Source organism: Podarcis liolepis (assembly GCF_965112155.1).
Source record: "Podarcis liolepis genome assembly, chromosome: 4".
NCBI lineage: Eukaryota > Metazoa > Chordata > Lepidosauria > Squamata > Lacertidae > Podarcis > Podarcis liolepis.
In genome coordinates this window covers 99,885,524-99,957,302 of record NC_139558.1, presented here as the reverse complement: position 1 = coordinate 99,957,302, position 71,779 = coordinate 99,885,524, and the positions used below count along the sequence as shown (strand labels likewise).

At 47.0% G+C, this 71,779-nt stretch overlaps 1 protein-coding gene across 1 annotated transcript; it reads right to left on the bottom strand.

Annotated features, from left to right (window-relative positions):
- Positions 1 to 24,780: 24,780 nt before the first annotated feature.
- Positions 24,781 to 70,298, bottom strand: CHRDL2 (chordin like 2). Its single transcript, XM_083499809.1, has 11 exons — positions 69,913 to 70,298; positions 59,148 to 59,260; positions 53,127 to 53,220; positions 49,490 to 49,635; positions 48,152 to 48,245; positions 44,567 to 44,616; positions 41,671 to 41,839; positions 40,128 to 40,322; positions 36,604 to 36,777; positions 31,178 to 31,270; positions 24,781 to 25,768 (listed from the first exon to the last, which is right to left on the bottom strand). The coding sequence occupies exons 1-11, from the start codon at positions 69,986 to 69,988 to the stop codon at positions 25,689 to 25,691; spliced, it is 1,284 nt and encodes a 427-aa protein (XP_083355935.1). The 5' UTR covers positions 69,989 to 70,298; the 3' UTR covers positions 24,781 to 25,688.
- Positions 70,299 to 71,779: the final 1,481 nt, after the last annotated feature.

The following is a 71,779-nucleotide window of genomic DNA, read 5'->3' as shown; positions in this document are numbered from 1 at the left end:
ACGCTGGCAGCATTAGGAAAAATTCAACAGGGTAATCAAGTTTTGATTTGATGCAATAATGGAATACTTAAAGGTATAGTTTCTGTAAAATATTCAGGGATTTATGATATGTAAAATGAACCATGGAAAGAGAAGAAGGGAAGTCGTTGATATCTTAAGGATGTAAAATGAGTATTTGAAATTGTAAAACAGAAAACTTAATAAAATTATATACAACAACAACATGAGACGAGCTTGCTGGATCAGGCCAGTGACCCATCGAGTCCACCATCCCGTTCTCACAGTGGCCACCCAGATGCCCACTGTGGGAAACCCGCAAGCAGGATTCGAACACAAGAGCAACTTTCCCCTTCCGTGGTTTCCAACAACTGGTACCTGGAAGCATTGCTGCCTCCAACTGTAGAGTCAGAGCTTCTTCTTCTTCTTCTTCTTCTTCTTCTTCTTCTTCTTCTTCTTCTTCTTCTTCTTCTTCTTCTTCTTCTTCTTCTTCCTCTTCTTCTTCTTCTTCTTCTTCTTCCTAGAATCATAGAATCATAGAATCATAGAATCATAGAGTTGGAAGAGACCACAAGGGCCATCGAGTCCAACCCCCTGCCAAGCAGGAAACACCATCAGAGCACTCCTGACATATGGTTGTCAAGCCTCTGCTTAAAGACCTCCAAAGTAGGAGACTCCACCACACTCCTTGGCAGCAAATTCCACTGTCGAACAGCTCTTACTGTCAGGAAGTTCTCCCTAATGTTTAGGTGGAATCTTCTTTCTTGTAGTTTGGATCCATTGCTCCGTGTCCGCTTCTCTGGAGCAGCAGAAAACAACCTTTCTCCCTCCTCTATGTGACATCCTTTTATATATTTGAACATGGCTATCATATCACCCCTTAACCTCCTCTTCTCCAGGCTAAACATGCCCAACTCCCTTAGCCGTTCCTCATAAGGCATCGTTTCCAGGCCTTTGACCATTTTGGTTGCCCTCCTCTGGACACGTTCCAGTTTGTCAGTGTCCTTCTTGAACTGTGGTGCCCAGAACTGGACACAGTACTCCAGGTGTGGTCTGACCAGAGCAGAATACAGTGGCACTATTACTTCCCTTGATCTAGATGCTATACTCCTATTGATGCAGCCCAGAATTGCATTGGCTTTTTTAGCTGCCGCGTCACACTGTTGGCTCATGTCAAGTTTGTGGTCAACCAAGACTCCTAGATCCTTTTCATATGTACTGCTCTCAAGCCAGGTGTCACCCATCTTGTATTTGTACCTCTCATTTTTTTTGCCCAAGTGCAATACTTTACATTTCTCCCTGTTAAAATTCATCTTGTTTGTTTTTGCCCAGTTTTCTAATCTGTCCAGGTCGTTTTGAAGTGTGATCCTGTCCTCTGGGGTGTTAGCCACCCCTCCCAGTTTGGTGTCATCTGCAAATTTGATCAGGATGCCCTTGAGTCCATCATCCAAGTCGTTGATAAAGATGTTAAATAAGACCGGGCCCAAGACAGAACCCTGTGGCACCCCACTAGTCACTCTTCTCCAGGATGAAGAGGAACCATTGATGAGCACCCTTTGGGTTCGGTCAGTCAGCCAGTTACAAATCCACTGAGTGGTAGCATAGTCAAGACCGCATTTTACCAGCTTCTTTACAAGAATATCATGGGGCACCTTGTCAAATGCCTTGCTGAAATCAAGGTAGGCTACATCCACTGCGTTCCCTTCATCTACCAGGCTTGTAATTCTGTCAAAAAACGAGATCAGGTTAGTCTGACATGACTTATTTTTCAGAAATCCATGCTGACTATTGGTGATCACAGCATTCCTTTCTAGGTGCGCACAGACTGTTTGCTTAATGATCTGCTCCAGAATCTTCCCTGCTATTGATGTCAGACTGACTGGGCGGTAATTATTTGGGTCCTCTCTTTTCCCCTTTTTGAAAATAGGGACAACATTTGCCCTCCTCCAGTCTGCCGGGACTTCGCCTGTTCTCCAGGAATTCTCAAAGATGACTGCCAGTGGTTCTGAGATCACATCTGCCAGTTCTTTTAATACTCTTGGATGCAGTTCATCTGGCCCTGGAGACTTGAATACATCTAAACTAGCCAAATATTCTTGTACTATCTCCTTAGTTATTCTGGGCTGTGTTTCCTTTGCTGAATCATTTGCTCCAAATTCTTCAGGTCGGGCATTGTTTTCTTTATCGGAGAAGACTGAGGCAAAGAAGGCATTGAGGAGTTCAGCCCTTTCTGTGTCCCCTGTTTGCATTTCACCATCTTCTCCTCTGAGTGACCCCACTGTTTCTTTGTTCTTCCTTTTGCTACGAACATACCCATAAAAGCCTTTTTTGTTGCTTTTAACCTCTCTAGCAAGCCTGAGTTCATTCTGTGCTTTAGCTTTTCTGACTTTGTGTCTACACGTGCTGGCTATTTGTTTGAATTCCTCTTTGGTGGTTTCCCCCCTTTTCCATTTTTTGTACACATCCTTTTTTAATCTTAATTCCGTTAAAAGTTCTTTAGATAGCCACCCTGGCTTCTTTAGGCACCTTCCATGTTTCCATCTCATTGGTATTGCCTGACGTTGTGCTTTTACTATCTCCCGCTTAACAAACTCCCAGCCATCATGAACTCCCTTTCCTTTTAGTATTGCTGTCCATGGGATCTCACCCAGCACTTCCCTAAGTTTTATGAAGTCGGCTTTCTTAAAGTCAAGAAATTGAGTCCTAGTATGCTTGGTTGCTCCTTTCCGCTGTATAGTAAACTTCAGAAGAGCATGATCACTCGCGCCTAATGATCCTTCCACATCTACCCCACTAACCAGGTCATCAACATTGGTTAGGACCAGATCTAAAATGGCTGTTCCTCTTGTTGCTTCTCCCACTTTCTGGACAATGAAGTTGTCTGCAAGGCCAGTGAGGAATCTGTTTGACCTTATGCTCTTGGCTGAGTTTGACGTCCAACAAATATCCGGGTAATTGAAGTCCCCCATTACTACTATCTCCCTTCCTTTTGCATGCTTGGCCATCTGTTCCAGGAAGGCATCATCTATGTCCTCTGTTTGGCTTGGGGATCTATAGTAAACTCCCACAATGAGGTCTCTGTTATTCTTCTCTCCCTTAATTTTGACCCAAATGCTCTCACTTTGGCTTTGAGGTTCTAAATCTTGGATCTCTTCACAGGTATACACATCCCTGACATATAACGCCACTCCTCCTCCTTTCTTGTCTGGTCTGTTTCTCTGAAATAGATTGTATCCCCCCATTATTACATTCCAATCATGGGACTTATCCCACCAGGTTTCAGTGATGCCTATTATGTCATATTTAGTTTGCTGTACCAAGAGCTCAAGCTCATCTTGTTTATTTCCCATGCTTTGCGCATTAGTGTTCCTCTTCTTCTTCTTCTTCTTCTTCTTCTTCTTCCTCCTCCTCCTCTTCCTCCTCCTCCTCCTCCTCTTCTTCTTCTTCTTCTTCTTCTTCTTCTTCTTCTTCCTCCTCCTCCTCTTCTTCTTCTTCTTCCTCCTCCTCTTCTTCTTCTTCTTCCTCCTCCTCCTCCTCCTCCTCCTCTTCTTCTTCTTCTTCTTCTTCTTCTTCTTCTTCTTCCTCCTCCTCTTCTTCTTCTTCTTCTTCTTCTTCTTCTTCTTCTTCCTCCTCCTCCTCTTCCTCCTCCTCTTCTTCTTCTTCTTCTTCTTCTTCTTCTTCTTCTTCTTCTTCCTCCTCCTCCTCCTCCTCCTCCTCCTCCTCTTCTTCTTCTTCTTCTTCTTCTTCTTCTTCTTCTTCTTCTTCTTCTTCCTCTTCTTCTTCTTCCTCCTCCTCCTCCTCTTCTTCTTCTTCTTCTTCTTCTTCTTCCTCCTCTTCCTCTTCCTCTTCTTCTTCTTCTTCTTCTTCCTCTTCTTCTTCTTCTTCCTCTTCTTCTTCTTCTTCTTCCTCTTCTTCTTCTTCGGCGATCCCTTGTAGCAAGTAAGATCGTCTTCCATAAACATGGTTTTAACAGTGAGTCCATAAGTGACTGGGAGGCCAATTCTGGACCCACACGTCCTTCCACAGTGGGGACATAGGTTACCAGGTGGGAGTTGATCACGGTGAGGGTTTGCCAAGCCTGCCTTCCTCTTAGCACATTTCTCCCTTGCGTCCTGAGTTCGAGTGTCTTCAAAACCCATGACACCTTTGGTCAAGGCTGTTCTCCAACTGGAGCGCTCGCAGGCCAGTGTTTCCCAGTTCTCAGTGTTTATACTACATTTTTTTAGATTTGCCTTGTGAGAGCCTTTAAACCCCTTTTGTTGACCACCAGCATTACGCTTTCCATTTTTAAGTTCAGAGTAGACTAGTTGCTTTAGAAGACTATCATCAGGCATCCGCACAACATGACCAGTTCAACAAAGTTGATGTTGAAGAATCATCGCTTCAGCACTGGTGATCTTTGCTTCTTCCAGTACACTGATATTAGTTCGCCTGTCTTACCAAGGGATGTGTAGAATTTTTCGGAGACACCGTTGATGGAATCTTTCAAGGAGTTGGAGATGGCGTTTATAAGTGGTCCATGTTTCACAAGCATACAGTAAGGTTGGTAGTACAATAGCTTTGTAGCCCTCTTCTCCTCCAAGAATTTGTCTAAGCCTCTTTTAAAAGCCATCTAGGTTGGCGGCTGTCTCTGCTGCTTCCTGTGGAAGAGAGTTCCATTGTTTAACTACGCTCTGCATGATGAAGTGGAAATTAAATGCCATCAGGGCATATCTCGTAACTTCCTGCTGAAATCCCGTAACATTTTGTATAGGCAACATTCTTTCTCTTTTTTGCACTTAATTTATTTATTATTAATGTTGCAATACATATATGAAATCTTTACATATTGATACATATACATTATATTCGTAAATTCACATTTTCACATTTATACCAACATTTATCCATTTCTTATTTCTTGCCCTGTGTCTTCCCTCCACCCGTACGTGATTTCCTTGTTATTATTTTGTAACTTTATTATTGAGATTGTAATTTTGTATCTTAATAATTAAACATTCAGTCTTATATATCTGCTTAGCTTAGTTTAGCTTAACTTAACTTTGTGAAATCAGTCTATACATATCAATACATATCTATACATATCAATAAACTTTTGTTGGAGCATCTTTTGGTCATGTATTCTTCTACACATTTCCATTCCTGTTTGAGATTTTGATTGGATTGCATTCTAATTGTTGCCGTCATTTTTGCTAATTCAATCATTTCAAAAAAATTATTTTGCCAATCTTTCAATGTTGGTACTTCTTCTGATTTCCAATTTTTTTTCAATCACTAACCTTGCAGCAGCTGCTGCATATAAAAATATTCTCTTCATTTCCTTTGGGATGACATTTGTTATAATTCCTAAAAGGAATGATTCCGGCTTCTTACCTATCGCTGTTTTAAACATTTTTTTCAGTTCCTCGTGTATATTTCCCCAAAATTTCTTAATTTTATCACATCCCCACCATACATGATATAAGGATCCCTCTGATACCTTACATCTCCAACACGGATTCGATGTTAGTTTATAAATTTTAGCCAGTTTTACAGGGGTTAAGTACCAACATTAGCCAACATTCATACCTAGAACTTGGCTCCAGTTATGATGGCGATTGCCAAAACACCCAGAAACATGCCGTAACTTAAAAGCATAGAACAAAACCTCTTTTGAAGTCTGGTTCTGGCAAAATTTGGAGATTGTTCCTTCTGTGCCAGCTTTTGTAGGGATACTAAATTTGATTGAATTGTGTGTTTTTCAAACGTTCTGTGCCTAATGGCAGTTCCTGGTACCTGTAGGGGCCATGGCGGGGGTGGGGGGCATTGAAAACCTTGCCTGGCGTTCTTCTTTTCTTTTGCAAAGGTGCCATCCCCATCCTCGACATTTACTGGCAAAACCATCAGAGAGGAATCCAGACTCACAGGTGCAAGCAGATCAATAGAGACTCCTGGTTGGTGTTTTTTGATCACACAATTCACCATGGGCAAAAAAGAAAAAAGGGGAAGGGAGAAAAGGAAATCGCAGGGAGAGTGAGTAATGACTGCAGAACTGGAAGCGACTCCAAAGGAGAGGTTCAAGGGCCTTCACAAAGCAAGGCTGTTGTTTGGCTGGCAAATCTGGCTTCAGATTCCTCCTGGCAGCAAAGCAGATACAGAGGAGATATCTGGGGCAGGTGTTATAGCTCTGCTTTACAGAAGACACTCCTCTGTTTGAAGGGCTGTTGGAGGCAATCCTCATTTGAAAGCAGCATTAACACATTAGCTTAGTGCCCTTGTATCTACGGGACCACCTCTCCTGGTCCACCCTGCAGAGGACCTTAAGGTCCATGAATAACCATAGTTTAGAGGTCCTGGGCCCTAGGGAAGTCAGATTATCCCCCACCAGGGCCAGGGCCTTCTCAGTGATGGCTCCAACCTGGTGGAATGCTCTGTCCCATGAGACTAGGGCCCTGCAGGATTTAACTTCCTTCCGTCGGGCCTGTAAGACAGAGCTATTCCGCCTGGCCTCTAATTTTAATTCAGCCTGATCTTTTATTCCCCTTCCCTCCCTCCCCCTCCCCTTTTTATGAAGATTCCCCGCTCTGGGATCCCACAGCAAATTCTCCCCTGGTCTCCTCGCTGGCCCAAATAGGACTAATTTAGCCAGCTAGCCCTGGTGACCATCTAATGTTTATTGGATGGATTCCCCCCCCCCAACTGATTTTTGAATTCTGAATTATTCATATTTCATACTGTATTTCATGCTGTTTTTTTGTTGCATCAATTAAGTGTTTTAAATTTGTTGTTAGCCGCCATGAGCCCAGTTTTCTGAACCGGGAAGGGCAGGGTATAAATAAAAAATTATTTATTATTATTTATTATTAACACGCAGTGGCTGACCAGATATCCCATAGGGAAACCAACAAGCAGGATTCAAACTGCGGAGGCGGATCATAGCCAAGACGATAAGTCTGCTCACCTGCCTTGGTGCAGCGGCATTGTGGGACGGAGGAGGCTTCACTGGGCCCCCGATGGTGGGATTCAAACTGCAGTGCCCTTCCTGATCAGGAACTGGATCCTAGCCTGCACCCTGCATTGGTGAATGGTCAGCACCAACACTTAGAAATGTACTGGGAGCCCTTGTAGGCAGTGGCGTAGCGTGGGTTGTCAGCACCCGGGGCAAGGCAAGTAATTTGCGCCCCCTAACCCCTAACCTGCCGCCGCTGCCAGCTTCTTCTTGCTGCTGCCTGGTCTGGTCTGGTGTGGTTCTCTCCCGCGCTCAGCACTGCGCTGCGCTGGGCGGCTGCTGCATTGTCCCTCCCCCAGATAGTCCCTCTCTCTCTCTCCGCACCGCACGCCTGGCACACCCCCCCTCCACAGTGGGCGGCGACCCAGAGGTTTGGGTCGGATTCGCACAGCCAGCACTGCAGTGAGAGTGAGTGAGCCAGATAGGGGCAGAGAGCTGCGAGTGCGAGCGCCCCCCCGCCAGATGTTGCGCCCTGTGCGGCCGGCCCCCTCTGCACCCCCCATGCTACGCCACTGCTTGTAGGTCTTTCAGGACCAGTGTTATGTGGTCTCAGCGGCCGCCCCCAGTCACCAGTCTAGCTGCCACATTCTGGATTAGTTGTAGTTTCCGGATCACCTTCAAAGGTAGCCCCACGTAGAGTGCATGGCAGTAGTCCAAGCGGGAGATAACCAGAGCATGCACCAATCTGGCGAGACAGTCTGCGGGCAGGGAGGGTCTCAGCCTGCGTACCAGATGGACACAGAATTGACCTGCGCCTCCATGGACAGCTGTGAGTCCAAAATGACTCCCAGGCTGCGCACCTGGTCCTTCGGGGGCACAGTTGCCTCATTCAGGACCAGGGAGTTCCCCACACCCGCCTACCCCCTGTCCGCCCAAAAGCATACAGTGGTACCTCTGGTTGCAAACGGGATCCATTCCGGAGGCCCATTCACAACCTGAAAAGAACGCAACCCGTGTCTGCGCACGCGTAGATCGCGATTTGCTGCTTCTGCGCATGAAGTCATTTTGCGCGTCTGCGCATGTGTGAGCGGCGAAACCCAGAAGTAACCCTTTCTGGTACTTTCGGGTCGCTGTAGAACGCAACCTGAAAACACACAACCTGAAGCAAACATTACATGAGGTATGACTGTACTTCTGTCTTGTCAGGATTCAACCTCAATCTGTTAGCCGCCATCCATCCTCCAACGACCTCCAGACACTCACACAAGACATTCACCGCCTGCACTGGTTCTGATTTAAAAGAGAGGTAGAGAACATGGAAGGGGGGTGGGGAGAGATGCTGACTCCTTTTACCTGAGAGTTATTGATTTTCTTCCAGAGGAAATTGGGTGGAGCAGCGAAAGCAGCCCAGCCAGCGTTGCCTCCCTCCCTCCGGGCTTTGCTAGCAGGGGGGCAACGTTTGCCAGTCATGTTCCTTCTCCCCAGATCAATATGTTTGCTTCTGTGCTTTTATGTTCTTGCTGGGGCAGGGAACAAGCCCCGAGAGGCATATGCAAACCCAGCGCGTGAGTCCCCTCTTGAATCTTCCCAAGAGGACTTTGCATGATAAGACGGTTGTTCGCACCTCTGAGGGCGCAGCTGGCTGTGGCTGGCCCTGTGCCTGCTTGGAACTATAAAGCATTGAAACCTAGAAACAGGAGAGAAACAAATTATTATCTATCATTTCACGCGGTGCCTCCTGCCATGGTTTTTGATCATGGGCTTTCAACATTACGTAACATTGCACCTTTGATATTAAACGAGCTCTGCTGCAAAATAGCAAAACGCCTTTCTAAGGTTGGAGCCGATTTATTTGGTGGAGCACTGAACTGCCGTTATATAGTTCCTTTTTGGGCCGACCAGAAGAAGGTAAAAAGGTAAATGACCCCTGAACGGTTAAGTCCAGTCAAAGGCGACTATGGGGTTGCGGTGCTCATCTCGCTTTCAGGCCGAGCGAGCTGGCGTTTGTCCACAGACAGCTTTCCGGGTCGTGTGGCCAGCAGGACTAAACCGCTTCTGGCACAACAGGACACCGTGACAGAAACCAGAGCGCAAGGAAACACCATTTACCTTCCCGCCGGAGCGGTACCTATTTATCTACTTGCACTGGTGTGCTTTCAAACTGCTAGGTTGTCAGGAGCTGGGACATAGCAACAGGAGCTTTGTCTTTCTGTTATAGTGCAGAACATCAGGAACTTTAAAGCCCTAAACCGCCTCGGCCCAGTATACCTGAAGGAGCGTCTCCATCCCCATCGTTCAGTCAAGACACTGAGGTCCAGCTCCGAGGGCCTTCTGCCAGTTCCCTCCCTGCGAGAAGTGAGGTTACAGGGAACCAGGCAGAGGGCCTTCTCGGTGGTGGCACCCTCCCTGTGGAACGCTCTCATCATCAGATGTCAATAAACAACTACCTGACTTTTAGAAAACATCCGTTTAGGGAAGTTTTTAATGTTTGTTGCTTTATCATGTTTTTAATATTCTGTTGGGAGCTGCCCAGAGTGGCTGGGGAGGCCCGGCCAGATGGCCGGGGTATAGGTAAGTATTATTATTATTATTATTATTATTATTATTATTATTATTATTAGAACTGAGCTTCTTAGCTGTGTTTCTGCTACCCTAAGTGCAACAATCCTTTCGTCAGAGGGGAGTCATTTCAACGGTATCTCATTTCCACCCCTCCTGCAAAGTGTGCCCTGATCCAAATTGACAGGTCAACATGCCAAGGGTGGTGCTGCTAACCCAAACCCTTTTATGGGAGGGGAGGCAGGTCGGTCCGTGATTAATGGGCCCACATAGGTGGCGTGTCCTTCGCTGGCCCTGCCTCAGCGTCCGCTGCCAAAGGAACGTCAGCCACAGAGGAGCAGTTTTCCTGCTGAAATGCATCTCAAGGTAATGGCAACAGCATTTGGAAAAATGGAAAACAGATCACAGACACCAAAGTTTAGGCAGGAGAGTTGCTGGGGCACCAGCAAGGACAATGTGCTTTTTTATTTTTAATTTTTTTGCTGCAGCAGGGGGTGGGGGGTGGAATCGAGCGGAAATTAGAGGCAGGAAGAGTTTGGAGAGAGGGGAGATGTAGAAATGAAGATCTGGCAGGAGATAAAGAGAAGCCTGGCCATAAATGGGAAAGACAGGGAAGGAGATGTCAGTTCAGGGAAAGAGATATTGCTGGGGATTGTGGGGTGCAAGATTTGGACATTTGGTGGTCATCCAGACTGGATGACATTTGCTTTCAGCTGTGCTCCGCATGCCTTCGTTCCATCTTGAAACAGGAGAGTTAAGAGGGGACTTTTCTTCTGGCTCGAGGGCCAACTCCCCTCCCAAGCAAAGTATTGTTATAAGAAAAATACTGCTCCTTTTCCCTTATGGGGTATCCAAGAGCCCATATAGAGTCCTTAAGTGGGTGTAGTGGTTAAGAGCAGTAGTCTCGTAATCTGGGGAACCGGGTTCGCTTCCCCGCTCCTCCACATGCAGCTGCTGGGTGACCTTGGGCCAGTCACACTTCTTTCAAGTCTCTCAGCCCCACTCACCTCACAGAGTGTTTGTGGTGGGAGAGGAAGGGAAAGGAGATTGTTAGCCGCTTTGAGACTCCTTAAAGGGAGTGAAAGGCGGGATATCAAATCCAAACTCTTCTTCTTCCCTATCGGAAGGAGAAAACGACAGAGGCCAACCAGAGAATATTGAGAAGCAAAGCGGCTACAGTGGTACCTTGGGTTACATACGCTTCAGGTTACAGACTCCGCTAACCCAGAAATAGTACCTCAGGTTAAGAACTTTGCTTCAGGATGAGAACAGAAATCATGCTCCCGTGGCGGGAGGCTCCATTAACTAAAGTGGTGCTTCAGATTAAGAACAGTTTCAGGTTAAGAATGGACCTCCAGAACGAATTAAGTACAGTGGTACCTCAGGTTAAGTACTTAATTCGTTCCGGAGGTCTGTTCTTAACCTGAAACTGTTCTTAACCTGAAGCACCACTTTAGCTAATGGGGCCTCCTGCTGCTGTCGCACTGCCAGAGCACGATTTCTGTTCTCATCCTGAAGCACAGTTCTTAACCTGAAGCACTATTTCTGGGTTAGTGGAGTCTGTAAGCTGAAGCGTCTGTAACCCGAGGTACCACTGTAGTATGTCTTTATTAAACTGTTGCAACGGGGTCCCCACTCACCACACGCAGGAGGGAGGAGGAACCCAGAACAATGGTGCGCAAGCCCTTATATAGACTTTTGAAATTGCCCACCCTGGAGCCCAAGACCACCCCCCAAAATATACATACATCACAGAAGGAGGTGGTTTGCAGCAGAAATCTTGTCTGCCAGGATACCTGACAATGTTACCTGGGCATCCTGGCCATTCTTTTGTGATGACAAATACTTTAATTCCTGAAACCAGGTCACAAGCTCACCTTGTTCACACACAAATAAGCCCTTAAGATGCGTAAGCAAATGACAACGGAGAGGTTTTCCCATTTCCTTCCTTCTTGCAGAGAAATATTTGAGGTCGATTTGGGAGAGTCAATGTTATGTACTGAGTTGAATAGGATCCAAAATGCAGCAGTCTGATTGGTCCTAGAACAAGAGAATCCAGAAGGCAGACGTCTGATTGGTCCACAGGAGCCACCCAATCCAGCTCCAGGTGGAAGTGAATCCTCAACCTGATTGGCCTACAGGAGAATCCCGGAATTAGCCAGTCACGTGGGGCCTGTTGTGTAAATAATGTATATAAGGCAGACATTCTGGGGCAACTTCCATTCCTCCTCACCACTATGAGCTGAATAAAGAGCATGAAATCCACTCTCGACTCCGGGTATATTTCAGTCAAAATGCTTTGGGAGAGTCAAAATGGCTTCAGGATCGCTCTCCTGTACTATTTCAGACACATGGTTTATATAGTTATGTATGTCTTTGTCTTGTACATTTATGGACGTTTATTTTATATTTGGGACCTTAGAATTCTTATAACAGTATCATATAACCCCCAACATTCTTCTCATAAAAACGGGGACACAGGTCTCACACCTCTTTTCCAAAGCCTGGTAAGAGCTTGCCTGTTTTGGGGAAGCAGGTTCGTCTTCTTCTTTTTTGGCGACCCCTCGTAGCCGAGTAAGATTGTCTTCCATAAACACGGTTTTAACAATGAGTCCGTAAGTGACTGTGGAGGCCAATTCTGGATCCACACACCCTTCCACAGTGGGGACATAGGTTTCTAGGCGGGAGTTGATCACGGTGTGGATTTGCCAAGTGTGCCTTCCTCTTTGCACGTTTCTCCCTTGCGCCCTGAGTTTGAGTGTCTTCAAAGCCCTTGACACCTTTGGTAAAGGCTGTTCTCCAACTGGAGCGCTCGCAGGCCAGTGTTTCCCAGTTGTTGGTGTTTATACCACATCTATCTATCTATCTATCTATCTATCTATCTATCTATCTACCTACCTACCTACCTACCTATCTATATATCATCTATCTATCTATCATCTATCTATCTATCTATCTATCATTTATCTATCTATCTATCTATCTATCTATCTATATCTATCATCTATCTATCTATCTATCATCTATCTATCTATCATCTATCTATCTATCATCTATCTATCTATATCTATCTATCTATCTATCTATCTATCATCTATCTATCTATCTATCTATCTATCTATCTATCTATCTATCTATCATCTATCTATCTATCCTCTATCTATCTATCTATCTATCTATCTATCTATCTATCTACAGATAGGTAGCCGTGTTGGTCTGCCAGAGTCAAAAAAAATAATAATTCCTTCCTGTAGCACCTTAAAGACCAACTAAGTTAGTTTTTGGTATAAGCTTTCGTGTGCATGCACACTTCTTCAGATGATATCTATCTATCTATCTATCTATCTATCTATCTATCTATCTATCTATCATCTATCTATCTATCTATCATCTATCTATCATCTATCTATCTATCTATCATCTATCTATCTATGTATATCTATTTATTTAAAATTATTAAACAATTTCAACATACCAAATTATCAAACCATATAACCACATACATTACTTGGTGAACTTCCAGCTGCTATAATCCCATCATTCCCAGCCAGCACGGTCAAATGCATCTGGCCGTGGCAGACCCTGAAACTTCAACTGCCAGGGGGGCCCCTTCGCAACCAGCAACATTGGGTACCAGCAACATTGTCTTCAGTGGAGTTGTTCCACGACAGATTGCCACCCCCTTTACAACAGCTGTTCTGCAGCCCTGTTTAGGGAAGTTTCTAATGTTTGATGTTTCATCGAGATTTTAACACTCGATTGGAAGCCGCCCAGAGTGGCTGGGGAAACCCAGCCAGATGGGCGGGTTATATTTAAATAATAATAATAATTATTATTATTACCGTTGCACGAGAAGCAATGTCTGCAAAAGACAGAGGCTTCTACATCTTCCTGACGCATCTCACCCACATCCCTCCAGACGATATTGCAAGTGGCGCTATCCCACATCCCAGCCTGCCAAAAGCCAGTCTGCAGTCTGTAATCCCTGCCCACCGGGCAAGCTTAGTGCTCATCTGGCTGTTTTGCCAAATCTCTCTTGTTTGGGGGCTTCCCCACCACCCACTCCATTTTGTTTCTGCGCCGATTGTCAATGCTAGCTGCATTATAATATTGGATTTCTCCTCCATTAATTTCCATGGGCAGCTCCATTGATTTCCATCCCTGAAGTCATAAAGGCAAAGGTGAAGGGACCCCTGACCGTTAGGTCCAGTCGCGGACAACTCTGGGGTTGCGGCGCTCATCTTGCTTTACTGACCGAGGGAGTTGGCGTACAGCTTCCGGGTCATGTGGCCAGCATGACTAAGCCGCTTCTGGCGAACCAGAACAGCGCATGGAAACGGCGTTTACCTTCCCGCCGGAGCGGCACCTATTTATCTACTTGCACTTTGACTTGCTTTCGAACTGCTAGGTTGGCAGGAGCAGGGACCAAGCAGCGGGAGCTCACCCCGTCGCAGGGATTCGAACCACCGACCTTCTGATCGGCAAGTCCTAGGCTCTGTGGTTTAACCCACAGCACCACCCGTGTCCCTATCCCTGAAGTCATAAATGGGTCTAAAAAAGGATGGGACGTAGGTGGCGCTGTGGTCTAAACCACTCAGCCTCTTGGGCTTGCCGTTTGGAAGGTCGACTGCTCAAATCCCCACAACAGTGTGAGCTCTCCTTGTTCTGTCCCAGCTCCTGCCAACCTAGCAGTTTGAAAGCACACCAGTGCAAGTAGATAAATAGGTACTGCTGTGGCAGGAAGGTAAACAGCGTTTCCATCACAGTCCTCTGTGAGCCAGTAGTGGTTTAGTCCTGCTGGCCCCATGACCCAGAAAGCTGTCTGTGGACAAACGCCAGCTCCCTCGGCCTGAAAGTGAGATGAGCGCCGCAACCCCGCAGTCGCCTTTGACTGGACTTAACTGTCCAGGAGTCCTTTACCTTTACCGTACCCTGACATACTTGACAGGTGTAGTGGCAACTTGATGTTGTGGATTTGGGAGTCAGGATGATGCCCTGCATCCCTCCCCAATTCTTGAGGTTGTGGAATCTAAGAGAGGTTTCTTTTACTGAGCTGGTCTGACAAGTGAGAAGTCAGTGACCTCAGCTGGCCACCTGAGTGTCCTCATCAGCATCCCAGAAAGATGAGCCAGGTTGGGAGAGATAATATACTAATAATACTATAATAATAATAATAATAATTTATTATTTGTACCCCGCCCATCTGGCTGGGTTTCCCCAGCCACTCTGGGCGGCTTCCACAGAAACCAAAAAACACTAAAATATCATACATTAAAGGCTTCCCTGAATAGGGCCGCCTTAAGATGTTTTCTGAATGTCAGGTAGTTGTCCATCACCTTGACATCCGATGGGAGGGCATTCCACAGGGCGGGCGCCACCACCGAAAAGGCCCTCTGCCTGGTTCCCTGTAGCTTCGCTTCTCGCAATGAGGGAACCGCCAGAAGGCCCTCGGCGCTGGACCTCAGTGTCCGGGCAGAACGATGGGGGTGGAGACGCTCCTTCAGGTATACTGGGCCGAAGCCGTTTAGGGCTTTAAAGGTCAACACCAACACTTTGAATTGTGCTCGGGAACGTACTGGGAGCCAATGTAGGTCTTTCAAGACCGGTGTTATGTGGTCTCGGCAGCCGCCCCCAGTCACCAGTCTAGCTGCCGCATTCTGGATTAGTTGTAGTTTCCGAGTCACCTTCAAAGGTAGCCCCACGTAGAGCGCATTGCAGTAGTCCAAGCGGGAGATAACTAGAGCATGCACCACTCTGGCCACACAGTCAGTGGGCAGGTAGGGTCTCAGCCTGCGTACCAGGTGGAGTTGGTAGACAGCTGCCCTGGATACAGAATTGACCTGTGCCTCCATGGACAGCTGTGAGTCCAAAATGACTCCTAGGCTATGCACCTGGTCCTTCAGGGGCACAGTTACCCCATTCAGGACCAGGGAGTCCTCCACACCAGCCCGCCCCCTGTCCCCCAAAAACAGTACTTCTGTCTTGTCAGGATTCAACTTCAATCCATTAGCCGCATTCTGCATTCTGGATTAGTTGTAGTTTCCGGGTCACCTTCAAAGGTAGCCCCACGTAGAGCCCACTGCAGTAGTCCAAGCGGGAGATAACCAGAGCATGCACCACTCTGGCGAGACAGTCCGCGGGCAGATACAGCTAAGAGAGGGTGGGCTAATGGGTGGGCTTTTCCTCCAGCCCCCTCACCTATCTGCTGGGTAGCAGAACAAGAGCGAGAGAGTTGTGTAAGAGCCGAGTTTAAGGAAGGATGGGAGCTGGAGACAGAGTCCTGCTTGCTCTGTGCTGGACCCAAAACTGCGACTAATGGAGAAGCACAACCTGTTTTAGTGCTGACACTGTGAGCCTCTCCGTCTTATGCTCAGGCAGCTTATACCAGAGGTAGACAACCTAAGGCCCGTGGGCCGGATGCGGCCCAATCGCCTTCTAAATCCGTCCTGCGAACGATCCGGGAATCTGTTTTTACATGAGCAGAATGTGTGCTTTTATTTAAAATGCATCTCTGGGTTATTTGTGGGGCCTGTCTGGTGTTTTCACATGAGTAGAATGTGTCCTTTTACGTATTTAAAATGCATCTCTGGGTTATTTGTGGGGCATAGGAATTCGTTCATTTCTCCCCCCAAAAATATAGTCCAGCCCACCACATGGTCTGAGGGACAGTGGACCAGCCCCCTGCTGAAAAAGGTTGCTGACCCCTGGTTTATACAGTGGTACCTTGGTTCTCAAATTAAATCGGAACAGATTAAGTTCCAAAACCAAACTCCGTTCCAAAACCAAAGCATTCCAAAACCAAGGCCCATAGAAACTAATGCAAAATGGATTAATCCGTTCCAGACTTTTAAAAACAACCCCTAAAACAGCAATTTAACATGAATTTTACTATCCAATGAGACCATTGATCTATAAAATGAAAGCAATAAACAATGTACTGCCGTCACACAATCAATCAATCAGTAGCTGAACTGGGTTCCACTCAGTCACAAAAACCAAACAAAAAGAGCTGCAAAAACACAAAATAAATAGCAAAAACAGACAGACCTCAACGTAACACTCAAAACGGAAGCGTAACACTCAAAACGGAGCACGTTTGGCTTCTGAAAAAAGTTCGCAAACCGAAACACCTCCTTCCAGGTTTGCGGTGTTTGGGTTCCAAGTTGTTTGAGTACCAAGGCGTTTGAGAACCAAAAAGAGCCATGTGCCGTAAAGGTAGCGCCGTCTCTGCTAACCTTCATTCCATTGATCTGAAAGCTGCCGTTGACTCAATCTCTGTGGGATAGGTAAAGCAAATGATTTACCATATTTTTCGCTCCGTAAGATGCACCTGACCATCAGACGCACCTAGTTTTTAGAGGGGGAATGCAAGAAAAAAAATTTTTTTTAAGGGAGCGCTGAGCAGAGCCCGTCTGCATCCCCGGCTCTGCTCAGCGCTCCCTTTCACGAGCCGCGTGGAGCATGTGTGCAGCACTTGCAAGTTTTTCCCGCCTGCCTCCTGCCTGCATTCTCTCCATAAGATGCACACACCTTTCCCCTTACTTTTTAGGAGGGAAAAAGTGTGCCGTAATTAAACAGCGCCTATGTGATATTGAGCGACAGAATAATCTGGTTGCAATAAGGAAGTTTTCCCCATGCTATTATTCTTTCCCACCTAATCATTTTGACACTTTGCCACCCGATTTGCAAAGTTTGACAATTCCAAAATACGGGCGCTCTTTCGCAAGATTGAATATACAGCCTTCGGCCGTACTTGAGGGTCAATTTCAAAAAAAATCCACTAGAAAAGCAGTTATGTCCCTATGGAATTGGCAGTACTGAGTCAGTGGCTCATGTGCTTGGACCCTTTATAAAGATTTGAGGAGTGAGGTTATTACCCCTCTACTATTGTGTTCAAGACCTGACATTGCTGTAAGCTGTAATCTGCTTAGCAGACATGCCAACAATCCTACGGTTCAGGATTGGAAAGCTCTGAAGCGCATAGCCCACTATTTGAAAGGGACTATGCACTACAGGCTGAGGTTCACCAGTCAGAAGACTGGAGGTCTTGAAATCTTTGCAGATGCAAGTTTTGGAAGTGACACCACGGATGGTACAAGCACTTCTGGAGTATGCTACATGTACAACCACTGACTGTTTGACTGGTTGTGCAGGAAGCAAACAACAGTGAGCCTAAGTTCCTGTGAAGCAGAACTCAATGCTCTGTCATTTTCACTCATGGATTGTGAATGGTTGATGCAACTGTTTAAGGACATCAGAGTGTCTGTGAAATGTCCTGTACAAGTGTAATAATAATAATAATAATAATAATAAGTTTTATTTATATCCCGCCCTCCCCAGCCGAGCCGGGCTCAGGGCGGCTAACAACAGTCAAATAACAATCAAATAATAACACATTCTAAAAATATTTCATTATAAAAATTAGTTAAAATCAAATTGATGGCAACCGATTAAACAAAATTCTGTGCAGGTTGCCAGAGGAGGGAGTCAGGCTGCGCCCTGACCAAAAGCTTGGCGGAACAACTCTGTCTTGCAGGCCCTGCGGAAAGATGTCAGGTCCCGCAGGGCCCTAGTCTCTTGTGACAGAGCATTCCACCAGGTTGGAGCTGCAGCCGAGAAGGCCCTGGCTCTAGTTGAGGCCAGCCTAACCTCTCTGAGGCCTGGGACCTTGAGGGTGTTATTATTTGTAGACCGTAGGTTTCTCTGTGGGGCATACCAGGAGAGGCGGTCCCGTAGGTACGAGGGTCCTAGGCCGTATAGGGCTTTAAAGGTTAAAACCAGCACCTTAAACCTGATCCTGTACTCCACCGGAAGCCAGTGCAGCTGGTATAGCACCGGATGGATGTGATCCCGCAGCGAAGACCCCGTAAGGAGTCTCGCTGCGGCATTCTGCACCCGCTGGAGTTTCTGGGTCAGTCTCAAGGGCAGCCCCACGTAGAGTGAGTTACAATAATCCAGTCTGGAGGTGACCGTCGCATGGATCACAGTGGCTAGGTCAGGGCGAGAGAGATAAGGGGCCAACTGCTTAGCTTGGCGGAGATGGAAAAATGCCGCCTTTGTTATAGCTGTAATCTGCGCCTCCATAGAAAGGGAGGTATCGAAGATTACACCCAAACTCTTAACGGACGGTGCTGGCACTAATTGCACCCCCGCAAGAGATGGGAGTTGCCCCCTCGATCCCATATCGTCCCGCCCCAGCCAGAGGACCTCTGTCTTCGAAGGATTTAACTTCAACCGGCTCCCACGTAACCATCCAGCCACAGCTTCCAGACATCTGGTCAGTGTGTCTGGGGCCGAGTTAGGATGGCCATCCATCAACAGATAGAGTTGGGTGTCATCAGCATACTGATGGCAACCCAGCCCAAAACTCCGGACAAGCTGGGCGAGGGGGCGCATAAAGATGTTAAAAAGCATCGGGGAGAGAATCGCACCCTGAGGCACTCCACACACCAAGGAGTGACGCGATGACAATTCCCCCCCAAGCGCCACCCTCTGTCCCCGATCAGAGAGAAACGAGCGCAGCCATTGAAGGACTGTGCCCTGGATCCCCACGTCGGCAAGGCGGTGGTCCAGAAGTTCGTGATCGACCATGTCAAAGGCTGCTGACAGATCTAGAAGAATCAGCAGCCCCGACCCGCCTCGATCCAGCTGCCTGCGGAGATCATCTGTTAGGGCGACCAGAGCCGTCTCGGTCCCATGACCAGCACGGAAGCCGGACTGGAATGGATCCAAAGCAGATGTTTCATCCAGAAACCTACCAAGCTGTTCAGCAACCGCTCTCTCAATCACCTTACCCAGGAATGGAAGATTCGAGACCGGGCGGTAATTGGATAGATCTAAGGGATCTAACGATGTTTTCTTTAAGAGCGGACGCACCACCGCCTCCTTCAGTTCCCCTGGGAATATCCCGGTGCCAAGGGACAAATTGATGATATCCCCCAGGGGGGCCCGCACCTCGTCTGGACACGCTCTAATCAGCCATGACGGGCACGGGTCAAGAGGACAGGTGGTGGGCTTTCCAGCTTGGAGGAATCTGTCCACATCGGCTGGAGATATCCGGTCAAAGTGGTCCAATACTGGACCCGAGGACAGTCGAGGGGCCTCCAGTTCCTTTATTGTATCCAAATTGGCAAGGAGGTCATGGCGGAGCAACAGGACCTTCTCCGCAAAAAAGCTCGCAAATGCCTCACAGCTGTGTGTCAGATTGTTATTTAAATTTGGCTGTCCTTCAAGGGACGTTAATGACCGGATTATACTAAATAATTGCGCCGGGCGAGAGCTAGCGGATGCAATGGAGGCCGAGAAGTAAGACTTCTTAGCGGCCTTCACTGCCATCTCATAGGTTTTCATAAAAACCCTATAAGATGTTCTTGAGGCTCCGTCACGGGCACCCCGCCATACTCGCTCTAGCCGTCTGAGGTCCCGCTTCATTTTCCGAAGCTCCTCGGTAAACCAGGGAGCCCGGTTTCTGTGGGGTCGCAGAGGGCGCTTAGGTGCGATCTCATCGATGGCTGCCAGGAGCTGGGTATTCCAGCCCTCAACAAGCTCAGTCAATGAGTCGCCAGGGGGAGCAAGGTCCCGCAAGGCTTGACGGAATCTATCAGGGTCCATCAGCCTCTGCGGGCGAGCCCAAATCGGCTCGCCACCTAAGCAGGGTGGGGGTGGAAAGTCAATCCTGGCTTTCAGAGCGTAGTGATCAGACCATGGCACCTTCATCGAGGGAGACATGATCACATCTATACCGGCGCCAAAGATCAAATCCAGCGTGTGGCCTGCTTGATGTGTGGGGCCCGAAACAAACTGGGAGAGCCCTAGTGTCGCCATGGAAGACACCAGGTCCAGAGCCTGTGAGGAGGGAGTGGCATCAGCATGGATGTTGAAGTCCCCCAGTACCAATAGGTTGGGGAACTCCAAGGCCCAGCCGGCCACCGCCTCCAACAGGCCTGACAGGGTGGCTGCTGGTGCGCTAGGTGTATCAAGACAATAGATCTTGTTTGGCTTTGCTGAACTCGGAGAGTTGCAAGCAAAGAACCAAGTACTTGCAGATTAAGCTACATCGTGCAAGAGAGTGTATTCAGAAAGGACTTATTCAGGTGTCCTACATGGCAGGAAATGAAATTCCTGCTGATCTGTTGTCGAAGGTTGTTAACAGAGAACAACTTAAAGTTTATGTACAAAGGTTGCAATTGGGTTAAACCACAGGTACTACAGGTTACACGGAAAGGGGGAGGATGTTAGGATATTTCCGTTCCACCTTAAAAGGGAGCAGGCTTTGTGAGTTACAGAGTCTGCGCATGTCCTGTTCACAGGATGTTTATGCTTGCTGTTCCTTTCGATTTCAGTCAGTCGGTCAGAGACGCTGACTCAGAACGGTCATGTTTTTCTTTGTTCTGTTCAACGCTAAATAAAGTCTGTAAATATGCTCTTCTGCTCTTCTGCGGTGCAAGCTTTCTGGCTGTGTTTCTGCTGATAAACAGTGTGCACAAGCCTGGAATGTGGCAATCTATTTCTCAGGCTTCGTGTCGTTAACTGCTGGATCTGCCTATCTACGGGAGATCGATGGACGTCCGGCAGCCGGCTTGGGGTCATGATGGACGTTATCTCCCTGGCAGTTTCCCAACAGTTATTACCCCTCTACTATTGTCCATGCTGGGCCACTCAACTATTGCTACTGTGTCCTTTCTTTTAGCAGATCAATATGATCAGGTGACAGCAAAACTGCAAGGTTTTTAGTGGGGCAATTAGAATAAGATCTATTATTTGATTATTGCTGTAAACCCCCCAAATGTATTTTCTATAGTTAAGTTTTTACCGCTATTTTCATTATATTTTATTTTATTTCCCCCCGCACAGTTTTATATTCTTTAATATACAACCACAGTATAAAGAGTATAATGAGAATGATTGGCAGACTTGTTTTGTTAGAAGTCTTTTTTATTTAAGTGTTTAATTAAGCATTAATTAGGAAGATAAAAAAAATTATGTATGTAAATTTGCTTTTTCTTCTTTGTTTTTTCTTAATTGTATTTTCTTTATTTTTCTTTTTGTAGTATGACTTTGTAAATTCTTTGTATAAGTGTGTAATTTAAATTAATAAAGATTATTATTAAAAAAAGGAAGACATTATATATATAAAATAGCAAGAGGAGGATGCTTGGCTTCAGAAACCAGTTTATTCCGATCTATGAGACAGAGATACGCATCTCCAAATAAATAGATTTCTCCCCAAACACCCCCAATCAAAACAAGCATAAATACATTTATCAGACTGTGAACCTTTCCCCCAAAAAACGGACAGGGGCGAGTGCAAGTCCCTTTGCACGCTCTCCTCTTGTGACAAATGGACCACATTTGGTTCTGGGGAAGATGCATCTTTCGGTTGATCTGAGTGCAGCAAAGAACGGTGTGAGATACATTATAAATGTGATATAACCATGTACTAAACCACTACTGTAGTGCACAGTGTAGACAGTCTGCGCGAGACCCGTGGCGCCTAAACCACCATCATTCCAGGCACAGGTGAGTGATGGGGGGAAAGTCTGGTTTTAAACAGCTGAAAGGGTTTTCTAGCAGTCACCTGCTTCTTGGGAGAAAAGCAATGACAGCATCTTAAAAGGCAGAGACATCACCTTGCCAACAAAGGTCCGTATAGTTCAAGCTATGGTTTTCCCAGTAGTGATGTATGGAAGTGAGAGCTGGACCATAAAGAAGGCTGATCGCCGAAGAACGGATGCTTTTGAATTCTGGTGCTGGAGGAGACTCTTGAGAGTCCCATGGACTGCAAGAAGATCAAACCTCTCCATTCTGAAGGAAATCAGCCCTGAGTGCTCACTGGAAGGACAGATCCTGAAGCTGAGGCTCCAAGACTTTGGCCACCTCATGAGAAGAGAAGACTCCCTGGAAAAGACCCTGATGTTGGGAAAGATGGAGGGCACAAGGAGAAGGGGACAGCAGGGGACGAGATGGTGGGACAGTGTTCTCAAAGCTACCAGCATGAGTTTGACCAAATTGTGGGAGGCAGTGGAAGACAGGAGTGCCTGGCGTGCTCTGGTCCAGGGGGTCACGAAGAGTCGGACACGACTAAACGACTAAACAACAACAACTCCACGTGGGAAGGACTGACTCACTTTTGAGAACACGAGAGCCTGCTGGAGTCACCCAACAGCCCATCCTGTTCTCACAGTGGCCAGCCAGAAGCCTGCAAACAGGATCCGAACACAGGAGCCCACTCCCCTCCTGGTGGCTGGGATTCAGAAGCAGGGCTGCCTCTGACTGTGGAAGCAGAATGCAGACATGAGGTGTCCCAATTCTTCCACGCAGCTGCAGCGAGCAAGCAGCATTTACCAGCTCTGCCATTTTTAAAAAATACCGTATTTTTCGCTCTATAAGACGCACCAGACCACAAGGCGCACCTAGTTTTTGGAGGAGGAAAACAAGAAAAAATATTCTGAATCTCAGAAGCCAGAACAGCAAGAGGGATCGCTGCGCAGCGAAAGCAGAAATCCCTCTTGCTGTTCTGGCTTATGGGATAGCTGCGCGGCCTGCATTCGCTCCATAAGATGCACACACATTTCCCCTTACTTTTTAGGAGGGAAAAAGTTAGTCTTATAGAGCAAAAAATACGGTAGGTGCTTCTTATGGTCAGGTCGTCTTATGGAGCGAAAAATACGGTACCTGGCCACATGGCTGCATAGGAGGAGCACTCAGTTGCTGTGACCCTCTGGGCCTTGAAAATCACAGGTTTAGGGAGCAAGCAGTGACAAAAGGTTTAAAAACCTTTGTGCGAATGCTCGCTGGAGCTTATAGCGGTGTGCAGTGAAAGCAGCAATCCCTCTTGCTGTTCTGGCTTCTGGGATAGCTGCGCAGCCTGCATTCGCTCCATAAGACGCACACACACTTCCCCATACTTTTTAGGAGGGAAAAAGTGAGTATTATAGAGCAAAAAATACGGTATATATATACAGTGCATATGCACCTAGGTAGTTTGCACGTGCAGGACAATTGCTGAACCCGAGCCTGGATAGCTCAGTTGGTTGGAGCCTGGTAACTATAACGCCAAGGTGTCAGGTTCGATCCCCGTACGGGACAACTGAACATTCCCGCATTGCAAGGGGTTGGACTAGACTGCAGCGGTTCTCAACCTGTGGGTCCCCAAATGTTGTTGGACTACAACTCCCATCATCCCTCAGCTAGTGAGGGATGATGGGAGTTGTAGTCCAACAACTTCTGGGGGCCCACAGGTGGAGAACCGCTGGTCGCTCGGTAGAGGATCCTTGAATTCCCTTCCAGCTCTGAAATTCTACGGTTCTATGGTAAAATGTCAGAGGGTTTCTTTTAAAATCCCTCTAGATCAGCGGTTCCCAAAGTGGGTGGTATCGCTGGGTGGGATTGCGCCGTGGCGGAGGAAACCTCTCGGGCACCTGGGGCGGGGCAAACTGCCCGTAGGGGTGGGGCGGGGTGCGCGGCGCGGCACCCATATGGGCTAGGAACCGGCCGCGCTGCATGGTGCCCCTAGGGACGGGCAAAGGCGGAGCGAGTGGCATCGGCGTGCATCCCAGGGGGGTGCACCAGCGTCGGCGCGCGTCTTGGGGGTACACCGCCCGCGGCGATGTTACCCCCCCCCCTCAGGGATGGCACCTGGCGCAGACCGCCTCCCCAGCCCTCACCTTGCTCCACCTCTGGGATTATGGAGAGGGCGCTAAGAGGCAAAGGAGTGGGGCTTCTGGAGGAGTAAATGGCCACCATCAGACTTTGAAAAACAGGTATCAGTGGGTCAAGGTCATCCATTTTGCTCATTTGGATATGCGGAAGATATTAAAAATAAATTGAAGGGACCGCAGAAAGAGGGGGAAGCAAGTCAGGTTTTTAAATGTCGAACGGATTGAAAAATGAATGAAATGTATATATCTGAAAAGTTTATAGATCTATAAATAAAGTTCATCCATTTTGCTGATTTTGGGGGGGGGGCGGCGGCAGGAGGGGGGTTATTGTTTTGCTTTGCTATGTATTTGCTATTTTTATCTTGCGTTTTTATGCTGTGAACCGCCCTGAGATCCATGGATGAAGGGCGGTATACAAATTTAATAAATAAAAAGAATAAACCAAGTACCGTATTTTTTGCCCTATAGGACGCACTTTTTCCCCTCTAAAAATGAAGGGAGAAGAGCGCTTTCCCCCGCTGCCGGCCCCACAAGCGCCTGGGGGGGGGGAATAATTTTTTTTCTTTATTTCCCCCCAAAAAAACTTGGTGCGTCCTATGGGGCGGTGCGTCCTATGGGGCGAAAAATACGGTAGTTTCAATTGACTTTAGAATAAATGTGCAATTGCTACTGTTTTGAATTTTGTTGTGTTATTATCTTCCTTGGTGGGTTGTGCAAACTGCTGTTCTGAAGAACGCCTTTCACAGGGTAAGGTAGCGGGGGAATGGGGATGAGTTTGCCAAGGCGGGGAAATTTTGCCCAACCTCTGCGCCAGACACCCAAACAAAACAAAAAGCCCTTGACATAAGGTTTACATTCAAAATTCAAAGGGGAGGCAGAAGGAGAGTGGGCTTTTTAAAGCGTAGTTTGTCAAAGTATCCAGGGGAGAGCATTTGAATCGTGGGAAACCTGTTCCAATTCCTGAATTCAGATTTCAAATTCCGGCATCGGATGACAAAACTTGCGAGTCTGGAGTTTCATCAATTCTTGGTTGCACCCAAAACCTCGAGCGACACAGAGACTCCAACAGAGCGGCTGGGAGGCAGATGGAAAATATTCCATTTCTGCAACGGAAACCCTCTTCCTATTTGCCCTTTGCTATCCCAGAACAATCGGTGAAACAGCAGAATCAAAGCTCTATTGTGACGGTTTCCTACGTGCTCTATAGGAAGTGGCAGCCCCTCAGCCTCCCCTTCCCCTAAAAGGTTAAAGCATCTTTCTTGGTTCTCACCCCCCCCCACTGCCCTTCACAGGAAGCAGGCAAAAGAGCCATCCATTCACTCTTGCAGCATTTGGAAAGGCTGGGTTCATCGGCAGGATCTAGAGCGTTGAAGTCAAGCAGCCATATTGGTCGTCCTCATTCCCATGGGTTAATTTGCTGGCATTTTCACAAAGCTGGTTACAGATTGTCTTTCCTGCTTCCGCGGCGATAGTTTACTCAATAATGCAACTTTCCCCCATATATATTAATATCAATAGACTCCACCCCCCCACCCCCAATTCTTTTACAAGTTCTTGATTTCTCTGTCCGGACTTTCGGAGATCTTCGCCTCTGGGCCTTGCACCAGGAACGTGTTCCAGTAAGCTGAGAGAAGATAGAAGGATATTCATTACTCACTATTCCCATGAAACGTATACCCTATAAGGGCAATAAACTATTTATAGAATATTATCTCTCCCCCATCCCCCATCCTCCAAAAAAAAATGCTAGCAAAGAGAAAGGATCCTCTGGTACTTTAAATACTAATTTATTGCAGCGTGACCTTTTGCAAATGAGAATCTCCTTCTGCAGATGAACCGCCTTTTGCGAAATGAATCTATTCCTTCGCAAACCACACGCCCTCTATAAGGAACGCAGGAAGATGACTTTGGCTAGGTTAAAACATAGCGTCCACCTAGCTTGGTATTGCCTACACCAGATTTTGGCAGCCTGGCGAAACGCCAGATGCCTTGACTACAATTCCCATCGTTCCCAGCCAGCGTTGTCAATTGCATCTGGCTGTGGTGGACCTAAATTTTGGGGACCGTGAAGCTTCAATTGTCATGGGGGCCCCTTCGCAACGTTGGGTCCCATCAATATCATCTTCAATGGATCCAGTTACAGATAGGTAGCCGTGTTGGTCTGCCATAGTCAAAACTAAGTTAGTTCTTGGTATGAGCTTTCGTGTGCATGCACACTTCTTCAGATACACACTGAAGAAGTGTGCATGCACACGAAAGCTCATACCAAGAACTAACTTAGTTGGTCTTTAAGGTGCTACTGGAAGGAATTTTTTTATCTTCAATGGAGTTGTTCCAGAACAGATCGCAACCCCCTTTAGAACAACTTTGCTGCTGGCTCTCAGACTCTGAGATTGTTGAAATCTTCACAACAACAAAAATAACTCATTTGAGTTGCATGACTCAAATTGGGTCTACATGCGCCAATTTTTTTAAGCAATGTGTACTCAAGTTGCTTCTGGGGCCGCTCCAGGATTAGTGGCCCAGAAGCTGCAGCTTCATGAGTTTCATAGTAGATCCAGCCCTGGCACTTGGCAGGGCAGCCGCTGGCAGTGGGTTTCCAAGGTTTCAGCCAAGGGCCTCTCCAAGCCTGCCTCTAGATTCGAGCTGACCAAAGACACTGAGGTCCTTCTGGTGGTTCCCTCCCTGCAAGAAGTGAGGTTACAGGGAAGCAGGCAGAGGGCCTTCTTGGTGGTGGCGCCCGCCCTGTGGAACGCCCTCCCATCAGATGCCAAGGAAATAAACAACTACCTGACTTTTAGAAGACATCTGAAGGCAGCCTTGTTTAGGGAAGTTTCTAATGTTTGATCTTTTACTGTGTTTTTAATATTCTGTTGGGAGCCACCCAGAGTGACTGGGTAAACCCAGAAGATGGGCAGGGTACAAATAATAAATTATTATTATTATTATTACTATTATTATTATTCAAACATTAAATGGAAACTTGCTGAAAGATATGGAAAGGTCATGGACACCTGTGGGTTTAAAACAGATTTGTGGCAGACATTAAGAAGGTGAGAAGACTAAACAGTCTTTCTGGTCCAGCAACTTGTCCTCACCAGAGGCACCAATTTGACCAGAAGATTGGGGGGGGGGGTTGATGACGCATGCAAAAGTTAAAAAAAACCTCAAAATCCAGGACATTTGCTTTAAAATGTAAAATTCTCTCCGGATGAGAATATGGGACCCTCCCCCTCAAAAGAGGACATGTCTGGGAATTCCCCAGCAGCCACTGAAGTCAAGCCACACTGTGATCAGTCTCCTCTGCAACAGACCGTTCTCAACATTGACCCCCACCGCAAATATTTTATGGGGGGGGCGGAGGGACCTGGGCCCCTTAGAGTTGGCACCTATGGTTCTCCCAGTGGCCAATCAGATGCCCAAAAGGTAAAAAGGTAAAAGACCCTTGGATGGTTAAGTCCCATCAAAGGCGACTATGGGGTTGCAACACTCATCTAGCTTTCAGGCCGAGGAAGCCAGTGTTTGTCCACAGACAGCTTTCCGGGTCATGTGCCAGCAGGACTAAACCACTTCTGGTGCAACAGGACACTGAGATGGAAACCAGAGTGCATAGAAATGCTGTTTACCTTCCCGCTGGAGCTGTACCTATTTATCTACTTGCACTGGCATGGTTTCAAACTGCTAGGTTGGCAGGAGCTGGGACAGAGCAACAGGAGCTCACCCCGTCATGGAGATTCGAACCGCCTACCTTCTGATTGGCAAGCCCAAGAGGCTCAGGGGTTTAGACCACAGCAGAAAATTCTCACACAAAAGCCCTCTCCCCTCCTGTAGTTTCCAGCAAGGGGTATTCAGGAGCGTTTCTGTCTCCCAGCTATGGTGGCAGAGCACAGGCACATCATAGCTAGAAGCCATCGATGGTCCTGTTCTCCACAAATTTATCCAATTCTCTTTTAAAGTTTGGTGGAAATCACTGCCTCCCACAGGAGCATAGCTGTCAACTTTTCCCTTTTCTTGTGAGGAATCCTATACGGAATGAGGGAATTTCCCTTAAAAAAGGGAAAACATTGACAGCTATGCACAGGAGCGAGTCCCAGAGTTTAATGACATTCTGCGTCTTTCATGTTCCGGAACAGCCATGACACAATCGCTAACCTTAGAGAGGTATCTGTCTGCTGGCCTTTTAAGCAATCTTAACAAATGATTCCTACAGGAAAGCAAAGTCTGTCCTTGCAGTTTCTGGTAACAACGCTTACATATCTTCCAGGAATGCTCCAGGAGCTATTTTTAATATGGGGGATTATTTTTAATATGGGGAGGGGGAATGGATTCGTCTGACACATCTTCCGCTTCCCAGAATGCCAGATGGATTGCATATTATTAGACACCAAGCAGCTCTACAGACTCGGGAAGGGATGCGATTCGGCGTGGGTGGGGGTTTCGTAACCCTCGGCCCGCCCTCGACAAAATGTGAGCGGGTGTCTCTGGCAGCTTCTGATGTCCCGTAAAGTGCAGAGATGGAAGAAAGACTCCCAGCAGTCCAGTGATTAACAGGGCACAGAACAGAACGAATCGCGAGCTTAAGGCGATGTGCATTGCGACTGGAGGCAAGACTCCCTTCAGTAGAAGTACGGACTTGGCAAAGAACTCTTAACTTCTGGCTCCGCCTAAACTCAAATCCCCCCAGTTTGCTATCCCTAGTACTTCAAGACTCCCATAAAAGTGCCTGGCTTAAAACCGTCTATCAAAAACTTCACTCTTGTGGCCTATCCCCACAACACCTACTCGCTATGGGCCCCACTAAAGCAAACAGTCTAATTGGTCAACGTCTAAAAGATATCGAGCATCGGAACAACCTGGCCACTATAAGGAAATTCTGCCCTTGGCATGTTCATTTTCCACCTCTCCATTTTGATTCTCTGGCCCCATATCTGCACAAACTTCTTATCCCAAAATACAGACGTGCTTTTACACTTGCAAGACTGGATGTTTTGCCATCTGCGGTATTCGAGGGTCGATTCCACAAGATCCTGCCTGAGAAACATCTTTGCCCCTGTGGAGATGGTAGCACCGAAACAGCGGCACGCGTCCTCCTGTCCTGTACTCTCTACAAAGACCTGAGGAACGAGACGATCACCCCACTCGTCCTAAGCATCCCAGGGCGCTCAACCACTGCCACAATGTCCTTTCTTCTATCAGATAACAGCAAAGGTTGCTAGGTTCATAGCAGGGGCAGTCAGAATAAGGGCCACTAACTGACGGCTGATTCAGGACTTTAAATTGTGCTCTTATATCCAATCTCCTTTTCTGCGTATACTGTAATGTTTTTCTGTTGCTATGGCCATTGGCTAATGCAGATAAAGTTTTATCTATTTATCTTAAGGCGATGTGTTCGCACCTGGTTAAGTCTGCAAGGGCAGCTGGTTTGAAGCTCGCCCCACATTCCATTCCTTTCCGGTGCTTGTCAGGTTGGGGAAGTGTTTGTTGGGGAACAGAGAATGCGGCAGCTAGGCTGGGGACTGGGAGCGGTCGCCAAGACCACGTAACACTGGTCTTGAAGGACCTACATTGGCTCCCAGTACGTTTCCAAGCACAATTCAAAGTGCTGGTGCTGACCTTTGAAACCCTAAACGGCCTCAGTCCAGTAGACCAGAAGGAGCGTCTCCATCCCCATCGTCCAGCCTGGACACTGAGGTCCAGCACCGAGGGCCTTCTGGCGGTTCCCTCCCTGCAAGAAGCAACGTTACAGGGAACCAGGCAGAGGGCCTTCTCGGTGGTGGCACCCTCCCTGTGGAACACCCTCCTGGCAGATGTCAAGAAAATAAACATATGACCTTTAGAAGACATCTGAAGGCAGCCTTGTTCAGGGAAGTTTTTAATGTTTGATGTTTTATCGTGTTTTTAATATTCTGTTGGGAGCCGCCCGGAGTGGCTGGGGAAACCCAGCCAGATGGGTGGGGTATAAATAATACATATTTATTTATTTATTTATTTGGGTGCCAGGCTGACTAAGGCTGCCCTAGCATATCATTCCCAGGCATCTTCTCCCCCCCCCCCAACCAAACTTTCTCTGGCATGTTAGTGTTCTGCAAGCCAGGAGTTATTTTCCACTGGGGAGCATTCAAACACTCAAGACACCCCCCCCAACCTGGAATCTCAGTGGTAGACTCCCAAGAGGGCTTTGCCGCGCATGGCATGCTTAGTTTTACAAGAAGCCCCCATTCGATGTTGTTAGCTGTACCAGAAAGTAAAGTGTCTGGGGGGGGGTGCATTAACCTCAACAGCTAAGAAAGCCAAATGTTTCAAGGTAGCTTGTCTTTGAATTTTATTGCATCCCCACCCCCACCCCCACTGGTCTTGCAATCCAGCCTCATCTTTCCTGCTTCAATGCATAGCTGTCAACGTTTCCCTTTTTTTTAAAGGAAATTCCCTTATTCCGAATAGGATTCCTCGCAAGAAAAGGGAAAAGTTGACAGCTATGCTTCAATGGAAGGGACGGGGGTGGCGCTGTGGGTTAAACCACTGAGCCTAGGACTTGCCGATCAGAAGGTTGGTGGTTCGAATCCCCGCGACGGGGTGAGCTCCTGTTGCTCAGTCCCTGCTCCTGCCAACCTAGCAGTTCAAAAGCACGTCAAAAGTGCAAGTAGATAAATAGGTACTGCTCCGGCAGGAAGGTTAACGGCGTTTCCGTGCGCTGCTCTGGTTCGCCAGAAGTGGCTTAGTCATTCTGGCCACATGACCTGTGGCTGTACGCCGCCTCCCTTGGCCAGTAAAGCAAGATGAGCGCCGCAACCCCAGAGTCGGCCACGACTGGACCTAATGGTCAGGGGTCCCTTTACCCTTTACCTTTATGCTTCAACGGAGAGGGGAGGGGGAATTAAATACATTTTTGTAAGTTCGGTTGTTCCTTCCGCTGGAGTTAACAACATTTTTACCAAACCACCACCTCTCTGGGATTCTGTGTTGGCAAAGCCCCAAACGGACCCGATCTGAACCGCCAAGCCACCTTTGAAAGCTCTGCTCGGGTCAACCATACCTTCGTTTGTCCTGGAAACTAGCCGGAAGTTCTGCACTTCTTGCCGGAACTCTTGTTTCTTGACCTTCTTGATCTGGATCAAATGAAAGATTCCTACAAAAAAAACCAAAAAACCCCCCAGAACCAGACACAGATGCATAGTTTAGAAAATGATGTGGGATGTGATACATAAATAGCAGTCAAGTACAACATCCCTTGTTTTCCTAGAGTGGACATGCAAGGGGATGTTTGGTCCAGCCAGTCGGAACTTCCTGTTTCCTCCTGGGCTGGGACTTACTTCCTCTTACATGTGACTAGAGGTGGGTGTGACCTTACCTGACCAGGTAACACAAAAGGACAAGGCACACTGCATACTCTTTGACTTCCTCCATCATTGGAGCAACAGCTTTTTAGCTAGAGATGCTTCCAGCCAACAGAGGAAAAAGGGACTATCTCCATATGGGATAGATTCCAGATGTATATACTTTGTAACTAAGTCTACCTTCAGGGATCCATCTGTGAACTGAATGTGTGAGTAAACTTCTTTTATATACAATGGTACCTCAGGTTACATACGCTTCAGGTTACAGACGCTTCAGGTTACAGACTCTGCTAACCCAGAAATAGTGCTTCAGGTTAAGAACTTTGTTTCAGGATGAGAACAGAAATTGTGCTCCGGTGGCACGGCGGCAGCAGGAGGCCCCATTAGCTAAAGTGGTGCTTCAGGTTAAGAAAAGTTTCAGGTTAAGAACGGACCTCCGGAAAGAATTAAGTACTTAACCTGAGGTACCACTGTATACTTTGCACAAGATTGTGTCGTGTCTATTCTTTTAAGAGGGATATAAGGGAAATTACCAGGAATCTAAAGGGATGCAGGTGGCGCTGTGGGTTAAACTACAGAGCCTAGGGCTTGCCAATCAGAAGGTTGGCGGTTTGAATCCCCGTGATGGGGTGAGCTCCCATTGTTTGGTCCCTGCTCCTGCCAACCTAGCAGTTCGAAAGCACGTCAAAGTACAAGTAGATAAATAGGTACCGCTCCGGCGGGAAGGTAAACGGCGTTTCCGTGTGCTACTGTGGTTCGCCAGAAGTGGCTTAGTCATGCTGGCCACATGACCCAGAAGCTGTACGTCGGCTCTCTCGGCCAATAAAGCGAGATGAGCGCCGCAACCCCAGAGTTGTCCACGACTGGACCTAACGGTCATACGTAGTGACACCGCACATGCGCCCTACGTAGCGACGCCCTGCCCGGGTGTCACGATGCCTTCGTTCGCCCCTGGTCTGGCCCACAGCTTAACACCGCAATGGGCCTCTGGTTGGCCACTGTGAGAACCACATCCTTGACTAGATGGACCACTGGCCTGATCCTGCAGCCTCTTCTCATGTTCTTATGCAGACTGAAGTGGCACAGGCCATGCTGCCTTGCCAGGATTCGACCACCTCATTCTTTCACGTGCATGGACAACTCCCCGGCCTCAGGTATGTCGCTGGAAGCGAACCTAAGAACAGGCTCCAACTACCGTATTTTTCGCTCCATAGGACACACTTTTTTCCTCCTTCTTTTCCTCCTCCAGATTCCCAGCGAGGCGCCTGTCCTGAGAACCCGGAGGAGGAACAGAAGGGTCTCCTTCTGTTTCTTCTCCAGCTTCGCTTGAAGGGGCGCTGCGCAGTTCTCCCTCTCTGCGCAGCGCCTCTCCTTCGCAGGAGAGGTGTTGCTCAGAGAGGGAGAACTGCGCAGCACCCCTTCAGCCACGCGCCTGCCCTGGCTTCTGCCTTAGCTGTGCGCAGCCTCTTCCGGGAAGGGGGAGCCTTCATCCCGCTGCCCTGAAGAGGCTTGGCGCGGTTATCCCAGAAGCCAGAGCAGCCAGACGGTATCCTAGAAGTCCCACGGTATCTTGCTGTTATGGCTTCTGGGATTCAAAATATTTTTTTTCTTGTTCTCCTGTCCCCCAAACTGGGTGCGTCCTATCATCCGGTGCGTCCTATAGAGCGAAAAATGTGGTATTTCCTTGGGGGTTTTTTAAGCAGAGGTTGGGTGGCCATCAGTCATGAATGCTTCAGCTGAGATCCCTGCATTGCAGGGGGCTGGACTAGATGACCGCTGGAGGGCCCTTCCAACTCTACAATCCTATGACTCTTTGGCTCTATTGTCGAACCACCTGGAGCTCCGGCTTGTGCTGTAACACGGAGCATAAAAAGGACATTTATTTTATTTTGCCCGTTCATCCCTTCTCCTATCTAAGAGAAACCTCCTCCTCTCTGCCCTGCCCTTCCCTTTTTTTCCACAGCTCCGGCCAAACATGGTACATATTTCATCCATCCTGGCAGACACAGCAACTGGGTTTTGGGTTTCTGCTAATCCCCCGACGTTTTGAAACGTGGCTCAAACAGGAAATATAAAAATATTTGTCTGCAGATTTATGCGCCTTTCTGTGCCGCTGCCATTGAGTCAATTGTTTAAAGCGGAGAGGAAAACGGACTGAGGTGCCTTTTTTCTGAGAGAGAGAGAGAGAGAGAGAGAGAGAGGGTGGGCGCCCACATTGAGTCACGGAGTCGAATCCCGCCAAGAGACTAAAAGCAGGGGCAATTTGCTAGGCACATAAAAGATCTGGGGCTGCAGCCTCGGGACACAACTTTGCATGGAATTTGCATATGCTAATTCCCACATACACAATGCAGATCCATAATTTGAATGCCACAGAAGACATGCCAGCTGATATTTACATCCAGCCCTTTGCCAGATAGTCTCCTGTTAATTGGGGCTCCACCCCAGATTACCTTAGGTCAGGTCCTTCCAATTAACTTCACCACAGATCCTGCTCCAAATAAACTCAGTTCCCCTTCAATTATCACCCCCTGAACACCCCCCCTCCGCAACTCTAGATAAAATCATCTTCATCTTCCTCGTGTAAATATCCTACCCAGTTACTCCCATTCGATCTCCCCAAAATTAATTACCTACTGAGAAACATCTGGGGCACTCAGAAAAAAAGGTTTGGGGGTCTGGGCCCTGCTCTGAGAGACCCCTCCTGGCCCCCCATCCACACAGAGGCAAGCTCCATTGCGGAGGGTTGGACTAGATGATGCCTTGAGGGCCCTTCCAACTCTACAATTCCATGATTCTGTGAAATGGGCCTTCAGACTTCGGATGGATCCGGAGATGATGATGATGATAATAATAATAATGATAATGTAATAAACAAAAATCTGCCCTTATTACCTTATGGGGAACACAAGAGCCCTTATGGAGTCCTTTGCAGGTTCTCCATCGGTCGGAGAAAATAACAGAGGCCAACCAGAGAATATTGAGAAGCAAAGCAGCTTGTAAGCCTGATCTTTACTGAACTGTTGCAACAGGGTGCTCCCCTCACACGCAGGAGAGAGGAGGGACCCAGTACAAAGGTGTGCCTGCCCTTATATAGACATTTTAAATTGTCCATCCTGGAGTCGAAGACCACCCCCAGAACCATCATCCTACCTTAGCCCAACCACTACACTGCAGTGTGGCAGGCGGAGAGGGGACAGTGCTCCATTAGCCTCCTATCAAGCCCAGAGGGCTGTGTGGTCTAGCGGTTAGAGTGCCAGGATTGCGGAGTCCTGGGTTCAAATCCTGTCTTGGCCTTGAAGTTCACCGAGCGACTTTGGGACAATCTCTCACATGGCAACCTTCTGTGCGTGATTTTTTTTTGGGGGGGCAATTCATTGGCAAAACCTGAAATTCAGTTCGGCTTGTTCCGCTGCCCAGAATCTTTCCTTCCACATCACTCCTTTTGGGTGGTTCCTCTCCTCTGGTCTCCAGCCTAGGGACCACCCAACGAACGCTGTATAAAACCGGCAACCCCCACAAACATAGCGCCTCCACTGCTGACAGGTTGTAAGTGATATCACTGGTCAAACATGACAAGGAACTGGGTGACCTGCTCTCTTGGTCCAGAAAGCATTTGTTACTCTGGAAATATTTATTACCCCCTCCTTCCGAGTTGCTTTGAGTTTGGACTCTCAAGTTGTGAAATATACTCGGAGTCGAGAGTGGATTTTGTGCTCTTTATTCAGCTCATAGTGGTGAGGAGGAATGGAAGTTCCCCCAGAATGTCTGCTTTATATACATTATTTACACAATGGGCCCCACGTGATTGGCTAATTCTGGGATTCACCTGTAGGCCAATCAGGTTGCAGATTCACTTCCACCTGGAGCTGGATTGGGTGGCTCCTGTGGACCAATCAGACTGCTGCATTCTGAATCCTATTGTTCTAGGACCAACCAGACTGCTGCATTCTGAATCCTATTGTTCTGGGACCAATCAGACTGCTTCATTTGGTCAGACCTCACCTGGAGTACTGTGTCCAGTTCTGGGCACCACAGTTCAAGAAGGACACTGACAAACTGGAACGTGTCCAGAGGAGGGCAACCAAAATGGTCAAAGGCCTGGAAACGATGCCTTATGAGGAACGGCTAAGGGAGCTGGAGAAGAGGAGGTTAAGGGGTGATATGATAGCCATGTTCAAATATATAAAAGGATGTCACATAGAGGAGGGAGAAAGGTTGTTTTCTGCTGCTCCAGAGAAGCGGACACGGAGCAATGGATCCAAACTACAAGAAAGAAGATTCCACCTAAACATTAGGAAGAACTTCCTGACAGTAAGAGCTGTTCGACAGTGGAATTTGCTGCCAAGGAGTGTGGTGGAGTCTCCTACTTTGGAGGTCTTTAAGCAGAGGCTTGACAACCATATGTCAGGAGTGCTCTGATGGTGTTTCCTGCTTGGCAGGGGGTTGGATTCGATGGCCCTTGTGGTCTCTTCCAACTCTATGATTCTATGATTCATTCTGAATCCTATTGTTCATGTATACAACAACAGTGGCAACAACCCTTCTAGCCTAAAAAATGGAAACAAGAAGTACCAACGAAAGTAGAGTGGCAGATGAAAATGATGGAATTTGCAGAACGTGCGGAGCTGACAGGAAGAATCCAAAACCAGCTGGATCAATTATTCCAAAAGGAATGGAGTAAATTTATATGATACTTGAAAGATCATTGTAAGAAATTAACAACACTAGCAGGGTTATCCGAAGACTTGTAATGAGATTTTTTTTTACCTTTCTATATTTATTTAAATTTTGAGGTATTTTGTAATGAGTTATATTAGAATCAGAAAATATATAAAATGTTGTGATATAAAGGTTACTTTTGAAAGCCAAGAGGTGGGAGGGAAGGAAGTTGACGGGCTCTAAAGAGGCAGGGAGGTAAAGTGGATAATAATGATGTGAATGTTGTATAGGTTTAAATGGAAAATAAATAATAATAATTATTAAAAAAAGAGAGAACGCTTTGGTAAAGACTGTGTATAAGTCCTCCAAATAAATAGATGAAACTCATAATACTCATTAAAAGCAAGGCCAAAACCCAGACGCACAAAAGCGAGAGCGCTGCAGGTTCGAAAGAGCTCCTCACCTTTCACAAGCTTCCAGATGTAGATCTCGACATCTTCCGAGGATTCCCGCTCGATCGCAATCTTCCTCAAGTTCTCTTTGGGGTTCTCTGAGGTGGAGGACGGAACGAACATGTAGACCGAGACTTGGCATCTGGTGGTATCGACCCCGCTGTCAGTGGGCGCCTCTTTGTCCTCTAAAAACACACACAAACAGGGAAGTCTTTACCATTGGGCGTAGTGGCACGGCGAGCCAGGGCACCAAGCTGTGGAGGGCGCCAGGCGGAGAGTCCGGGGAGGGGAGAGCGGGGAGGTAAGCGAGGTGGAGCGGGGCCTTCGCGCCTGCGTGCCTCCGGTGCCCATCGGAGGCGGGAACACTCCGGATGTTTTCCCGCAGTCCAGAGCTCTCTCCGCCGGCTCCGCAACACACCACCCCCTCGGCTACATGGGGTGTGCTTGCATCTCAAGCTCTGCGCATAATAAACGTGACTCTACCACCGCCCCCCGTCCACTCTACCTCAAAAGACCCCCGCGCTCGAGGCTACACGCTCCAACTGCTCCCCCCAGCGCCCCTTCCCTCCTTCCCTTGCTTCTCCACTGCCTTGCACGGAGCCTGTTAGAATTCCTGCTCCATGACTGCAGTCATGGGATTGTTGTCTATCACATGACGGTATGCGTTTTGACTCCACAGAGTGGGACATGAAGGAGACAGGATGTTTGTGTTACTGTGTTCTGTGAAGTGGGACTATTGTCCTTTGTTCTTTCTCTCTTTGCTGTCTGATGCTAGAGAGAGAGGGAGCCATGTTGCAGTGCATCGTGTGTGTTTATATGTAAATAAAGGTAGATTAGCCAAAATGCTGAGTTGCTGAGGTCTGTCACACAAGATGCGCAAACTCTGCAGATCCCTAAGTGTGTCGGTTTCTGTTGGCATCGGTCATTGTGATGACTGAAGAAAGCTTATGAAGCTCCCGAACAATCGAGCAGCAGGGAGGGAACATGCCAGTCGGGTATGTGTCTTTGCCAGGGTCCTACTCGAGTGTAGGTTGAACTCCTGACAGCCTGGCTCATCCCGCTGCCCACACCACCTCTGCACTCCTTCATATTGTGATAGAAATTTTGAGGTCTTAGATATATGGTAATCTTCATAAGTGTACCAACCAAGCACAGATCAGCACAGGAAGACCGACCTGGAACCATTTTGATTCCTAAACTGATCAAATGTTTCCTTTGCAAGGTCAAAGTGGGAAACCTCCCCATTGTCTCTTTCCTCACAAATCCTGTCTTAAGGGCACATTTAAGATATGAATAGGGTGTGAGCCTGTGACCTGGTCCAGGAACTAAGTATTTATCATTACAAAAGACTGGCCAGGCTCCCCAGGCAATCCAGTCAAGTAACCCGCCAGACAGGAGATAAACAGCGACAGGAGAAAAACAACATTCAAATTTCTGATTTAGACCGCCTTTTCTGTGATGTAGGTATGATGTATCTGGGGGGTGGTCTTAGGTTACACCCCTTCTGTGATGTATGTATGATGTTTCTGGGGGTGGTCTTGATCTACAGGGTGGCAATTTCAAAAGTCTTCATAAGGCCTTGCGCGCCATTTTTCTGAGTCCTCCTCCTTTCCTGCGGGTGAGGGGAGCACCCTGTTGCAACAGATCAATAAAGATCAAGCTTACTAGCTGCTTTGCTTCTCAATATTCTCTGGTTGGCCTCTGTTATTTTCTCCTACCAATAGGGAACCTATGTAAGGACTCTATACAGGCTCTTGGATATCCCACAAGGGAAAAGGGCAATTTTTGTTTACAACAACATGAACCACGTTTCCTTCCCCTGCCCTGTTTCCCCACATAGAGCACATTGCAGTAGTCCAAGCGAGAGATAACTAGAGCATGCACCACTCTGGCGAGACAGTCCACCAAAGCCTCAGGTCATGGCATGGTCCCAGTTCCAGGACCCAAATGAGTGACACCCGGCTGGCTCCTTCGCACACCCACACCGAGGTGTCATTTACACTCTTCCCGGTTCCCCCTGCATCATTCCTGTTTTCCAACCGCCTGCCGTGTTTATCTTTGGCCTGCCAAGGGGCTCACGGAGACGTAGTCTGGCCCTCGGGGTGTTTCCTTCACCCGCCACTGGTAATGTTCTGTTTTTGCTTGCGGAGTAATTAATAAATTAAGTTTGGGTTTATTGTGTCTAGTCGAGGTTCTTGGACACCCCAGCCGGCTGTGACCTCTTCCTTCAGATTTTCTTCCTGGGGCAGAGCTATAAATAAGTGGCGTTTAATTCAGAGGTGGCAGCTCAGCATACAAGCAACATGTCCCAAAGTTCATCCGTCAGGGAACCCTGTGAAATTTCTTGTGGCAGAGATGTAGGAGCCACATTTGCACCCAGTGATTTGTAGACTTCACATAACCCTGGCATACCCTTGCATTGGGATGGACCAGTCCACCCATTTTGCGAGCTCCCATATTCTAATTTTTCCCACTTTCCCACTCTCCACATTTCCATTTTTTAAAAAATATTTTTTATTAGTTTTCAATTACAATAATCCAATAATAGCCTCATTATAAAAAGGTAAAGGTAAAGGATCCCTGACAGTTAAGTCCAGTCTCGCTTTACTGGCCAAGGGAGCCGGCATTTGTCCGCAGACAGTTTTTCCGGGTCATACGGCCAGCATGACTAAGCCTCTTCTGGCGAACCAGAGCAGCGCACGGAAATGCCATTTACCTTCCCGCTGGAGTGGTACCTATTTATCTACTTGCACTGGTGTGCTTTCAAACTGCTAGGTTGACAGGAGCTAGGACAGAGCAATGGGAGCTTACCCCGTTGCGGGGATTCGAACCACCAACCTTCTGATCGGCAAGCCCTAGGCTCTGTGGTTTAACCCACGGTGCCCCCACGTCCCCTAACCTCATTATAATAATGCCAAATTACAATACAACTAATAATACCAATCACCAAGATGCCAAATTAAACAATTTAGGTGGCAACCTGTGAGCTAGAATTGATGGTTTGATGATTTGCTTTATTTCTGCGTTCCAAGATCTTACAAATTCCAATTAGGCTCCAGTCGAAATAGCAATCCTTTACATTGCAGCTGCAGTTTTAACGGCTTCCATTCGTATCGGCACATGAAATAATTTATACACCCACAGGTGAAGCATTCAAACTCTCTTCTGGTTCTTCCTGTGTGTGGCAATTATTCTGTCTGTAATGTTTCTTCCTGTCCTTGTAATGTATGATGTCTATTCATTCTTTGCATTTCCACACCAGTTTGCGATCTTAGTGCAAATTCCTCCTAACGTACACATTTTCGTATTCAGTGTTGCCTAAAATTCACATTTTGGCATGCATCTTTCCCCTAGTGTTTTGGGAATATATGCATTTCTGTATTCTTCCTTAGTATTCTTCCTAGTCCTAGAATCCTAGAATTGTAGACTTGGAAGGGACCCCTGAGGTTCATCTAGTCAACCCCCCCCCCAGTCCTATACAGGAAAGGGGTAATACACACAAGCATGAAATGCAGTCAGTGTGTCTGTCTATTACCTGGGCAGACTTTACAACATTTCCCTTCCACATTTTCGGGTTCCTCGCAGGGGTATTTCTTGGGGCATGTGATCTTCCGGCAATCCTGGCTCCCATCTTTGCACGTGCACAGGATGCAGGGCAGGAGCACGAAGTGGCGGATCGTGGGGTGCCACACTTCTCCATGCGAGTAGGTCTTCCCGTTGTACACACAAGCTGGAGAGAGAGAGAGAGAGAGAGAGAGAGAGAGAGAGAGAAGACCACAGGTGAAAATACAAAAAAACAAAGAGTGCAGTCCAAGTTCAAGCCATTTGAGATGTGTGGGAAAGTTAATGATAGTAGGAAGGTAAAAGGTAAAGGTGCTGGAGGAGACTCTTGAGAGTCCCAAGAAGATCCAACCTCTCCATTCTGAAGGAAATCAGCCCTGAGTGCTGACTAGAAGGACAGATCCTGAAGCTGAGGCTCCAAGACTTTGGCCACCTCATGAGAAGAGAAGACTCCCTCGAAAAGTACAGTGGTACATCTGGTTGTGAATGGGTTCTGTTCCAGAGGCCTGTTCACAACATGAATAGCCCACAACCTGAAGCACCATATCTGCACAGGTGCGCAGCGCGATTTGGGGCTTGTGCGCATGCGCGAAGCACGATTTAGCGCTTCTGCGCATGCGCGAGCGGCGAAACCCGGAAGTAACCCTTTCCAGTCCTTCGGGTCACCGTGGGATGCAACCTGAAAAAACGTAACATGAAGCAAACGTAACATGAGGTATGACTGTATTTGTCAGGTTCTCTAGCCGCAGTCAGAGGTAACTAGCCTCACTCCAGGCATTTGGCTTGAGATCCTTGTTGACCTCCCCGTCTGCGTCTCCCGGCAGGATACAGGCAAGGTCACCAATCGGCGATCCCACTCAGCGTGAGAGGGACACACCTCTCCCCCTCCTCCCTGCTTCCCTCAGGGAGGGGTAAAGAGACAGACAGAAATCTATTTACATGTCTTTATTCCTGTCATTTCAGCAGTACAGAGAAACGTGTCTGCACTCTCCAGACTCCAACAGTAGTGTATGAAACTCCACCCCTGTACTTCCAGTACAGGTCAGATGACACTCTGAGCTAACATCCGGTGCTCAATACAGTGAATAGACTGCTCCTTTCTTCCAACAGTACAGTCCCACACATCAACATCCTGTTTTGCATTCCAAGCAGCTGCAGCTGGCTTTCGCATTGCTGCTTTTTCCTGACAGTATTATCCTTCCTTCTCTCATGCTAGTAAGTGGTGTAGCAGAGCTGATTCCCCTCAATATAGCTGGAAGCTAGTTTGTAGATTTGTCTGAATCTCTTAGTTATTTCCTGGTGTCCCCTTTAAGCCCTCCTAAAACAATAAAGACACAAGAATCTTTCTGAGTGAAGTAACAAGAAGTTTACTCACATTTCAGTTCACGATTTGATCCCTGAAAGGCAGGCTTTTTACTTGGGTGGTTACATAAAGAAACTGTGAGTTCATCTCATAGGGAGACTGAACTCACGTGCTGCTGGCTGCGCATCGCAGTGTTCACCTGAACTGACAATACCTTTTTTGTTCTGCTCCTTCAGGATGATTCTGACGGTCGTTCCGCCGCTCCCCACTTTCTGCTTGATGCTCTTGGGGATCAGTTCCAGCGAGGCTCCCGTCGGGGGATCAACTGCTCCAGCAGATCCTCTGCTCCCAGCGCCCACCGCGCAGTGGTAACGGGGGTGCCTCTGCAGAGCCAGACAACATGGAAAGATCCCCAGTCAATTCAGCAGGCGATCTCATTCCACGGGGTCAGGCTGGATGACCCTCAGGTGTCTCAGCCAACTCTGATTCTAGTCTCATTCAGTTAAAGGCTCTTTAGAGTTACAGTTCCTGAGATGCGGGGACTAACGGGGGGCAACGAAAGCGGATTCCGAGAGCCCTTACGGAGGCAAAGAGATTTCAAGGCATAGCTGTCAACTTTTCCCTTTTCTTGCGAGGAATCCTATTCGGAATAAGGGAATTTCCCTTAAAAAAAGGGAAACGTTGACAGCTATGTTTCAAGGTTGGGAGGATAAAGATCCACCGTCCGTCACTCGGTGGTCTGAAGATCTCGCTGACCTTTCTACATTCTACATTTGAAAGTACAGTACAGTGGTACCTTAGTTCTCAAACACCTTGGGACTCAAACAACTTGGCAGCCAAACACTGCAAACCCAGAAGTAAGTGTTCCGCTTTGCGAACTTTTTTGGGAAGCCAAACGTGCTCTGATTTGAGTGCCACACTTCTGCTTTGAGTGTTACGCTGAGGTCTGTCTGTTTTTGCTATTTATTTTGCATCTTTGTGGCTCTTTCTCTTTCTTTTTTTGTGACTGTGTGGAACCCAGTTCAGCTACTGATTGATTGATTGATTGATTGATTGTGTGACTGCAGTACATTGTTTATTGCTTTCATTTTATGGATCAATGGTCTTGTTAGATAGTGAAATTCATGCCAAATTGCTGTTTCAGGGGTTGTTTTTAAAAGTCTGGAACGGATCAGTCCATTTTGCATTACTTTCTATGGGAAAGTGCGCCTTGGTTTTGGAACGCTTTGGTTTTGGAACGGACTTCCGGAACAGATCAAGTTTGAGAACCAAGGTACCACTGTATACCTTCTAATCATCAATCTCATTTGGATAGCTATTGTGATATATGGACTACGTATAATGATATATATTTTTAGATTGGGATTAATGGATCGCTGTGGATGTAGGCCAAAATTCTTTCTTTATTTTTGTTTGCTATTAAAAATAAATAAATACAGTGGACGCTCGGGTTGCGAACGTGATCCGTGCAGGATGCACGTTCGCAACCCACAGCGTTCTCAACCTGCAGCACCGCGTCTGAACACTCACGGATTGCGATTTGGCACTTCCGCGCATGTGCAACTACCGAAACCCAGAAGGAACCCGTTCCGGTACTTCCAGGTTTCAGCGGTCCGTAACCCAGAAAAACGCAACCTGAAACGTCTGTAACCCGAGGTATGACAGTAAATGGGATGGTGCTGGAAATCAGTTGAATAAGAACCTAAGCAGAACCTCCTGGATCAGACCAAAAGCCTATCTAGTCCAGCATCCCATTCTCACAGTTGCCAGCCAGATGGCTGCAGGAAACCCGCAAGCGGGATTCGAACACAAGAGCAACTCTCACCTCCTGTGGTTTCCAGCAACTGGGATTCAGAAGCACTGCTGCCTCCAACTGTGGAGACACTCAGAGCCACTGTGATCCACGCGACGGTCACCTCCAGACTGGATTATTGTAACTCGCTCTACGTGGGGCTGCCCTTGAGACTGACCCAGAAACTCCAGTGGGTGCAGAATGCCTCAGTAAGACTCTTACGGGGTTCTCGCTGTGGGATCACATTCACCCGGTGCTATACCAGCTGCACTGGCTCCCGGTGGAGTACAGGATCAGGTTTAAGGTGCTGGTTTTAACCTTTAAAGCCCTATACGGCCTAGGACCCTCGTACCTACGGGACCGCCTCTCCTGGTATGCCCCACAGAGGAACTTACGGTCTTCAAATAAAAACATACTGGAGATCCCGGGCCACAGGGAGGTTAGGCTGGCCTCAACCAGAGCCAGGGCTTTTTCGGCAGTGGCCCCGATCTGGTGGAACGCTCTGTCCCAAGAGACTAGGGCCCTGCGGAACTGGACATCTTTCCGCAGGGCCTGCAAGACAGAGCTGTTCCACCAAGCCTTTGGCCAAGGCACAGCCTGACTCCCTCCTTTGGCAATCCTCACAGAACTCTAGCCCAATGGTTGCCATTAATCTGATTCGAACTGATTTTAGAATGAATTGATTTTAGAATGCTGTATTATTTTACTGTTGTTAGCCGCTGTGAGTCCAGCTTCAGCTGGGGAGGGCGGGATATAAATAAAATATTATTATTTATTTTTGTTGTTGTTGTTGTTGTTGTTGTTGTTGTTGTTGTTGTTGTTGTTGTTGTTGTTGTTGTTGTTATCATCATCATCCTGGCTAGTAGCCTTCGACAGCTCTCTCCTCCTCTGTGAATTAGTCTAATCCTCTCTTAAAGCCATCCAGGTTGGTGACCATTGCTGCCTCATGTGGCAAGGAGTTCCACAGTTCAACTGTGCGCTGTGTGAAGAAGTCCTTTCTTTTATCTGCCCTGAATCTCCCAAAGTGCAGCTTCAATTCCAATATTATGAGAGGGATTCTTCAGCTGGGATTCCTGCTTTGTAGAGACTAGATGGCTCCCTTCCAGCTCTATAATTCTATGAATCTATATAAAAAAACTATAAATCTATTTAAAAAACCCTCCTCTATCCACTCTGTGTCACCTTTTATCACGGCAAATTCTGAGAACCCGTAACGTTCATTGCACGTGAGACGACCTGCTAGTGAGCGATGTTGAAAGAACATGCCTCTTAATGAATTGTGTATTTTAAAGAAATAAAAACTGAAAGCTTTACTTACGACGCCTCTGTTTAATTGGGGCTCTTCTATCAACCTCTCAAAGGAATTATCTGCAAAGAGGAAAGAAAGAGCATAGATCTGGGTGGGAGCTTCACATAGTTAGCATACATCTTGGTCCATCAGTTTAGCCTGTCCTGTTTATTCATTCAGATTCCTAACCTGACCAAAACATTATTTGAGTGGTGGCACCCCTTTGTAACACTCACTATATTTTGTCCAGCTGAACCAATTCCTCTCCAGGATCAAGTAAAGTGAAAAACTGAAAAGCTTCTGGGAGATGATATATAATGAGATGGAAAAAATGTTGAAATATACATTTTAAAGAAACCAGAAGCATTTTAACTGGGCATTGTAGGAAGTGATATAAATAGAAAGGAATGTAAGCTGTTCTTCTACGCAACAACAGCAGCAAGAACGTTATTGGCCCAAAAATGGAAGCAAGAAGAATTACCGACGAAAGAAGAATGGAGGATGAAATTAATGGACTATGCAGAACTGGATAAATTAACAGGAAGGATTCGAAACTGGCGGGACCAGAAATTCACTGAAGACTGGAGTAAATTTACAGACTATTTGAAAAGTATTTGTGATGAACAGACTATGTTTGTAGGTTTGCAAGACGTTTTGTGAGGAGTATTATTAGAATTATTGCAAAAAGGAAGGGGGGGTTGGTTAGTGAAGACAATTAAAGGTAATATAATTTTAAGAATTGCATAAGAAGTGGTTAAAATGGTGGATCATCAGAGGAGTTGATGGAAGTCCAAAAAAGAATGTATAAGAGATGAAGTTTTGTGGTATGTACTATAATTTATATGTTAAAATTTAATAAAAAATATTATTAAAAAAGAAAAAGAAAAAATGGATCTGCAGCTTTAAGAAGATGGCCACTGAGCACAGCATCGAATGGCTGGTGCCTGTAACATCACGCACCCATTTTTCACTTATTGGCCTGAAAGCACTTTTGTGGCCCTTTTTAGATTGATCAAGTTTTCTTTCCTGTTTCTGTTTGAAAAATAACGAATGTTTCCGTCTGAAACGTTTTACGTGTAGTTCTTTAAGAAGCGATTGCTGCCTTTCAAATGTTAACGTTACGCGTGCATTGAGTTAACCTGGTTGAAAGTTAACTTTCAAATTGTGAGGGCAGCAAATATCTGGGATCTCTGGGCTTAACAGGAGCACCCTGAGGTGAAACGCAGTCGACCACACACACCCCTCCGTCATGACACCCTATTGCCCTTCACTCCCAAGGAAGTAACTATTCACTATATCAAACAGAGGGAGAGAGAAACTTCTTAAGGGAGAGAACTTGAAGAAACCACAGAACATGGCTGGCAAACTAAGGCCCGGGGGCTGGATCTGGCCCAATCGCCTTCTAAATCTGGCCTGCGGACGGTCCGGGAATCAACTCTGGCCCTCCTGATGTTTGGGACTACAATTCCCATCATCCCTGACCGCTGCTCCTGTTAGCTAGGGGTGATGGGAATTGTAGTCCCAAACATCAGGAGGGCCGGTGTTTGCCTATGCCCGCTGTAGCCCATGGGTAGGCAAACTAAGGCCCCAGGGGCCGGATCCAGCCCAATCGCCTTCTAAATCCGCCCTGCGGACGGTCCAGGAATCAGCGTGTTTTTACATGAGTATAATGTGTGCTTTTATTTAAAATGCATCTCTGGGTTATTTGTGGGGCATAGGAATTCATTCATATTTTTTTTCTTCAGAATATAGTCCGGCCCCCCACAAGGTCTGAAGGACAGTGGACCGGCCCCCTGCTGAAGAAATTTGCTGACCCCTGCCATCAAATCCCTACCTCCACCGCCCTATATAACCAAATGCAAGGAGTTCAGATGGGATGGGGAGAGGCAGGGCCGGCCCTTCCATGAGGCAGAGTGAGGCAGCTGCCTCGGGCGGTAAATTTGGGTGGTGTTGGAATAGAGCTAGGAATGAGGGCCACGTGGTCTGCCCTGCAGCCCCCAAACTAACCTGCTGCCCTGAAGTTCTGCCTCAGGCAGCAAAACAGTTCCAGTTGATCCTGGGTAAAGGTAAAGGTAAAGGTAAAGGTAAAGGGACCCCTGACCATAAGGTCCAGTCGTGGCCGACTCTGGGGTTGTGGCGCTCATCTTGCTTTACTGGCCGAGGGAGTCGGCGTACAGCTTCTGGGTCATGTGGCCAGCAGGACTAAGCCGCTTCTGGTGAACCAAAGCAGCGCACGTTTACCTTCCTGCCGCAGCGGTACCTATTTATCTACTTGCACTTTGACGTGCTTTCAAACTGCTAGGTTGGCAGGGGCAGGGACCGAGCAACGGGAGCTCACCCCGTCGCGGGGATTCGAACCACCGACCTTCTGATCGGCAAGTCCTCGGCTCAGTGGTTTAACCCACAGCGCCACCCTGAAAAATAATCTCCCTCTAGGAGGGAGAGCAAAGGAGTTTGAGATTGGCGCTAGAAAAACAACCAATTCCTACAAACGTTTTCAAATGTTTACAATTTTCTTTCATATAAAATATAAATTTGCTCCAGTCCTTTTGAAACAGTTCGTCTCGCCGATTCTGGATCTTCCCCAACAGCTTTGCCAACTCTACGTATTCCACCAGCTTTAACTGCCAACGTAGGAAGTTCCTGCTGCTTCCATTTCTGGGCCAGAAGTATCCTTGCAGCCGTTGCGGCATACATAAACAAATTTACATCTTTTTTTCTGAATTTCCTCTCCAATTGAACCTAACAAAAATGCCTCTGGTTTTTTATTGAAATTATATTTAAAAACCTCCTTTAATTCATTACATATTATATTCCAGAAGGCTTTGACCTTAGTACAAACGTTTGTAGGTTTGAGTTGAAATATTTTGTAATGTTAAAATAAGGAGCTGTTTTACATATAACGAGGTGAAATGTTAAAAGAAGACAGAAGGTAAAAAAAGTGGTTATAGAAATGCTAAGAATTTACTAAAAGATTTTTGGAAGTCAGAAAGAGGGAGGGAAGGAAGTCGATGCTCTGTTTGGGCAATGCTTAAGGTTATAGATTTATGTAATAAAATGTGACTAAATATGGAAAACTCAACAAAAATTGTTATAAAAAAGAAGAAAAAAAAAGAACCAATTCCTTCACAGGGCAGCCTAGAAAATGTTAACAAAGGGCAGTGTTTGGCAGCAGACAAGATCTCAGCGTAAATGGTGGAAGTCTTTTTAAAACATTTTAATTAAGGTTGATATCTTGGAAGATGGAAATATATAGTAGTATGCAAGCATAGATCTGGAACTGTTGTTTATAGCAAACACTTTTCTATTTTCTAAATTTCTATTTTAAATCCTTTTTTCTTTTATTCCTTTATTCCTTTTTTCTTTCTTTGTCTAGTCTTTTTCCCTTCTCTTTCTTTCTGAATATTGCTTTATAGGTGTATAAATAATCATGTTTATGTGCATATGTATGAAATTTGTTTTGTATTTCTTTTTTTATTTGATATTCTTTTTTGTATTCAATAAAATTTAATAATAATAATAATAATAAAAGATCTCTGGCTGTTTTTCCCACCCCTCCAAAGGTCCATGGTGCAGGAGCGAGGGATGTGGCGATGATCATGGTTCTTATATTACCTCTGCAGACTTGGCAGCAGGAGCCTGGCATGGTTTCGGGAGAAGCACACAGCACCTCTGGGCAGGTCACCAGGCCGCAGTAAATGTGGCCTTCCTGAGAAAAACACAAGAAATTCAGACACTTCGTCAGAAGCAGCACGTCCCCACCTCATGTGTTTTGAGCTAGCTAGCATTTCCAAACTGTCTTCAAGGGCAGGCCCAGCTACTTCACATTGCAGTAGTCTAACCGTCCGTTTCCCCAGAGCCTGGGTGCCCAGCATATGATTGAAAAGGCTCCTGCCTGTACACTCCTGCCTTTCCAATAATAATAATATCATAATAATTTATTGTTTCTACCCCGCGCATCTAGCTGGGTTTCCAGGTAAGGTGGATCAAATCTATGCTTCCGGGTGCCATAAGAAAGCTGCAGAGATAGCGCAGGATAGTACGCACTTATGATCTCTTTCAGCTTCTGCCTTCTGGAAGAAGGTCCAGGGTTATAAAGACTAGGACTAGCCACCTGAGAAACAGTTCCTATCCAAATGTGAATTTGGTTTTAAACGCAGGGTAAGGTAGTCTCTGGACGCGGGTGGCGCTGTGGGTTAAACCACAGAGCCTGGGACTTGCCGATCAGAAGGTCGGCAGTTCGAATCCCCGCGATGGAGTGAGCTCCTGTTGCTCAGTCCCTGCTCCTGCCAACCTAGCAGTTCGAAAGCACGTCAAAGTGCAAGTAGATAAATAGGTATCGCTCTGGCGGGAAGGTAAACGGCGTTTCTATGCGCTGCTCTGGTTTGCCAGAAGCGGCTTAGTCCTGCTGGCCACATGACCCGGAAGCTGTACGCCAGCTCCCTCAGCCAATAAAGCAAGATGAGCACCGCAACCCCAGAGTCGGTCATGACTGGACCTAATGGTCAGGGGTCCCTTTACCTTTTTAAGGTAGTCTCTATGGGAGTATATCGTATTTAAAAATGGGATATCAGAGTTTTTAGGCGGCTAACCAGGTTGGGATAGCTGGGATAGCAGGCTTGTTGGTTTTGAAGGTCTTATGTAGATTTTTTCAATTTCATTGTTCTGTATGGGACAATGACAATAAAGATTATCGTATTGTATCATATTGTATCCCTACCAGGCCCCTACCCTGATGTTAGTATGTGCTAAGCAAATACTTTCTTTCGTTTTCCCCAGGCCTATTGTCATATATTGCAGCTCCTCAATTTTGATACATGCTCGGGTTGCCCATCGCTTCTGTTCTGTTCCGTGAGATTTGATCACTGGGGTTTCCCTCTTCCGAACCTTTCCCAACTCCTCAACGTCCGTTTTGGGGCAAGGCGACCAGAACGGCCCTCCAAAGCGGCTTACCGAGCAACTGCACTGGGTGCACTGATTTGTCTGCCTGGAAGGGAAGAGCTCGTTGTGGGTGAAGATGTCGCCATGCCGGTAGGCTGTTCCGTTGTAGCGGCAGGAGGAATTGGCTGGCGTCTGGACCCCAGGCGGGGTGAGCAGCTCTGCAGAGGAAGAAGAAGACACGATCGAGAACATTTTCTCTCCCTACATCCCCCTTTGACGATTTTTCCAGGAGTGGCCAGCTATGGCAAACCACATGTAATGATCTCTGGCAGGCAAGCAAGCCCCAATAAGAAGTAATGACCCTCCGGCAATTTTATGTACAATGGTACCTTGGTTCTCAAACTTAATCCTTTCCAGAAGTCTGTTCCAAAACCAAAGCATTCCAAAACTAAGGCACACTTTCCCATAGAAAGTAATGCAAAACGGATTAATCCGTTCCAGACTTTTAAAAACAACCCCTAAAACAGCAATTCAACATGCAGCGAGGTGGAGAGAGGAGTCTTGCTGTCTAGGCAGCCCAAGACCTCCAGGCTTGCTCCCCGGAGAGGACACTTTGGTGCTGCTAACACAAACCAAGATGGCTTTACACACTGAAATATACTCAGAGTTGAGAGTGGATTTCATGCTCTTTATTCAGCTCATAGTGGTGAGGAGAATGGAAGTTCCCCCAGAATGTCTGCTTTATATACATTATTTACACAATGGGCCCCACGTGATTGGCTAATTCCGGGATTCTCCTGTAGGCCAATCAGGTTGCGGATTCCCTTCCACCTGGAGCTGGATTGGGTGGCTCCTGTGGACCAATCAGACTGCTGCATTCTGGATCCTATTGTTTTGGGACCAATCAGACTGCTGCATTCGGAATCCTATTGTTCTAGGACCAATGAGACTGCTGCTTTTGGATCTTATTCAACTCAGTACACACAGAGAGAGAGAGAGAGAGAGAGAGAGAGAGAGAGAGAGAGAGACCTGCTCTCCCTTCTTAGAGTCCTTCATCTTTAAACTGGGCTTGGACCGGACAGGCCCCCCAATAGATCTGTGGTTTCCACAGTGAGTGGTGGTACCACCCACTGTGGGGGAGTCACCTAGCGGGTGCTAAGAGCCAAGGGGAAAACAAGGGAGTGCTGGAGGTGTCAATGATTGTTGGATTTCGAAAAGCTGGCATCGCTGAATCACGTTCTTCCATCTCGTTGAGTTAATTAAACTAAATGGTTTTAATTGGATTTTGAGTAAGTGTGCAATCAATTGCCGCTGCTTTGGATTTTATTGGGTTGTTATCTCCCTTAGTGGGACATGCGAACCGTTGTTCCGAATATTGCTTTTTATAGGATAGGGGGCACTGCAGAGGCGTTTGTGAGACCAAGGGGGCAGCAGCCGAGAAAAGTTTGGGTGCTGCTGCAATAGAGGACTGTCTACTCTAAAGAGGGACACACAGGCACACTACCCACAACACAGAGAAGCCCCTAGGCTGGAAAGGGATTGTAGAAATGTTGGTATGATCAATACATTTTGTAATGGGGATAAGAAACCTAGAATTAACAAAAAGAAGATGGCATAAGCCCCAGAAAACAGGAGCACTCTGTCTCCCCAGCATAAATTTATATTATATAGCAAATCGGTTAAGATATATCATAGATGGGATAACAGAGCAAGGAGAGATAGAATGGTTATAGAGTGGTACAGTGGACCCTCTGATTATGAATTTAATTCATTTCTTTCTCTCTTTTATTTTCTTTTTAAACTTTATTCCAAAACCGAAAAAGAATTACAAACCTCAGATTCAAAATCCATATTCGTTTTGTAACATAAGCCTATTACATACAGTAGTTGACTAAATTAAAATATACCTCATTGCTATAGACTTCCCTTTGCTATATATAAATGCAATGCAATTAGAAATATTATATTAGAAATTTTTATAAATTCCCCTATACCCCCCCACTCCCCTTCACCCATGTGTGATGTGATCTCAATATTTTTTTTAACTTCTTCCATCTTGTTGTGTTGTCATAGTTTAATAATCATTCAGTTGATTCTTTTATTATTTCCTTGCTTACCCCTGCACATTTTACACATTATCTATTAATATTCCAGTTCCGGAACCATATTTTTTCATGTTTTCCTTCACTCCATCCCACTCCTAATTATTCTCTGATTTGAATGGCCTCTAATGATTGCGGTCAATTTTGCCATTTCCACAAACCCACAGAGTTCGCTTTGCCATTCTAATAAAGATGGTATTTTCTCCCCCTTCCAATTCTTTGCGATCAATATTCTGGCCGCTGAATTTAATTCGTTTTGGGGGGGTCTGTGCGCACCACGAAAAATCAGTAACCAGAGACACTGCTTCTGTGCACGGTGCAATAGAGCGCTTCTGAGCATGTGCGAGTGGCAAAACCCACTTCCAGGTTTGCCGCTTTTGCAACCCAAAGATTACATATCCAGAGTGCTACATAACCCGAGGGTCCACTGTACACAGGAAATGAGGGAGAAGTTAGCGAATATATTTTTTAATCAAACCAAGCAGGCAATGGTGGCGGAATATTGAAAATCCCTTATTAAGAAATATCACTGAGATGTGGGTGAAATATAAAGGAAACTTGATATCAGCATATTCCTCTCTAACCCAGGTGGTGATGATAGAAGACTTCCCAGCAAATTTAAAAAAGGAAATTGAAAAAGAAATGTTGGTAGCAAAGCCTAGCAAGGTTGTGCCAGGGTGAAGCCTATAGTTTAGTGGTAGAATCCAGATGCAGTTTTGGAAGTTGTCCAGAAATCCACCCCCAAAATTCAGAAGGCTGGGCTTCTCTCTCAGCTTTCACCAAATGCTACAATTAAGGGGGACACAGGTGGCGCTGTGGGTTAAACCACATAGCCTAGGGCTTGCCGATCAGAAGGTCAGTGGTTCGAATCCCCGCGACGGGGTGAGCTCCCATTGCTCGGTCCCTGCTCCTGCCAACCTAGCAGTTCGAAAGCACGTCAAAGTGCAAGTAGATAAATAGGTACCACTCCAGCGGGAAGGTAAACGGCATTTCCGTGCGCTGTTCTGGTTCGCCAGAAGCGGCTTAGTCATGCTGGCCACATGACCCGGAAGCTGTACGCCGGCTCCCTCAGCCAATAAAGCGAGATGAGCGCTGCAACCCCAGAGTCAGCCACGACTGGACCTAATGGTCAGGGGTCCCTTTACCTTTACTTATCTGAAAAATAACATTGGCAAAGCGCTCACAAGACACAGTTTTAATCCCATATCCCTATCTTTGAGCAGAAGAGATTGCAACTGAAGTCACATTATCTTGCTTGGTAAAAATGCCTGCTTTATTTCCTCACTTTAAAAAAAAAATTAAGTTCACTTTCGGGGGCTGAACTTATTCCAGCCCTACGATTTGATGATATCCACATTTCCGCATCAGTTTTCATTTTGAAAAGTCATGAAAAGTCACCAGCCTTTTACTGGAAATTTCTCCTACCAGAGACACTTCTTTTCCAGCAATTTTGCCTCCCCACCCCCACCCCCCCATATGAGGATATTTCTCACCAGTGCATTCACACGTACATTTCTGGGGAAGGGGGGCACTGCTATAAACAGCAGGATATAGATATGTATAAACTGTTTGTGTGCTGTCAGGGAAGGGCATTCAAATCCACTTACCTGGGCACTTGGGACAGCATTGGTGTGGGTCGCTGATGGGATTCGGACACTGAAGAGGCGGGCACTGGATTTGGGAGCAGCTGACATTGGTATCCTGCACGGAAAAGGGAATAATCAACGAGGTTGAATTATTGGCTCAATAATTCAAATCCCCACCAGTTCTGCTCTCTGACCTGGAAGCCTCAGCCTTTTTCAAGAAGACAATTCTTAGTGCAGCGAAAGTCTTTAAACAGCTCCATGCCTTTTCATTTCCTTTGTTTAACTGGTCAGTGTGTATCCAGATCAATCAATCAATTGAATTGAATTTTATTATTTTGGTCACAGACCAGTTCCAGCCCACATACAATATCAATGAAGTCAAAAAACACGATAGGGATACATTTGAATTTGCAATTAGGTATAACAGGGGGCGATACAGATATAGCAGCAGTTTAAAAATATATAAATTAAAACTTAGAATCAATTAATAGATCGATAGACAGCCAAACCTGTTATGTATTCAGTGGTCTGAGTTTGCCTGAGCTTGAGTCTAGACTGAGAATTCTGATGAGCTCCTGTGTTCTGATTTGATACATGATGTCCAATCACAGAACATTTCAGGATTTGGGCCTCTGCCATTGGCCCTCAAACTTTTGAGTCGTGATTCGCAGTTTAGAAGTTTAGACAGCAAATCACGTTGGGAGTGGGAGTGGCCCAGGCTTTCAGGAATATATATAAGCAGTTGCTTCGCCCCCGTTTCCCAGTTATGTAGTTCAGTGAAGGTTCTTGCTGTTATTGCTGTGTCTTGCCTTGTGGGAACCCACCTAGACTTCACTGGTGATGAGGATGGGATGCTAGGCTAGGTATGCAGCCTTGGCTAGCTTTCACAAGCTAAAATCACTGCTGGGCAACGGTCGCCTCAGCCGAGCTGAAATCACTGACTGCAGCCACAAGGAAGATCAGACAAAGAGGACGTCTGCCAATCCTTACCCCATCATCTCACACAGTGCTGGATTTACGTATAAGCTTAACAAGCTATAGCTTAGGGCCCCACTCTCTTTGGGGCCCACAGAAAATATAAAGGGGAAAAAACTGGATGTACATTTCCAAAATATAAGGTAAAGGTAAAGGGACCCCTGACTATTAGGTCCAGTCGTGGCCGACTCTGGGGTTGCGGCACCCATCTTGCTTTATTGGCCGAGGGAGCCGGTGTACAGCTTCCAGGTCATGTGGCCAGCATGACTAAGCTGCTTCTGGCAAACCAGAGCATGTGGGAAAATGATTGCTTGTACATAAGAGCATGAGCAGAGTTCTTATTATTGCAGAGTGATTTTACAGCACGAGATATTGCTAAGAGCATGATGAGCAAGTGAACACCTCATGCTAGACTAATGATTGGCTCACGTAGCATAACACTCTCTTTGTCTGTGGGCAAAAGCAAGGTTACATTCCTTTGATTTGGTACCTTTGAGTACCAGGCAGAGCAAGCGCAGTGCTGGAGGAGGGAGGATGATCTGTTTTTTACTGCACACAATAAACGTTATGGCTGTAGCCAAAGCTTCTTCTTCAAGTCATCTTGGTGTGAGACTGATTTCTTACTGATTTTCTTACTGATGTCGAGCTGGATTCTCGACAATTGGTGCCCCGTGTGACTACCTTTGGACTCCACGTTGTTTCTCATCGTTCAGCGCTCACCACACGTCTTTCATCCGCTATGGATCCCGGTGAGTGCTCCCTTGGTGCCCTCGTGTGATTTATTTCGGACTTCATGCTGTTTTACAACGTTCAGCCTCACCCCGCCCGGCAAGGGCTGCAGACGCGTCGTTCATCCACCTAGTGGATCCCTGGTGAGTGCTCCCAACCCCCCCTTTCTTTTGCCATTATGGGGCAGTCTCTCTCTCCACCACAGAAAAAGTTTTTTGAAGACCTTAAATTTCTCTTGGCCAGCAACAGCCTCATTGTCTCAGATGCTGATATCGTGTCTCTTATAGAAGCATTGGATATTCACTGTCCCTGGTTTCCTCAGCATGGGAATTATAGTTTAAAAGACTGGGAAAAGATAGGACAATTTTTCCAAAACCATCCTCAGATTGATGTCAAGGTTTTGCATGCCTGGTCTGAAGTTTACACAGCAATGTCCAGTTTGACTCCAGCCAATCTTCTTTTGGCTGCCGCATCTGTTTCTTTGCCTGCCGACTTTCCATTGCTATATCCAGCATTGCCTTCTTCTGCTGTATATGCCCTACCAAAGGCTCCTGTCCTCCCTCCCCTGCATTCTTCGCATTCCACACCCCCCATTTCCACTGCCCTCCAAGAGACTCCTCCTGCTGCTCCTCCGTTGCTTGCCTTTGATTCAGACAGTCCAACTCTCTCAGCCCCCGTCATGTTGACCCAAACTGATGTTCTCGATGGGCTGACGGGAGGAGGCAATTTTCTTACCATTGCCCAACAGTTGGCCTTTGATCCTATGTATTGGGCAGCCACCACAGCCTCAGCCCAAGAGGCTCTGGCCTCTGTCCCTGATGACAGGAATGAGCGCGATGGCCGATGTGGAAGCATCAGACAGGGCCCTGCAAAGCCCTATGGACAATTTGTTGATCGCTTGTATAATACCTTCAAGCGGCAAGTTCAGGACCTGGCAGCACAAGAACTGATTGTACGCCAGCTTGCGTTTGCTAATGAGGACTGTAAGCAAGCGCTGCGCCTTCTAATGGCAACATCAAATATAGCCATTGCTGATATGCTTAAAGCCTGCCAGTCAGTGGGCACTGCTAGCCACGGCCTGCTAGCCACGGCCTTGTCCTCCGCAATGTCCCAAAATCCTGCAAAGGATAAAACCTGTTGGATTGACAGTGGCTAAGGAAAAAAATCCAGCGGACCTTACCTATTACGTGCCTGGGACACAAGCTGACAGCATCTGCAGCCATTCCAGTTACGCCTCAACTACAGTTCCCTGATCATCTTAAACTGGTGGATTTACAACAAATTCTTGGACAGCTGAATTGGATAAAGAGTTATTTGGACCTGCCCACCTCCACTTTGTCTCCACTATTTTCTGCCCTTAAAGGACACAAGAATCCAGCGGACAAGATCACAATCACCTCTGCAATGGAAGAGGCTCTTCCACAGCTGTTCCAGTGTTTCCTGGCACGCTGAAAGGCCATCTTCATCCCTACTGCATTGGCCCCCCTTTTCCCTGGGAAGCCACTTCAACCACCAAACATCATTACAGTTTTGCTGCCTCCCAATAGCGACCATCCCATCTGTGTCATCACGCTTCATTGGGCTTGGACTTTTGACTAAGCAGTACAAGGAGCAATACATCAGACTTATTTACAGCAAATGGGCTCCTGTATCTGCAGAAATAGTTGTGTGACTTCTTCTGGATTGTGGTTTTTACATGCCAATAATCGAGCCACGAAATATCACACAGGTTGCTTGGAAGTGGCCATTGGACTAATTTACCATTCTCATCCTTATTGGCATCGCTTGGATTTTACCCCCCAGATTTTTTTTTCTCCTCCCTCAGGAGTCCTGCCCTATGATGTGTTCCCCTGAGCATGTACAGAGGGCTGTCTTGGAACTATTGTGGACTCTTGGCAAGGGGGGGGTGAAGGGATTTTAGTGTGTTCCAGTTGTTTCATTTTTGTGCTTTGGCATGGTTCCCGGACAGAAAGAAAGTTGCAATATGGTTCTTTAACAAGGCCTGCGAATACAATGGGCTCTGTTCTCGACCTTGTTGCAATCTTTTTAGTTACAGCAAGCGGAATATGCTTGAAGCGAGATATGCTTGGCTAGTGCCTTTTAGCTGCTGAGAAAAATGATTTTAAAAAGTTTTGAGAAGTTTTGAGCTTTTTTTGGTGGTGGTATTCTAGCATTCCAGTAAATGCTTCATTTAAGATTAGCAATAATATGAAGGACAATCGTATATGTTTATCACCTGTGTTTTATCGCTTGCAAAAATAATGTCTTATTGTTTTCGTTTTAATCATAATAGCAAAAAAATTTTAGATTATCCATATTGTAATTGGACCTATGAGTATGTTAATGGATCTTCTAGTTTTTTTTAATTACCACTATGAGTGATAGGCCGAAAGTCTCAGTTAATAATGTCACAACTTACATGACTTATGACCAACAAGCTGCGTGTAGAGATTTTTATGTTTGGTTGGACTGGATGAGGAAGAGCAGTAAATCTGCATATTTGCTTCAATCTGATTTATGGTTATTTTGTGGCAAATTGGACCGAAGCTTTAATTTTAATTCTATCATCTTTGTTTTAAAAATAATTAACAAACAAACAAACAAAAAAAGTCAGAAATGAGAGAAGTTGCCTTATAAACTTTTTATGCTTTAAATGTAATCCTTGCCTCTAAAGGTGGAATTTATGCCTTAATTCATTCTCATTGTTGTATGTATATAACTGATCAATCGACCAATATTTCCACTACTATTGATTATATGGAACAAATGATAACCCATAATCCTTTGAATCCACCTGAAGGTTTTGGTCCATGGGATTGGTTATTTTTTTGGTTACCTAATGGAGTATGGTTAAGAAATTTATTATTGATTGTAATTGCATGTATTGTTGGTTTTATTATGGTGTGCTGTTGTATTCAATGCTTGCCTTCTTTGATTTCCCAATGTACAGCATGGTGGTATCGACCACGGCCCACCACAGGGGTTACAAGGGGAATTTATGTTGCAAAATATAAACGCTTAGGTAATGAGATATATGATTCTGATTAAAATTTCCTCTTATAATATAAACAAGAAAAGAGGGCATGTGGGAAAATGATTGCTTGTACATAAGAGCATGAGCAGAGTTCTTATTATTGCAGAGTGATTTTACAGCACGAGATATTGCTAAGAGCATGATGAGCAAGTGAACACCTCATGCTAGACTAATGATTGGCTCACGTAGCATAACACTCTCTTTGTCTGTGGGCAAAAGCAAGGTTACATTCCTTTGATTTGGTACCTTTGAGTACCAGGCAGAGCAAACGCAGTGCTGGAGGAGGGAGGATGATCTGTTTTTTACTGCACACAATAAACGTTACGGCTGTAGCCAAAGCTTCTTCTTCAAGTCATCTTGGTGTGAGACTGATTTCTTACTGATTTTCTTACTGATGTCGAGCTGGATTCTCGACAAGAGCAGCACACGGAAACGCCGTTTACCTTCCCACCAGAGCGGTACCTATTTATCTACTTGCACTTTGACGTGCTTTCGAACTGCTAGGTTGGCAGGAGCAGGGACCGAGCAACGGGAGCTCACCCCGTCGCGGGGATTCGAACCGCCAACCTTCTGATCAGCAAGTCCTAGGCTCTGTGGTTTAACCCACAGCGCCACCCGCATCCTTAAAATATAAGATAAAAAACACATAAAATAAAACCTACATACAGCAACAGTGTTTTGTGTTGTGTAGGCTCCTATGATGAGGAAGTCATGTGCCCCGCCTGCTAGCCTGCTCCCTAAAATATCACTGGTTTCAGTTCAACAACTACTTTGATAAAATGCATATTTTGTTATGTGCATGGACTGGCTGCATGGCAATATGTGCAAATGGCTTTAGATACCTATTAGGTCCATAAACTACCATATAGCATATATTCAACACAAAAAAACCAGGGACAATTTGTTGTTGACAAAGGACAGCTGGACATAGAAAGGGCCCCATTACCTTCAGTAGCTCAGGGCCTCATCAAACCCAAATCCAGCACTGGTCTCACATCAAACACAAAATATCCTTGAGCCTTTGCCCCCTCCCTACTGCATCGCTCCCTCCCTGCTTTCTTCAAACAACTGCTGTTGCTTAAAAATACATTTCCCTGTATTTTTTTGGTTTAAAATGTTGTATCGCCTATACATTTTCATTTTTAAAAATTATTTTACTGTGCTTTATGCAAACCGCTTAGCGATTTTGCACATTAAGCAGCATATACGTATTATTGATGGCGATGGATGCTCAGGTCATCGTCGCTCAAAATATATCATCTGGAGATCCTGCTGCCAAGTCATTTAAGGATTTCGCGAGGTACCTCAGAGCAGGTGCACCTGATGCAGTACATCACTCCTTGCGGCTCCAGGTAAGGGTGCCAGCTCTCTCCCGCCTTGTACTTCTTGCTGTTAAATACGCAGGAGACATCCGGATCTGGAAATCAAAACATGAGGGTGTCGTGTTCAAAGTGGGGAGAGGAAAAGCAATCAGGAGGTAAAGGTAAAGGGTAAAGGGACCCCTGACCATTAGGTCCAGTCGCGGACGACTCTGGGGTTGTGGCTCTCATCTCGCTTTACGGGCCGAGGGAGCCGGGGTACAGCTTCCGGGTCATGTGGCCAGCAGGACTAAGCCGCTTCTGGCGAACCAGAGCAGCGCACGGAAACGCCGTTTACCTTCCTGCCAGAGCAGTACCTATTTATCCACTTGCACTTTGACTTGCTTTCGAACTGCTAGGTTGGCAGGAGCAGGGACTAAGCAGCGGGAGCTCACCCTGTCGCAGGGATTCGAACCACCGACCTTCTGATCGGCAAGTCCTAGGCTCTGTGGTTTAACCCACAGCGCCACCTGCGTCCCTAATCAGGAGGTAGAATGACCCTAAAACAGGGGTCAGCAACCTTTTTCCGCCATGGCCGGTCCACTGTCCCGCAGATCATGTGGGGGTGCCGGACTATATTTTGAGAGAAAAAATGAACGGATTCCTATGCCCCACAAATAACCCAGAGATGCATTTTAAATAAAAGCACAAATTCTACTCATGTTAAATAATAATAATAATAATTTTATTTATACCCCGCCCTCCCCAGCCAAGACCAGGCTCGGCGGCTAACACCAGTTAAAACAATTGATTAAAATACAACTTAAAAACAAGATTAAGTACAGTGGTGCCTCGCAAGACGAAATGAATCCGTTCTGTGATTCTCTTCGTCTAGCGGTTTTTTCGTCTTGCGAAGCAAGCCCATTGACAGATTAGCGGATTAGCGCTATTAGTGGCTTTTAGTGGCTTTTAGCGGCTTATCGGATCAGCTGATAAGCGGCTTAGCGGCTTAGAAAAAGGCGGGGAAAGGGGAAAAAACCCGCAGGAACTCGCAAGACATTTTCGTCTTGCGAAGCAAGCCCATAGGAGATTCGTTTTGCGAAGCACCTCCAAAACGGAAAACTCTTTCGCCTAGCGAGTTTTCCGTCTTGCGAGGCATTCGTCTTGCGGGGCACCACTGTACAACATTAAAATGCAGCCTCATTTCAGTAGAAACTCAAATCAAAAACACTAGGCAGGCCCCACAAATAACCCAGAGATGCATTTTAAATAAAAGGACACATTCTACTCATGTAAAAACACGCTGATTCCCAGACCATCCACGGGCCAGATTGAGAAGGCGATTGGGCCAGATCCGGCCCCCAGGCCTTAGGTTGCCTACCCCTGCCCTAAAACAACATGTCCCTCACTGAGTATGGGGGAGCAAGCAACTCACATTTCAGCTGCCCTCTGTCCCTTCCCCCACCTCCCGGAAAAGCCTGGAGGCTCCCTGTGCCCTGAAGAGGCTTCGCCCGGCTAAGCCAGAAGCTAGAACAGCCAGAGGAAGCGCTGCGCAGCAATCCCTCTCACTGTTATGGCTTCAGCGATAGCTGCGCAGCCTGAATTCGCTCCATAAGACGCACACACATTTCCCCTTACTTTTTAGGAGGGAAAAAGTACATCTTAGAGAGCGAAAAATACGGTATATATAAAAAATATATAACAGGTAGATAAGAGCTTAGGCGGCTTCAGCAGCCGGCGCCTGGCACCCACCCTACCCCCGAATTTGCCGCCCCTTGCACCCCCGGGTAAGAACATAAGAAGAGCCCACTGGATCAGGCCAAACCCCGTCAAGTGCAACATCCTGTTTTCACAGTGGCCAACCAGATACCTGGGGGAAACTTGCATGTACAACCAACATTCATTGAGTGGATTTTCATGAGTTATTCTGGGGGACGGACGTCTCTTGAATCACTTTCTCAACGCCATGCATAATTTTGCAAACTCCTATCATGTTCCTATCAGCTGTCACGGAAAACTGCTCTGACAGTCCATGCAGACAACACGGGCCAATGGTTTGATTCACCACAAAGCGGCTTCGTATGCTCAGCTTCCTTCTCTGGTATCCGCACAGGCAGATCAGCAAAGGCGGAGATACCCATCTGCGGTTGCACAGACAAATTGTGGTTGTGTTTCTCATCCAGAAAACAAGTGTTTCCTCCCAGGGTGTGGCCTGCCCTCCAACATTTGTCAGGTGCGCGCTTGATTTACATTCTGCGAGCTCCATAAACACCGAGAATCAGAGGTACTCTTCCATGAATACAGACACTCCGAGTGTCCCTATTTTCCAGAGATGGCCCCTGATTTACAGCAGCTGTCCCGGTTTCTGAAATGTCCCGCTTTTCCTTAGGACATCCCTATTTTCGCATGTTGTCGTTATCTCCCGCTTGGACTACTGCAATGTGCTCTATGTGGGGCTACCTTTGAAGGTGACCTGGAAACTGCAATTAATCCAGACTGCGGCAGCTAGACCGGTGACTGCAAGAAGATCAAACCTCTCCATTCTGAAGGAAATCAGCCCTGAGGGCTCACTGGAAGGACAGATCTTGAAGCTGAGACTCCAAGACTTTGGCCACCTCATGAGAAAAGAAGACTCCCTGGAAAAGACCCTGATGTTGGGAAAGATGGAGGGCACAAGGAGAAGGGGACGACAGAGGACGAGATGGTTGGACATTGTTCTTGAAGCTACCAGCATGAGTTTGGTCAAACTGCGGGGGCAGTGGAGGACAGAAGTGCCTGGCGTGCTCTGGTCCACGGGGTCACGAAGAGTCCGACACGACTAAACGACTAAACAACAAAAGCTGGTTGCTATTCTAGGCTGATTAATATGTGTGTGACCTTGTGATATGATTGGAGAAAAATCAAAGTGCTCCTGCGGAGGAGAGCTGGATCTTGGACCCAGGAGACCTGGGCTCAGATCCCACTGAGCAAGACATTTCTCTGGTGCTTTTAACACCGCCGCTGCCCAGCAATAAAATGAGAAAAACTTTTAAGCGTGATGGATTTAACCAAACAGCAGTTTTCGATACCCCTGTCGATGTGGTGTGTGTGTTCGAGTCACCTGCTGCAAAATGCACGAGGGAGACTCATTCTTTTTTCTTTCTTTTTTTGAAGAATATGTCTCAGTTAGGGACGCAGGTGGCGCTGTGGGTTAAACCACAGAGCCTAGGACTTGCCGATCAGAAGGTCGGCGGTTCAAATCCCCGCGATGGGGTGAGCTCCCGTTGCTCAGTCCCTGCTCCTGCCAACCTAGCAGTTTGAAAGCACGTCAAAGTGCAAGTAGATAAATAGGTACCGCTCTGGCAGGAAGGTAAACGGCGTTTCCGTGTGCTGCTCTGGTTCGCCAGAAGCGGCTTAGTCATGCTGGCCACATGACCCGGAAGCTGTACGCCGGCTCCCTCGGCCAATAAAGCGAGATGAGTGCCACAATCCCAGAGTCGACCACGACTGGACCTAATGGTCAGGGGTCCCTTTACCTTTACCTATGTCTCGGCTGGTTTGCATAGCTGTCAACTTTTCCCTTTTCTTGCAAGGAATCCTATTCGGAATAAGGGAATTTCCCTTTTAAAAAGGGGAAAGTTGGCAGCTATTTTGGTTTGTGATTCTGGATATCATTTCTTTCCTTGCTTATTTCCTTGAATTGTTTCCTTCCTTTCAGCAGTTCTCACACTCTCAAGACTCTGTAGCCTCAGCTTGAGAGGTTGGCAGTAGCGCACCAGAATTGGCTGTAGAGAGTCCTGGGTTCAAGATGTGGGAACAACCTCTGCTGTCGGCTGGGGGAGATGGGCTTGAGGGATTTCCACTTGAAGAACTACTGCTGGTCAGTAGAGACTCTACTGAGCCAGCTGGACCACAACAAGACTACAAGAAAGAAGATTCCACCTAAACATTAGGAAGAACTTCCTGACAGTAAGAGCTGTTTGACAGTGGAATTTGCTGCCAAGGAGTGTGGTGGAGTCTCCTCCTTTGGAGGTCTTTAAGCAGAGGCTTGACAACCATATGTCAGGAGTGCTCTGATGGTGTTTCCTGCTTGGCAGGGGGTTGGACTCGATGGCCCTTGTGGTCTCTTCCAACTCTATGATTCTATGATTCTATGACCAATGGTCTCCTTCAGTGCAAAGCACTTTGCAATTTTCTGAATAATCTGACAGCACAAGGCTGTCACAAATCTACTCTGTTTTTCAACTTGACCCCATCATCTTAATTTCTTCTGCGCAAGTGAGCTACACAAGTCCAGTTTGCGGCAAAGCCTTGGTGATTCCTCAAATATGGAAATCTTTACCAAACTGTAGAATATTAATATTCCTTGATGTTAACCAAATCCCTAAATATTTCACTTTATTATGAATATTTATACCTATTTCTTGTTGCATTTTACCTCTATCATATTCTGGTATATTTATAACTAATAATTTCGTCTTGTTTTTGTTAAGTTTGAAACCTGCAACTTGTCCAAACTCTTGTATCTTCTGTATAACCTGCTCAAGTGAATTTAATTGGTCTTCTACCGTAATTACTAAATCATCAGGAAATCTTTAGCACACTGTCAAAGGGAGCAAAGCACAATGCGCAGCCTATCTCCTCCCAAGCACCCATATTCATTCCAGGTTCTTTTCTTAGGTGCACCTGAGTAAGAAAATGCGTCCATTTCTATAGATGCAACTATGAGTTGGACCCGATGGTTTGACAGAAAGCAAGGGAATTTAAGCACCTGAAGGCTGCCGTGGTCTCCAGCAGAGGTCTTCAAGCTTGGGTCCCCAGACATGGTCAGACTACAACTCCCATAATCCACAACCGACAATCCACAATCAGACCAAAAATTAGTAAAAGAATGGGGTTATGTTAAAGAATATATGAAAAAACCATTGTTCTGGAGTAAGTATATCAGTATGTAATGAGTTACAGATAGGTAGCCGTGTTGGTCTGCCATAGTCAAAATAAAAAAGTTCCTTCCAGTAGCACCTTAAAGACCAACTAAGTTAGTTCTTGGTATGAGCTTTCGTGTGCATGCACACTTCTTCAGATACACTGAAACAGAAGTTGCCAGATCCTTCTATATAGTGAGAAGGTGGGGAGGGGTATTACTCAGAAGGGTGGTGGGAATGGGTGATTGGCGGATAGCTGAGATGAGCCTGTTGACGACTCTTAACGACTGCAATAGGTCTTGCAGGAAAAGGCAAGGGGTGAGAAGGTGAAAAATGGCTTAGTCATGTATAACGAGATAAGAATCCAATGTCTTTGTTCAGACCAGGTCTCTCCATGGTTTTAAGTTTGGTAATTCTGGCAACTTCTGTTTCAGTGTATCTGAAGAAGTGTGCTTGCACACGAAAGCTCATACCAAGAACTAACTTAGTTGGTCTTTAAGGTGCTACTGGAAGGAACTTTTTTATTTTGAGTATGTAACGAATGAAGCTTTGCAGGGTTAAAGAAAGTGAAAAATGGTCAAAAAGCATAAAGATAGAGGTAATTTACATCAGACACTACAATTTAGAAAAATTAAAAATTTTGAAGTCTCAGAACAAAGGAAGGAAGTCAATATGTATATATGTGCATAATGATTAGTATGATGATATGGTTTTCTTTGTAGATGTCTGTTCCTTTTTGTGTGTTGTTGTTGTTTTTTTTGGTCTTTTCTTGTTTGTACTGCTTTGTTTTGGACTTTATGTTTGTAATTTTTGTGGTAATTTTGCATTGAAAATTAAAAAAAAATTTTTTTTAAAAAAAATCCACAACCGACTTGGATGATGGGCTTCGTAGTTGAACATCTGGGGGCTACAGGTTGAAGAAAGCTGGTCTAGAGCAGTGTTTCCCAACCTTTTTTGGGCAAAGGCACACTTGTTTCATGAAAAAAAATCTCGAGGCACACCACCATTACAGCCCCGTGACGTCAGCGCGCAGCGTCACGCCGGGAGGGACATGAATTGCTAGCAAATTACATAATCACCTCCTTGAGGGCTGGCTCATCTTCTCCGAAGGCAGAACCCCATTAATTAACAGCACAGACTCACACCATAGCCAAGACGAGGGGGGAAAACCTCAGTCATGCACAGTCATGCACATGTGGGGGCTAAATGAGGACGAAGACCGGGCAGAGAGCAGGGTTCAAATCACCCCACCTGGCCAGGACAATCCCTGGGTGCTCCCTTGGGCCACTCGCCTGACCAACCTCGCAGGGCTGTTGTTGTGAGGATAACACGGGGAGAACCACGCGCGCCCCCGGGAGCTCCTTGGAGGAGAAAGCGGGCGATGAATGCAATGCACAAAATATATGAGAGGCGACCAGGTTTTGCAGGTGAGGGGCCCCCGCCAGCCTCCGCTTCCAACACCCGGCGCAACGACGCCGAAGTTTCCCCCCGGGCTCGGCTCGGGGAGCAGCGCTGCTCCCCCCCGGCTCCCCTTCGCCCTCCCGGCTCTCTTTGCCGCCCACTGGGGACCCCCCTCACCTGCCAAGTCCGGAGCGCCGGTGGAAGTTGCATGCACGCATGCAGGGCGCCGCGTTGCCATTGCATTGCACTGCACTCCATGCAACGCCTGCACGCATGCATTGCCTTGCACGCCCGCCAAGGGGTCTCCCCGCGGTCCGATGCGTCCCCTCCGGCGCGGATGCAGCATTGCAAAAATAAAAACCCCCCGACGCAGCCCTACCTGGGGGGCAGCCTCCGCCTCCGCCGCTCCTCCTCCGCGGGGATCCCCGGGCTCCATCCTGCCGCCCGATCTCCGCGGGGGCGCAGGCAGGCTGCGCGGGGTCTGCGCGGAACAGCCCCTGCCCGCCCGGCCGCCGCGCTCATTCCATGGCCGGGAGAAGAGCGCTTCAAACAAAACGCCCGGCCCGCCAGGCCACGCTGGGAAATGTAGTTTGCGCACCCCGCGCGGGCGCGGAGCCCAAGGGCGAGGGGACTACGGATCCTGACAGCCCCCGCGCCGGGGACGGAGGGGGAGAGGCCGGGTGCAGGGATGGAGGGACGGGTGGGCGAGCGAGTGAGTGAGTGGCAGCCGCCAAGCCTTGGCCGAGAGCCAGGAAGGGCCTCCCTGGAGGAGGAGGAGGAGGAGGGAGGCGCAGAGCGGGAGGGAGGGAGGGAACCCCAGGGGTCATCTAGTGACGGCGCCCCAATCGAAAATTTGACTTTTAAAAAAAAAATCTTTCGAATTTTTTAATTTTTCCCGCGGCACACCAGGCAGCATCTCGCGGCACACTAGTGTGCCACGGAACAGTGGTTGGGAAACACTGGTCTAGAGGATGTAAAATGGTATCTACAGGGCTTAAAGGGAGCAAGAATCATCAAACTGTAGAGCTGGAACACATGTTGGCAATGTAGAAGCCACACCACCACAATAACAACCAAGAATACAGATACTCTCACACTCAGCCCAGGTCACTGTGGGCCTCAGCATGAAAGCCAGAAGAAGCTTTTTGCGCTCTATGATTTCCCAGAGCTACAACGCTCCTGGCGACTTATGAAAGTGAGCCAAGCCGCATAGTTCTGCACCACAAATGAAGGAATCATAGAATCATAGAATCATAGAATCATAGAGTTGGAAGAGACCACAAGGGCCATCGAGTCCAACCCCCTGCCAAGCAGGAAACACCATCAGAGCACTCCTGACATATGGTTGTCAAGCCTCTGCTTAAAGACCTCCAAAGGAGGAGACTCCACCACACTCCTTGGCAGCAAATTCCACTGTCAAACAGCTCTTACTGCCAGGAAGTTCTTCCTAATGTTTAGGTGGAATCTTCTTTCTTGTAGTTTGGATCCATTGCTCCGTGCCCGCTTCTCTGGAGCAGCAGAAAACAACCTTTCTCCCTCCTCTATGTGACATCCTTTTATATATTTGAACATGGCTATCATATCACCCCTTAACCTCCTCTTCTCCAGGCTAAACATGCCCAGCTCCCTTAGCCGTTCCTCATAAGGCATTGTTTCCAGGCCTTTGACCATTTTGGTTGCCCTCCTCTGGACACGTTCCAGTTTGTCAGTGTCCTTCTTGAATTGTGGTGCCCAGAACTGGACACAGTACTCCAGGTGAGGTCTGACCAGAGCAGAATACAGTGGCACTATTACTTCCCTTGATCTAGATGCTATACTCCTATTGATGAGGCCCAGAATTGCATTGGCTTTTTTAGCTGCCGCGTCACACTGTTGGCTCATGTCAAGTTTGTGTTCAACCAAGACTCCTAGATCCTTTTCACATGTACTGCTCTCAAGCCAGGTGTCCCCCATCTTGTATTTGTGCCTCTCATTTTTTTTGCCCAAGTGCAATACTTTACATTTCTCCCTGTTAAAATTCATCTTGTTTGTTTTGTTTGTTCAATTATTCAATTATGGGGTATCAGAGTTTTTAGGGGGCTAACCAGGCTGGGATAGCTGGGATAGCAGGCTTGTGGGTTTTTGAATGCCTGATGTAGATTTTGTCAATTTTCTTGTTCTGTATGGGACAATGATAATAAAGGTTATCGTATCATCTCTCTTTTGTCAGTTTAATTTTCATTTTCATTGCCGCTGCCCCCCCCCAACAAACAAGCTGACTCAACTGAACAACCATTTTTATGACGCGTCTTCCCTCTCAGCAGGGTAATACGGGCATCTCAGCTACAAAAATCTGCACCCTGTTGAGGTGATGCAGAACAGATTTCTCCTGTAAGTGAGTCAGTTCACATACTGCCAGGGCAGGAGAGAGAGAAGGAAATCCCAGAGGGCTGCAGAAAGGGCAATCATGTCAGCAAGTCCTCAGTGGGAACCCCTTTCAGATCCTGCCCATTGAATCCTTCCAAGTCCATTTATGGTATATTGGAACATAGGTAAAGGGTAAAGGGACCCCTGACCATTAGGTCCAGCCGTGACTGACTCTGGGGTTGCGGCGCTCATCTCGCTTTATTGGCCGAGGGAGCCGGCGTACAGCTTCCGGGTCATGTGTCCAGCATGACTAAGCCGCTTCTGGCGAACCAGAGCAGTGCGCAGAAACGCCGTTTAGCTTCCCGCCAGAGCGGTACCTATTTATCTACTTGCACTTTGACGTGCTTTCGAACTGCTAGGTGGGCAGGAGCAGGGACCGAGCAACGGGAGCTCACCCCATTGTGGGGATTTGAACTGCTGACCTTCTGATCAGCAAGCCCAAGAGGCTCAGTGGTTTAACCCACAGCGCCACCCATGTCCCATATTGTGACATACATAGCAAAATAACACAACATCCTTCCTTTAAGTCTGCATTGAATCACATAATTATGGTTGAAAGAATCGTAGAATCTTAGAGATGGAAGGGACCCAGCGGTCATCTAGTCTAACCCCCAGCAATGCAGGAATCTCAGCTAAAGCATCCATGACCGATGGCCGTCCGATCTCTGCTTAGAAACCTCCAAGGAAGGAGAGTCCACCACCAATTGTGGGAGTCTGTTCACTGCCGAACAGCTCTTTCTGTCAGAAAGTTTCCCCCCTGAATTAGTCAGAATCTCCTTTCTTGTGACTTGAAGCCATGAGTTCGAGTCCTACCCGCCAGAGCAGGAGAAAACAAGCAGGCTCCCTCTTCCATGTGACAGCCCTTAGTACATTTCCTCATATCTCCTCTCAGTCTCCTCTTTTCCAGCTAAACATACGCAGCTCCTTCGACCGTTCCTCATCAGGCTTACTTTCCAGACCTTTGGTTGCCCACCTCTGCCCACCTTCCAGCTTGTCAACATCCTTCTTAAATTGTGGTACCCGGAATTGGACGCAGTATTCCAGGTGGGGTCTGACCAAGGCAGAATAAAGCAAGACTATTCTGCCTTGGTGAGAAAGGGATGGCTAGCAGCCATCGATAGGCTTTTCCTCCACAAATTTCTCTAAAGCAGGGGTCAGCAAACTTTTTCAGCAGGGGACCGGTCCACTGTCCCTCAGACCATGTGGGGGGCCAGACTATATTTTGGAAAAAAATATATGAACGAATTCCTATGCCCCACAAATAACCCAGAGATGCATTTTAAATAAAAGCACACATTCTACTCATGTAAAAACACACTGATTCCTGGACTGTCCACAGGCCAGATTTAGAAGGCGATTGGGCCAGATCTGGCCGCCGGAGCCTTAGTTTGCCTACCCATGCTCTAGAGCAGGCATAGGCGAACTCCAACCCCACCAGATGTTTGGGACTACAATTCCCATCATCCCTAGCTAACAGGACCAATGGTCAGGGATGATGGGAGCTGTAGTCCCAAACATCTGGAGGGCTGGAGTTCGCCTATGCCTGCTCTAGAGACATTCCCCCATTCATCGTTGCAACAGCGTCACCTCTGCTACAAATCAGGAGCTGAGATTGAGAGGGAAAGAGCAATTTGATTGAATCCGGTTGCCTGAGATCTGACTCAGGGTGGTTGGTGCCCTCCTGACGGCGCTGTTGCAAAGGTGAGCAAAAAATCAGCGCACTGAATGCCCAGGTTTATTTATTATTATTATTATTTATTTATTGCATTCATCCCCCAGGCAGCTGATAGGGTTCCCACTCCCTATCTAATCCTCACAGCAACCCTGTGAGGTAAAATAGGCTGAGAGGGACTGTGACTGGACCCCCCCCCCTCAGGTCACCCAGTGAACTTCATAGCCAGGTAGGGATTCAAGCCCTGGTCTCTGCCAGGTCCGTGGCTGGCACTCTAACCACTGCACCACACAGCCTCCTTCAGCCAACAGATCCTCCGCCTCCCCATCTGTTCACCTGAACCTTTCTATCGTTTTTTGTTTAAGCCTTTCCATCGCAGTTTACTTACCGGCATCGGTTTCCAGAGTTAAATAAAGGAGCAAGCATCCCAGGCCAAAAATAATCTCTTGGACTTCTGCAACCATTCTTCCGCCCAAGATGCAACGCCAGGAGAGAGGGAGGGAAAGGAGAGAAAAAAATGTAGATGTATCCTGATATCTATCTATCTATCTATCTATCTATCTATCTGCCTCTCTTTGGAGAGTTTCTGGAGGGAGCAAAGGCCAGAGTCGTCAGCCTGCAGACGTCTTCTTGGCCATCTACCTGGGAGAACTGCGCTGGTCCTTGCGGGCAGAACCAGGTGCCCTCGCTCAGCAATAATGCCTCCTTCAGGGAAAGCAAGGAACCACTGGAGCACAATTTCTAAAAAATCAGCCTTTAAAAACCTCTCTCTTCTCTCCCCCCCCCCCCCTTCCCAAGTTTTCTTAAGCAAAGCAGCAGGAGGGGCTGAAATCCGGAAAACTTTAACTCCTTCATTTCTGAGACTTCTCTCTCTCTCTCTCTCTCTCTCTCTCTCTCTCTCTCTCTCTTTCTTTCTTTTTTTGGATTCTTCGCTCGTTAAATGCCAACAACTATTCAGACGTTTCCATCCTCTCCTCCCTCGTTAGAAGAAACCTGGGAGATGAAGGAAATAGTCCAACTGGTCTATCTGTACCTTTTGGGGAAGCATCTCAGTCGCGGGCTCTGATGATAATACTTATGATGACAATTGCCAAAGCGTCTGGAAACACCTTAACTTAGAGCAGTGGTTCCTAATGTGTTTTTGCTGGGGGAGGGGGGACTGCCCCCTACTTGCTTCCATAAACTCATTCCCAATGCGTGCTAAAAAAAAGCATCATTCAGAACCGCTGTTTGGATGACCCACGAAGGAATATAAGAACACAACTAAATTAAAAGCAGATAGGTAGCCGTGTTGGTCTGCCATAGTCAAAATAAAAAAAATCCTTCCAGTAGCACCTTAAAGACCAACTATGTTAGTTCTTGGTATGAGCTTTCGTGTGCATGCAGGTATCTGAAGAAGTGTGCATGCACACGAAAGCTCATACCAAGAACTAACTTAGTTGGTCTTTAAGGTGCTACTGGAAGGAATTTTTTTATTTAAATTAAAAGCAGTAACAATTAACGGTGCATGTGTTCAAAATCCAACAAAAACTATTAAGTTTAATTACTGTACTTTTCCATGCATAACACGCCCCCGTGTATAAGATGCGCCCCTCTTTTTGGGGGGGGGGTTGCCCACATTTCCTGAGCTTTCTTTCAGGGGGGGATTGCCTGGACTTGTTGAACATTTGGGGGGTTGCTGAAAATCACTCATCCGCAGGACCGCCACAGCCAAACGCATGCACATTGACGAAGCCACCAATTGTCTGCAAGTTCGCCAAAGGCAATCGCCAATTGCACGCCCCATTGCAGCAGCGGCCAATAGCCAGCGCACCCACCAATCGCTCGCAAAAATGCCACTGACAATCGTCTGCTCGCAGCAGCCACCAATCGCCCGTCCCACCTCTCCACCATCCGTGTATAAGACGAACCCCAATTTTTTGCATAATTTAAAAATAAAATAACCTCGTCTTACACATGGGAAAATACGGTAATTCAACAAAACCGATGGACTTTATCCACTAATATTCATTTACACCTTTGCCGCCGCCCCCACTGCCACCCCCTTGCCTCTTAAAGGTAAAGGGACCCCTGACCATTAGGTCCAGTCGCAGACGACTCTGGGGTTGCGGCGCTCATCTCGCTTTGTTGGCCGAGGGAGCCGGCGTACAGCTTCCGGGTCATGTGGCCAGCAGGACTAAGCCGCTTCTAGCGAACCAGAGCAGCGCACGGAAACGGCGTTTACCTTCCCGTCGGAGCGGTACCTATTTATCTAC

Coding starts and splice junctions, on each gene's coding strand:
- CHRDL2 (XM_083499809.1), bottom strand. CDS start 69,988: ATGGTTGCAGAAGTCCAAGAGATTATTTTTGGCCTGGGATGCTTGCTC. Junction 53,221..59,147: donor TCAGGTGCACCTGCTCTGAG/GTACCTCGCGAA, acceptor TTTTCCGTGCAG/GATACCAATGTCAGCTGCTC. Junction 49,636..53,126: donor ATGCTGTCCCAAGTGCCCAG/GTAAGTGGATTT, acceptor CTTCCTCTGCAG/AGCTGCTCACCCCGCCTGGG.